The sequence below is a fragment of the Varanus komodoensis genome, unplaced genomic scaffold, assembly GCF_004798865.1.
Source record: "Varanus komodoensis strain SLA01 unplaced genomic scaffold, ASM479886v1 scaffold29_1, whole genome shotgun sequence".
NCBI classification, from domain to species: domain Eukaryota; kingdom Metazoa; phylum Chordata; class Lepidosauria; order Squamata; family Varanidae; genus Varanus; species Varanus komodoensis.
In genome coordinates this window covers 5,049,736-5,120,616 of record NW_025335759.1, presented here as the reverse complement: position 1 = coordinate 5,120,616, position 70,881 = coordinate 5,049,736, and the positions used below count along the sequence as shown (strand labels likewise).

Genomic DNA, 70,881 nt, shown 5'->3' with positions numbered 1-70,881 from the left:
TTGTCAAGTATGTAAGATGACCCCCAACTTTAGCTTCATTATTTTCAGTTTCAAGGGGCTCTTACATGCTGGTATATACAGGTATTGGTCAGCCGGAAGCTTCTAGACTCTTGTGACATCATATTACTGTATTCTAGCAAATAGTCACATTCCCTCTCTGATTTGGAGGCTGGTGGTGGCCCAAAAGGGGCTGGTTGGCTGGGATTGGTTGTGGGGGGGGGGGCGATTGCTGGTGCTAGCACTGTAGATGGGCATGGGGGGGCGCAGGCAGGAGAGAGGAGGCAGCCACATGGGGAACACTCCCCTTTCCAGCTACCACCACTGTAGCCAACCTGGAAGAGTGTGCCATCGCTCCCAGCAATTGGGGGAGGGAGGTGCCAGACTCAGAACTAGGCCTGCAGCCACCTCCAAACCTTGGAACACAACGTGATGCAGGATGAGCTCCCCCAGTACCAGTTAGAAGTTTTTTTGTGATTATTAATTAAAATGAGCTTGTAAATGCAATTATCTTTATTATCTATCCTTCTTAAAAAAAGAAATATAATATGATTTTTCCCCTGGTGTATAAGATGACCCACTGATTTTTGCCTTGCTATTTCCATTTTCAAGGGTTGTCTTATATGCTGGTATACATGGCACTTTAATTAGGCCAACCAAAATAGCACAAGAAGACTTTCCTCCAGGCTTTCTTGATCTCCCAAGCTCTTTACCAGGCAGTGTATTACAAAAAGTTGGTTTGATCAGGGTGAGGTTGGAGAGAGAAAGCACGAGAAAAAAAAAGCTGGCGCCTTCCTTGAATGTTGGCAGACCCTTTCTCATCCTCCTCCATTCAAGATTGTAGTCCTACAACATCATGGCCTCACCAAGGTCAGCTTCCCCCTTTTCCCATGTCCACCCCTGTGCTCCACTCTCTGTAACATCTTCCTCGATGAAGTGGTCTCACAAGCTTGTCTATCTCTCTATTCACTGGCATAATGAAGGCACCGTGCTATTTATCTTAGAACTGGCATGGTTACCTTTTCTTTTCCTATTTACCAACCCTCTGCTCTCCCCTGTGTCCGAGTCGAGATCCTGGGGGAGCACTCGTGTCCTCTCATACCTTGCCGAGTGCTGTGCTCCTTGATAGTGCAATAATAAGAGCAGCTTTTCTGCTTCCTCCCGTCTGCGTGTCTGCCAGGCTACAGCAAGGCTGTGCTGCCTTCCTGGGAGTGTGGGACAAGGGCTAGGACTTCCAGTCAGGGAAAGGCATGGCCGGGCACTTGCCAAGGGCTCCCACCCCAGTGGGACCCCACAGGGAAGCCCACGTGCTGCTGCTCTTGTTCCCCTGTGACCCGGGGGAAACCGTGGTGCAGGGGTAGGAGGGACTACGGCTGACATCCTTTCCGGCCCTGGGCTCACCAGCGCGCCAGGGGGAGAGGGAGCCAGAGCAGTGGTGTCCATGGGTGTGAAGGTCCATTTGCTGAGGGAGGGGGCTCTGGAGGGTGTCTCAGAGGGCCTTCCAAAAGCTGGATCCATCTCCTGATGGACCACCATGGCTCACATCACACTGGAGCCAGGAACAAGAGGTATTCCCAGCCGGCTGCTTTTGGTTGTTTGGAGGCACAGTTCCCCACCAAGAATTCACTGCATGGTTCTTCCTGGTGCAACTCGTGGCACGGAAGAGCTGGCAGCATGGAAGGGAGGGAGGCCCACAGGGCCTGTGGGTGTATGTGGAGCCCTGCACGGGCCATGGGCGGCCCTTTCTGGCTTGCATTCCCTCTTTGCCCAACCCAGGGCCCAGGTGTAGAGCTGGGAGTGGCTGCCTGCAGCTCACAAAGGCCACTGTGCAAGTCCAGATGAAGCCGGCTGAAGGCCAGTGGCCCATGATCAGGTGCATTTGGGGTGAGGACGCCACCGGCTCTGCATGCATGCATGCATGCATGCGCCAAGACAAATCCAGGAGAGGGAATACAATGCTAAAGCACACTTGGCTTATGATAGAAGGGCTGATGTGAACGTTATGAATCAATGTGTGTGGGACGAGGGGGACTGGTGACTCAGCACGCTGCTACAGTCGATTCTCTTTCTCTCTCCCACCCCCTGCAAGCCCCGTGTTCTTACAAGCATAACGGCTTTTACACGCCATCGGTTCCTGGTGCAGTACCTGCCTTGACCCTCCCCAGAAACAGTCAAGATACTTTACTCCCTCAGAGGAGGGCGAAACAGAAAGCAGAGGAGGTGTGGCAAAGGAAGTCGTATTTCCTCCTCTCAAGAAGAATTTCTCTTCTCCTCTAAAACCTGTAATATATTTTTGAAATACTAGGTAAGAGATTCAGTTTCTACCAGAGGATGGTAGAGAGAGGATTTGCATTCTGTGCAGTGTAGTATAGTGGTTAAAGCATTGAACTGGAACAGAGGAGACCCAAGGTCTAGTCCCCTGGTGACTCCCTCTCAACCTAGTCTACCTCACAGGGCTGTGGTGAGGATCAAATTGAAAGGAGGAAAAGCTGCCTTGGTCTCCATGCAGGAGGAAAAGCTGCAGCTTTGGAAATAATTTTTCAAATTGGAATTCAGGGAAATCCCCACTGTTATCTCCAGAGAGGGGCAAAAAATGAGGGCAGTCCACTATTTTAGGATTGTCAGCCACTCTTAATACTCTGAGGCTTGTTGCAAAGGACGGCATAGAAATGTTTTAATTAAATTAAAAATTAATACACTGTGTGCCGTGCCCTGTATTGATGCTCTCTGAGCGCCTCTGTGCACACCATCATGTCTAGGCTCTCCTTGCAGATAACACCTCTGCGTTTGGGTGGCCTCCCCTCGGAACAGAACAGCACAGCGGGAGTTTGGGGTCTCAGCCACCCAGAAAACAACCCTGTGGTAGAGACTGCTGGGAGGGATGGAATGATTGGCCCTACAGTCTTCATTGTGGCTCTGCTAGACTGTTTTGATCGGCACACCTTTCCTTGTGGCTCGTTTCAGCGTTGTTCTGGTCTGAGTTGACCTTGGCGATTGTGAGCCAAGCTGCCAGCTTTCGTAGACCCTTGAGATGCAGAGGGACATGTGTGCTTTATTGAAAGCAGACTTTACCAGGGTCTGACCAGACTGTGCCATCCCAAAGCAACAGGGAGAAATCACTGTGATGAGACAATTGTGTGGGCAAGGCTGCCTTGTCAGTTCCATGTTTGACTGAGTTTAGTCTGTTGGCAATGCTAGAGCCCTGTGATAGGGGCTGCTAAGAAGCCAGCTTTTGATTGGTGCAGAGGATGATCCGGGTTGGAAGGGCAAGAAGCTGGGAATGCCGCTGTTCCAACATCCCGTTTCCCTTCCCTGGTTTTCGATTGCCCATCCTACCAGTCAGCATTTCAAGCCCTCCTAGGGACACTGGTGGAGGCTCCCCCTTCTCTCAAGATTTGTGCTTCCCTTGAAAGATTTTTGCTACTGTTGCTGCCCTTGGCTTGCTCCCCACAGCCTGGTGAAACCCCCGTTTGGCCTCAGATGGCGGCGTTTTTGCTATACAGGAAATGGAGAAAAGATTGTTCTGATCTCTCCAATATATTGCAGTCGCCTGTTAATAGATCCGTCTGTGCAGATACTCCAACCATCGCTTGATTTTTAACCAACCACAGGTGTTTCAGTTATGCACAGCTCTTCCCAACAGACTAGAGGATCAAGGCATGCCCCCCCGTTTCTCTGGGCAGTGAGAGCAGCTGGGGCAGCGCTGCTTCTACTAGCTTCCTTTTCGGGAGAGAACACCGGGAGACTCGTGGGATTTTCGTAGAAATTTACTTGATTTACAAATATTGCAGTAGAGTATAAGAAGACAACAGCAGCACACAGGGCTGGCGGGAAGGCTGGCATGGCTGGGCATGGGCCCAGGGCCCATCCTGCAGCAGACGCTGACTGACAACCCCCCGCCCCCGGACTTTCTCCTCCTCCTCGCCATAGCAACCTGGCCCAGATGATGGCGATGGTGATGGAGAGGAGCAGGAAGTGCTGGCAGGCTTGGCCTGTCAAGCAAGCCATTGGGAACGATATTGAGAAAGAGGCTGAGGTGGCAGTGATGGTGAGACGGTGACTCACTATGGGAATGGGACCCCTTGATGGTTCCTGGCCCAAGGGCTCTTGGAACATCAGAGACAGCACTGTGCAAGGCTGCAGCCGCCGCAGCCTGAAGTGTAGCAGCCTCCGTGGTTTGATGTTCTGGACCAGGCCGCTGGTTGAGGCCTCTTGCCGGCCAGGTGCTGCATTAGCATCATTGTCCTTCTCTTCCTCTCATCCCTGGTCCTCCTTGTTATCCGGACGGAGTGGGAGCTGGTTGTGGATGGAGACTATCTTCTTTGGTCACCAAGCAGCTGCGTCTTTCTCCCTTCCTGCCTCCTTAAAGCCCTCTAAAGCTGTGTGTTGAGGGTTGAAGGAACAAACCAAAGAGCAGTGAAGCAAAAGACAGGGTGCCACTGGTGGGCTTCTTTATTTATTTAAGGAATGGCCATGCCACTTCGCTTTTTAAAAATCCCAAAGTGGTTTACAACAAATTGTAAACATGTTTGAAAAACAGACAAGTTTTAATAATCCTCAGATTCACAGGGGTGCAGCTGCCGGGTATATCAGAGAGGCAAAGTTACGACAGAGGGAGGGTGCACCAGAGAGACGTTCCCATGTTGGTTCTCAAAGGGGTGCTACAGGCCTTCCCAGTCCAGAAGGCCTCCCCTGAGATCGGAAGACCCGAACAGTGCAATACAGGTGGAGATCCTTTTAAGGTAACTCAGTCCCAAGTTGTTTAAAAGCTGGTTTGGGAACAGAGAGTAGCACACGTGGGGGAAGCTGGCCATGCATCTCGCAATAGCACTCCATCCCGCTTGCAGGCAGCCTAGATCTGGGGGAACTCCACCTGCGGGCATCAGAACTGAACGTGCTAATTCCTTCCAGCAGGGCAAAAATGGACAAGCGGCTAATTGGAAATCTCCTTCTCCAAAGCAAGGACAAACGGGTGCCGGCAGCAGCTCTTCCCGGAATCCAAAGGGGTGTCCATGGCTCCCCGCCCCCTGCAACACACTTAGTCTCACTTGCATGGCAGCTTTGCGGATCCCGCATCAGCTGTTGCAAACTCATAGTCCAATGCCAATCTTACATGGTCAGAAGGACGCCAGCAGCACACAAGGAGAAGGCCCTGACAGGCTGAGCAGGGTGGGACCCCAAGGCAGGCATGAGTGCAAACACTCTTCGAGAGGAGAAAGAACTAAAAGCAAAACCCCATCCTGGGAACTCCCCCTCAACCCCCCCCAAAAATGGGCCAATGAAGTGACCAGAACCTGTTCCATCACCCCACTATGCTGCCTGGCTATTGGCGCTCTCTCTCTCTCTCTCTCATTCTCTCTCTCTCTCTCTCCCCCCCCCCCCCCCCCCCCCCCCCCCCCCCCCCTCACCCCCCCCCCCCGTGTGTGCGCGTGTTTGTGTGTGCACACGCTGAGAGGGCAAGACTGGCTGGCTGGTTGCATACAGATCTCTCCATACCATCTTTGCGTACCAGATCCCACTCGTTCTTGCTAGCTTCCTGGGAAGGAGCTGTTTTCCGGATCTCGGCAGACCCGGAGGGGTTGCCCTTCTCCTCCCCACCCTGCTCCCCTACGTTGCTGCGGTGCATCCCCAGATTCGGCAGCTGCTGGTGCGTGCGCATCGATGCATACGCGCACAAATGTGTGCCCAGGCAAAGACGGGCTCTCGCCTTCGCAGGGGACGCATTTGCAGCAGCCTCGCTGCTGGCCTCCTCGAGGAAGTGATTGTGATGGTGTTAATTTCCAGAGCTCATAAATAAACCCATTAAAGCAGTTATTAATATTCCAGGCAGCGATGCAGAGAAGCCGCAAAGTGCTCACGCAGAGAACCCTGCACCCAGGACGAGGATTAGCCAGATGCGGTGATGTGGACTCCGGCAGTTCTGTGATGCCAGGCTAGGCTTGCAGTTCACCCCACGGACCGCTTCCACACGCAGAACTGTAGCAAAAGCGATTGACCCTTCGATCTGGGGTGGGGGGCACAGTCTGTCAACTTCTGGTAATCCAGGAGAGCTTCACGTGTGGGCACCAACATGCAATGCATAGTACTCCATCACCAGACCATGTTGGAAGCAGTTTTGGGGGATTAAAATATTGGGCATCCCTGAGAGTGCATCTCCCTGAGATCTCCTCTTTTCTCTTGCCATCTTCCTTCAGCTGAGGGTCTCCTCTGCCATTACTCAGCCATAGGACAGGCAGAAATTCAGCAGAAAATGGTCTTCCATTGCTACATTTTCAAAGCCGCATCACCTGACATTCCGCCTGCCTGCCTGTTCATTTTTAATTTTCTTTTATAAAGTACAGCATGGTTAAGCCACAGTTGCACTGCCCTGGAAGAACAGTCCCCTTGGGGGGGGAATAGAGGCTGTATGATACCCTAAACTGCAAAGATGTGGAATGTGCGGGCTCAGGAACACTCCTCCCTCCGTAGCTGAGTGGAACCAGGACCTGGAACAAACGAGGAAGTGACTGTGCAGGGGGTGAGACTGCTGTCCGTCTTGTGCACTGTCGCCTATCACACCCTTCCCCGGTTGGATGTCCCTCCGGATGCTCTGGACTGTGATTCCTGCCAGGGTGGCCGTGTGGGCTGGAAGTGACAGGTGATGTAATGCGTGCCATCCCACCAAACTGGGGAAGACACACAGCAGGGGAGGGCGATGTGCCGACTGGGGGCCACATGCTCACCACCCCCCTTCCCTGCTGCCGCCGCCCCCAGCGCTCCATGCCACACCTCCAATACCTGCAAGGATAGCGAAGCCAACATTACAAAATGGGAAAGTCGCCTCCAAAAAGTAGGGATGAGCCACTTCAGGATGCTAGAATGGTCCAAAGCAGCTTGTTGTTTTCACGCCATATTTGACCCCTGTAGGATTCTGTCGCTCTTTGGCATTGAAATTATGTGGCGGACCCTTAAGATTTGTGGTGCCGGCACCAGATTCTGGGGTAGAGGCCCAGCGGTAGGAGCGTGGCCTATGGGAGGAGGGCAGGAAAGGCCCGCCAATTTTCCAAAGCATGGTAAAGATCATCTGGTTCCCAAAAAGCATGCAAATGGCAAAAGAGAGGCCCGCTCAGGCTTCGTTCATGAATTGTACGTGCTGGGACACATGGCGTTCTCCCACTCACAGACAGACGTCTCTTCCTGTAAAGGGAAAATGTCACATCTGAGAGAGTTCCTTTTCCGTAAAAAAGGCCTTGTGAGAAAGGAAGGTTCTAATGTGGCCACGCTCCTGCAACCTCCGGCCACTCTTCCTTCACTCCATGCAGTGCCCCCTGCTGGCCAAAGCGAGGACCACGCAACAGTATCGCTTTGACGATGTGCTGCTTCTCCATCCATGGAGTAGGCACCCACCGCAGAGTTGGCGACATGGGGCTGTGGGTTTGGCTGCTGCTGTTTTAATATAAAACACGAGACCCTTACGGAAGAAGCCCACAAAGAGGGGATGTCAGACCCTCTCACCTGGCTCTTTTCTTCTCACCTCAAATGGGGTGCAGGCTGTAGTGAGGGGACACATTCGCTAAGATATAGTTTTTCTTTGCTACTGCAGGCATTTCTGGAGCTGATCCCTAGCCATGAAACAGAGCAACTACAGAGTTGAATCTGCAGGAATTTAGTTCAGACAGAAATCCCATCAGGTCATTTTCAGCCTCGGTCCACCACTCTCTCCCTCTTCCCCAACACACCCCTCCTTGAATTGGACCACGAAGCAAACGGGAGACAGCTCATCCTCCAGGGCCCGTCTGCTGCCTTTCATGATGATCCTTCACATCGCTGCTCCCCCCACCCCAGCAATGAGCTGTCACACGCGAACTGGCAGCCAGGGAAACATCATGTGCCGCGCCGTTGCAGAGGCTTTATCCCTTCCCAGGGATTAACGTCACCAGGCAAGGGCGCAAGGACCCCGTCACAGCCTCACTCCTTGGCTCACACAGCCAGCAATAAAAGTCTCTTGTGGAGGTGGACCAGCTGCAGCGCTGCTGCATCACTGGGAGCAGGATATTTCCACCAATTGAATTCTGAAGCCTCATCCTTCTTGGCCAATGGCCAGAGGGGCATCGCCTCAGCTGAAGAATTTGTTAGGGATAAAATAGGGTGGGAAGAGGCTGGCAGCTCCTCCCCAGCTTCATCTCTTGTTAATGTGGCTCTGCAGGGCTAAGCTTAGCTTGCTTGATAAAAACTCCACATCATCTTCTTGGTCTCCCCCCACACCGCTGCCGAATGTGGCCACACAGCGGGGCAGAGGGTTAGGGCATCGGACCGAAGGTTAGCCTAGTCCAGAGTCATGTTCCTCACCATGGCCAACTGACTACCTCCAGGAAGCCCACAAGCAGCCCATGGGAACAGCAGTTTTCTCTTGGTGCTCCCCAAGTAGGAAAGGGAGACCGTTCCTCACCATCTCCCAAAGGCAAGTCCCAGACCTTCTGTAGGGCCAGCTGGATGCCAGCTGGTTCCTTGCATCACCAGGTCTGGCTGGTGCAAAGATTCACATGTGGTGCAGCAGTGCAGAAGATGCCAGTTCATGGACCCTCTTAGCTTGAGAGCTCCTGCAGTTGAAAGGGGTCCTCTTAGGGTCCCAGTGGCCCGGTCCCCTTCCCCTGACCATCAGTCATTTTGCCGTTTCCTGACTTTGTGCCATTTCCCCCCATTCTAAAAGGTTAGAATTCTTCAGTTCACACATCACAGTGGCTATTTCTGGGTTGTTTCACCCAGGAATTTTAGGGATGTGTGCAGCACATGGACTTCATGCTTGTGGTTACCCCTTTTAATCAAGCACCCAGGAATGCTCCATTCTTGGATTGTTTCATGGTGCAGAAACTCAGAAACTGGATTATTTATGAGTTATCCCAACAACAAAACATGGGTAATACTTGGATTAACTCTGGGTTCAGTTCAGAATTTTCAGAGTCACACATTATGAAGCAATCATAAAAGCAAAACTAACACGTGCAGAGTGCGTACAAACTGGGTCACTGGTTCGCTGGAATGGAGAAGCTGCCTGCCTCATATTTATGATATTCCATCAACTTTCCTGGTCACATGACTAGTTATGGTCAGGTCAATGTGCCACACACGGTCCCGTTCTTGTTTTCCTCCCCTGCTTAGCTAATAAGGTAGGTTTACCAACTAACATTGCTCTGGAGATAAGGGACAAACAATGCGCTTGTTAGCTATATGGTTATTCAGTCGAATAATATTTTAGAAGGCTTGCTGAAGTTCAGCTAGAGAAATCTTTATCCTGCCTCAGAGAGAGGAAGAACACGTGCCTCTCTCGAGCATCATTTTGGATTTTCAAAAGTGTGCTCCCAAAGTCCTGTTGCTATGGTAACAGTCACCGAGTGAGTTATTGCTCCCATGTGGAGATTTAGGCTACAGCTGGGCAACTAAAAGCAGGCCTGAGCTGATAGGTTGTGCTCCTCTCTCTATTTTCCTGAGTCTCTAGCCTCATTTCTGTCTCAGAATCTGAGGAACTTGGAGACCAGATCGTCAAATTTGCTCGTGTCATCATAGCACTGGCTGTGAGATCTGGCTGCCCTGAAGACTGAGAGATGCCTAAAACACATTTTTTAATTTCTTTATTTAGGCATTTCTATACCATTCGATTAGCACAATGCTCTCAGAGCAGTGTATAGAATCCTTTTCAAAACAACACACAACACAGCACTCAGTTTAAAAACATTTAAAACAAACAATCAACAATTAGCAGGACAATACATAATAATAATTAACAATCGATTAAACAACTATTCCACTGTACCAATAACCGTCTTGAAAGACAGTATAACCAAATGATATAATCAACAGTTAAAATGGCATGAAAATTAAAAGACTTTAACCTGGAGCAGAAAGATATATAACATGGGTGCCAGGCATATCTCCCTGGGAAACTGATTCCATAAACAGGGTGCCACAACCCAGAAGGCCTTTCCCCTCACAGTCGCCCTCTTTATTGCCTTTAAAGGTGGCTCACAGAGAAGATCCTCTGTAGATGATCTAAGAGGAGATGTATACTGGAGGAGATGCTCTTTTAGATACCCAGGCCCTGAGTCATTTAGGGCTTTATATGTTAGCCTAAGCACCTTAAAGCGTGCCCAGACCTCAGATGGTACCCAGTGACGATGACACAGCAATGGGCATTAGTTAACAAGCATCAGTTAACAAGTCTGCACTGTACAAGTTGTAAGCATAAAGGTTTCACTGCCCTGTAGCTCCGCTTGCCTTATTTACCCCGCCCTCACACCCTTGAGCCTAGACGTATCGGCCAGCCAAGGATCTCTCTGAAGAGGTCTAGTCTGCAGAAGCTGATGCTGCTCTGCAATTGCATGCAGAGCAATCCTGCCATTTTTAGCAAAGGGAAATCCTATTGAATTCAATGGCACTTCCCCCTAGGAAGCATGTTTCAGACACTGGATTGTCAAGGTACAATCATGTGCAATTTTAATCAGAAAAAAGCGGGGTATGCTGTGAGCTGTAGGCCTTTTTTTCTTCTAAACTCACATCAGAGGTACCCTAAGGTGGAACAAGGCTCTGGGTTGTTTTTATAGTCTTTAGGTTGTGCTGCTATTTTGTGTTTGAATATCCCATTTGACTTCTCATTGCGATTTTTCAAGATGCAGTTGTTTCAAGATAGGGTGTTCAGATTTTTCTACCTGCCTTAGGTATGATTTCATAATATAATTTTATATAGAAAGGTGGGATAAAAATACTTTACGCCAAAGGTGTTGTATACATTGTGTATGGGGTGCAGTGGGAGGTGCTGTGTGTTGACATCAGTCAATAATTCCCCCCCCCCACACACACACACACAAATCACCCTGTGAAATGGGAGGGCACATTCCCTTACAAAAAAAGCTCTTCCCATGAACCAAAGGGTTGCTCACCCACAAACAACTGATCAGTGCAAGGCACAAGCTGGGTTTTTTTTTTTTTTTTTTTTTTGTCTTATGGGCTAAAGGTGTGGCTCTGATCGCTGCTAGCCACTTCTCCTTCAGTAGCCAAAAGAGCATCAGTTGGCTTAGGGGAATGTCAGGTTTGAAAAGCAGCAAAAACAGTCCTATGAAAATTGTGTATGTGTTGGGGAGGAATGCTTGGAATCCTGAACAGCAAAATATTGCAACATTCTGCTGCAGGTTGGCACCCTTGTGCAAAGCGCTAGTCTAGTGCAGGGCATCTTAGTCACCTTCTCTCAGCCCAGCCTACCTCACAGGGCTGTTGTTGTGGGATAAGATCGAGAGCAGCAGGAGGAGATTGGTGTACGTTGCCTTGAGTTCTTTAAAAAAGAATATAGGTGGGATATAAATCTCATAAATGAATACAATTTAATGGAGATCTGGAGATAAATGTGTAAGCTGGCCTTTTGTTCCTAGGACAAAGGGTAGGGTAAACATGTTCGTTCTCGTCTAGTGTTACTTACCTTGTTGCGATTGGAGCAACTTTTCAACCATTCCTTCTGGCTGGCCTTGATGTGAAAAGAGACGGCTGGAAAGCCAAACCACCTAGCTTGGCACATCCTGGCTTTATTTTGCCGGTGGCTTTTGATGGCCGGCAAGTATCTGAACGGCTGCTTCTTTCCACTCATTGCCATTGCAACTCCCCTCTAACAAATGCACTAAGAGAAGCGTAGGAAGCAGTCATATGCCAAGTCACATGGCTGGGTCCATCCAGTGTTGTCAGCACCGCCTGGCAGCAGCTCAAGCAAGACTTTCCCTGGATTATATAGAACTCTGGGGGCTGCTTCTGCGAGTTCAGAGATCAGCTGATCCTCTCAAAGCCATGGACCTCCGTCGGATATCCCAGCTGTAGGCACAGAATGCATGTGTGTGTAAGCAAACCATATTTCTGTTCTGTTTAGTCGCAAAGTCGTGTCTGACCCATCACAGAAGGGCAGGCAGCTTGTGGAACTCCCAACATTTTGGCCTCCCATCCCATCCTGCTTCACCATTGGCTACACTGCCTAAGGGCGATGGGAGCTGTAGGCCAAAACATGTAGACTGCAAGATGCACACAACTAGCTTAGACACTTGGAATACTGATCCGGTGGGGCAGTCTAAATTCACATGGAGAGGACAATCTTGGGTTTGCTGTAATTTGCCAGTATCCCACTAGGGGGTGATTTTTGCTAATGTTATTCTCCGCTTCACATCATGCCAGGCTTCTGATTTTTCCATACAGAACTTTGGCTAGGTGAATTTCACACATTAGTTTAACTGGCACAAGCATTAAAGCCACTGTGAACAGCAGACAGGCAGTGCTGTGTGAAGAGGTGAGGGAGAATTTACTTTTCTGAAGATAAGGACATGTAAACTGTGAGGTACATTAGAGCACCGAAGGATCTAGCAAACAAAAACATGTTGCTCTCATGAGCAATTTTGGTTTGCGCTTAAACTCTATGGGGTGAGAGATGTACATGGAGCTGGGCCAGGACACTGCTTCTTGCCGCTTCTGCTTTGCACCCTTTTTCATAACAATGGAGAAGCTGTTCTGAAACCATGGACTGATGCTGGGTTAAAACGCCGGGTTGTTTGTAGGGATCTATGGAGCTTGTTAAATCTGTTCTGTCTGCATTTTATAGATTGTTGGTTACCTTTCACTACATCACTGACAAAATCAGATTTTAATTCATTTCATTAGGGAGGTAAGAGAATTTTGGTGTATTTGTGCAAGAGCACATTGGCAATCATGAGTTGTTATGCCAGATAATCTTGGGGAGCAGTACCCCTCAAAAGGAGGGGCTTGCTCTCCAGATTGCCTCAAAAGTTTTGGGGTCTTTTGCTGGGGTTTACCGCAAGCAGCCACAGCAAACAAGCTTTGGCTTGCGTTGACACAAACAAAACACTTAGAAAGGAAACAAAAGTTTATTCACCAGGAAGTACAGAGCACGCACTGCAAATAATCTGTTTGCATCTCAGTTGTACTTTATATTTCTAAAGATATAGAACCGCCTGCCTAATAGAGAGAAAGAAGCTAAGGTGTGTGTCGGGGGTGTCCATTACCTGTCCCGCAGGGTAGTTTCTCAACAACAGTCTTGTGTGTGAGCAGGAGGAGTCCAAAGCATTGACAGGCTCTGTTCAGAGCTTGCTTCCCTCTTCCTGCTATGTTCCGAGCACGTCTTCTGTGTGTGTCTCTTCATCTGAGTCTCTAATCCTCATGCTATTTCTCTCTGCACATGTGTCTGTGGAAAAGATGAGTTTCCCAGGCTTCTGCTAATGGACGGAAATGTACTTGATGGCTTATTGATGGCCTGTTTCTCTGGGCAAGAGGCGAGTTCTTTGTGTTTGCTGGGTGCTTTGGATGAGGTCGTTCCGAGGTGTCCCAGGATACCGGATCACACCCCTTGCAGGGCCGTTTTGCCTAATCTCTTTCGGGGGAAACGCCTGGCCTTTTCTGCACAACAGTTCCGGCACTCCTCCTCTCACACTGGCTAGTCCGCGATCCTGGACTCAAGCCTACTCAACATGGCCCATGGCCTAGAAGCTCGTTCTCCCTGGGAGCTTATTGTTATGGCACTGATACTGATGTAGCCAGGTGTTACAGCATATTTGTTCACCTGTGCATTAGTGCAAGGGTGCACTTGCACCCCTCAAAGCAAAAAAACTAAAACTAAAAAGATGTGTAAGTGAATGGAATCCACACAACTTGGAAAAAGATGGTGCTGAAGAGTCTACAGGTCAGATTCAGCGCAATCCATTATAGATTTCTCACTTTGCCAGGTGTTTGTCCCCAAACATTCCAGAGTTCTGGCTTGGATCTTACAGCTTTCTGGGTTGCTTAAAAGGAGATATAGAGCAGAGGTGGAGAGCAGACTGGAGGCCATGTGCTCGCTTGCTCTGTCACAGACCCACCAGTTCATGGGCTAACGCTCTTACTTTAGCTTGCCTGGGCTTTTTGTGGCCTGTGCATTGACTATGACCAAGAGGTGGCCAGTTGTTCTAAAAGCATCACTGGACCGTATCTCAGTTTATAGTTGCTTGGCACGGTTGGAAACCATATCATGCTTCATGTTTAAAAGGACTATGTATTGCTGCAGCCACCAACTGAGCTCATGGGTGGGACCGCAGTGGGAACGAGTTCCCAGCAGGTGCCCAGTGCTGGTGTTCAGCCTGGTGATCAATGCATAGCATTCCCAGATGTGGCTTTCTTAATGTATGCTGAGAAGGCCTTTCGATTCTGAGTTTTACAGTGGAAAGTTACACTCATCTATATTTACCTAGGAGCAAGGATGTACCATTTGATCCAGTTTGTGGACTGGAGGGGTCTTTTATTCCATCATCTGCTCATTGACCAAAGTGGACTATATAAGCAAGAATTTTCCTCCTGTTTGTGCTTTTGCCCCCCCCCTTCCTCCTCCTCCTCCTCCTCCTCCAAGATTTTTTCCAATGGTCCATGAGTCTGTGAAATCCCTGCAACTCTGAAAAAGCCAGTCCTCTGAAGGTTGTATTTTTAGAAACCTGAACTCATGGGGATCCGTTGCAGATTTCTTCATCATCCCTACCTGGGAGCCCCCCTTCTGAACACCATGCGACGACTTGAGTCAACATGCATAAGCTGGCAATGTAAATAATTCGACAGCTGCTGCTGCTGTTTTTATTTCCCCTTGCATTTTAAATAGCTATTATTAGTATTATTTTTAAATGGATGACTGTGAACTGCCTCAAACTTGTGGAGAGATAATAGAGCTAAAAAGAGAGCATCTTAAAGAAAGGAGCAGCAGCATAAGCTTCACCTGCTTCTCGGCTCCCCCCACCCGCACCTGCTGCCAATTCACGCGTGACTCGTGGCGTGCCCACAGCCTCTCCCTTGCGCTCCCATTAGAATTCCGTGCCCCGGGGCGGGAGGGGGAAAAACTCTGCACGTGCTCGGGGCGCGTCTCCTCCTGCTCTCCTCTGCCCGCTGTGCCACGGTGTCCGCAGACGCCTCGCACAGGGCAGGCGATCGAAACGCAGCTCAGGTTCCAGCCCAGGGGATTCTTCGGCTCGGGTTCCTCGAGAAACAAAAGCCCGGCGCCGGAGCCCGGCGAGGACACGCCCCCTGGAGGGGGCGGTGCTGCTCCGCCCGCCCGCCCCCGCCGGCGCACCTGCCGGGCCCACCCCCAGGAGCCCTCCCCGTCGCCCGCCCGCCCGCGCGCGCATGTGCCCGCCACCTGCTGTCGCTGCCTTCCCGGGAGTCGCGCTCACTTTCCAGGCGACCGCCGCGACCCAAGTGGAAAACAGGCACCGGGCTGGGCGCTGGCAGCCGCCGCCGCGCTGCTCGCCCCGAGGAGGACGCACAGCCATGCCTGCGGCCCGCGCCTGGCCGCTCCGGGCGGCGCTCCTCTGCGCCCTGCTCTGCGCGCACGGCGGGCTCCCGAGCCAGGCAGGTGGGTGAGAGCGCCGCGGGTCCCCCTTCCCGGTCCTGTCCTCTCGCCTCTCCCGCTGCTGCGAGCCCTGCCTGTCCCCCCCGCCCCGCGCCCCGCCCCGCGTGGGGCTCAGAGCCGGGCTCCCCCCGCCCGCCCGCCCAGGAAGGGGCGCCGAGTCTCTCCCTCGGGGGCGTGCGGGGCGCGGCTGCGCGGGCGAGCGAAGGGGAAGTTGGGGCGATCTCTCCGCCCCCGCTTCCCCGCAGGTGGGCTCGGTCGCGCGTCCCCGGCCGGGCTTGGTAACCGCACGGCCTCGGCGTGTGGGGTGGGGGGGCTGGCCGCCCCGGGCAGCGCGGAGTTGCTCAAACTCGTCCCCACCCCGCCCTCAGCGCCGCTCAACCCTCTCTGGACCTCTTGCCCAACTTGGTGTCAGCCAGGTATTTTTATTTTGGTTCTAGTTCCCAGAATGCTTGACCTTTGGCCCTGTTGGCTGGGGCTGCTGGGAGCAGAAGACCCAAACCCCTGGAGGGCACCTGCTTGATGATTTGCCGCCTCGGCAGGGTGGGTGGCTCGGTTAAGTGCGTGCTTCAAATCCCTTTCCGGCTTCTCTTGCCAGGAACAGCCCTGCTGGTCCTTTTGCGCCGGCCCCGTGTGCTCCAGCAGAAAGTCGCCTTGGGATTAACGTGTGTTCTGTGTGCGTCGCTCAGGTTCCCTCGACCTGGGGCCTCTGTGTGTTTGGGACTTCAGTTACCATCAGCCCCAGCCACCTGGGGCAAAGGCCAGGGATGCAGGTAGTTCTTGTCCAAAGCACCCAGAGGGCACCCGCTTCAAAAAGTCTGGTGTGTAGCAATAATTTGCATACCTTATCAGTAGTAATCATGGTGGGAATTAGTGGTATTTTCAGTCAAGCTCTCCTCCAAGATGTTGCTCTACAGATGGTCCCAAATGAGGTGGGCAGATGCATGAAGCCCACTTTCCACTTCTGCCTGTCCTTCCCCCATCTAATCCTCAGAACAACCCTGTGAGGTAGGTTAGAGTAGGACCATTTGGCAGAGTGAGGCTGCAGATGCTGGGCGGCTAGGAAACGTGTGTGTTAAATAGGTTAGGGTCAGGAGTACATTAACTGTGAGCCCCCTAAGCTGGCCTTCTGCTCTCTGGGGCCATGAGAAATGCTGACCCACCTCTCATGCCCTTCTCTTAAGGCAGCACAATGTCTTGGATCAGCTTTCACGGGGGACGAATGAGAGAAAGCAGCTCCCCTTACATTTCATGAGCTGCTCCAAATTTGATTGTACGATTCTCCACTCAAAGTTTCAAGTGTGATCCACTAGTCTGCATTGTATGGCTAGTTTGTGGATGCGCATTCATTACTCAGTAAGCACAACATGACATGGCATGTGTGAATCGAGCAACATGGATTTGACTGTGTTCATATAACACCCTTTTATATCACCATGGAATGATGGAGGGCTTTTAGGAGAGCACATTTGGCTGCAGGTCACCAAGAGCTGGTTCTGACATTTGATTCAGTATTATGGCATTACCTGTGATAGCAAGTATGCCCAAGCCTTGTGCGTCTCCCATCCCGCAGGTGACCATGGATGAAGCCAGCCTTCATAGATATGTGCAGTGATTTGGCCAAGATACCTGTGATTCCAGGTATACCCCTATTTGAAGGAGAAAATGTTATGAATGACCTGCGTGTGTACATGCACAGGTCAGAGTTGCATGCCAGGCACTTTCTCTTTCCCACATTAGTGAACCTGCCCCAAATGTAACGCTCTCACACAAGTAGCAAAACTCAAGAGAACTCACATAGCAAAAACGCATGTGCGAATTAGCCCTGGAGTTATGGCTGGCTGTGTGCATATGGATCAGTTTGCATGTGTGTAAGATGGTCACGTGGTAGCATGTTAATTCTTTGCACAAGGGAATTAGGACACTGATGACACAAGTTCTCCTTTTTACTCCTTGTTAGCTCAGTTTAGCTCCAATCTCTTTCAGGGCTTGATTTGAGGTACTCAGAGTGGGCAAAGCCATGCAGTTGCTGTTTCTCTCTTCTGGGCTGGTTTTCAGCCTCTTGCCAAAATATCCGCTTGTTCATTTGAATGGTCTGACGTGTTGGTCTCACTGGTCAATGTGTGTTTGCAAACCTATTATTTAATATTTCCCAAATACGTACAAGTAGGCTGGGAAGATGAATAGACTAGCCTTCTCCACTCCATCATCTTCTAGATCGATTGGAATATAGTCCCCATCTGTCTGGACATGATGGGAATTGCATTGACAGGGAACCAGCTTGGAGAAGTCTGGAGTACACTCTCCACTGTGTGCATCCTCTCTCCTGAGCATCTGTGTTATCGGTGTGGTGCGCAGCAGAAACCAGAGGCTGGTCTGTGCAAGCTCTTGAGCTTGGCCACAGCACTCTGCTTTTGCCAAGAACCTGTCTCTGCCTAATTTATGCGATAGAGTTGTTTGAGGATACCCACGTGGCATGGATGAGCTGTAACCTGAAGCCTTGGACAGAACTCTCGAAGCAGTTGAACATGTTTTCAAGTAAGGGATGGGAAGTGTTGTGTGAACTCTCAAAACTCTTTAAGTGACTGGTCTCCAGAGACCAGCTCTCCCTCTGTGCCTTCAGGGCACGGTTGGGCAAGCTTCAGGGTTCTGGGATCTGGTTCATTTTTGTTTTATAAGAGCACTGAGATCTTCCAGCCAGCACCAGCCACCAAATGGCGGCTTAGGGATGCTGTCAGTTATGGCCTTTACTCCCTGAACCCCATGCACTGAGACATATACGCCCTCATGTGAGAGTTACCTGTGCTTATGGATTTGAATGCTGTGCTCTACAGCCAGTCAGCAGAGCTAAATAGAGTACCTGGTCCAAAGCGAGGAACACTCAGGCTGAGAAATAAGCAAGTGGTACCCCAAGGAAAAAAGTGAGCTATGGTTGTAATAAATACATATCTCCCTTGACTTGACAGTATAAATGCTTCCTTATAAAACTAATAAAGCGGAAGTTCTTTCTAAGCTACCGAAATCTGAGCAATCCTCCTCCAACTCCAGCATGGATGTGTTGGGATACACATGGTGGCAGCGGCTGTGCACCCTTCGTGTCCCCCCCCCCCAGCGTTTCTGCCCTGGGCCAACTCCCACCCACAATGTAGAAGGTTTGAACTGAAGCCCACCATCCTGCCTCTGCTTACTCTGAATTAAGCCCCGCTAAGTCCAGTCAGGTTCCCTTCTGGGTAAATCTGCACAGTTCAGGATGCCTCCTTCTGGGTTCCACTCCTCTTTGTGTTGGGCTGAGCTGAACGTTTGGCTGTGACGTGTCAGCTGAGCAGTCTGGCAAGAGTAACTAATTCCACCTAAAGTGAGCAGATGCTTTAGGGGAATGCGGCTCTGGCAGTTTTTTAACATGGCTGAAGAAGGGCGATTACTTGTTTATACAATGGCTTTGAAACAGTTACGAAGTGGGGACAATGTTGCCCCTCTGCTTGAATGGGTCAAAATCAGTCAGATTGGGATTGATTTCAGGAAGGCAGCCTGAAGAAGAAGAGGATGCTAGAGAAAAAGGGATTGTGATGAGTGGAGCTTGTTACAACCCTGTTGCTGCTTGGGTGAACCATGGCGATCTCTGAGGTTGCCCTTCCCCCAATTACACAGGTGTTAAAAATGGCATACCTGCCTCCTTCATGCATCTGGTCAACTTAGGTAAAGCCACTTGCTCCTTTGCAGCAGCTAAGGTGACGTACAAGACAGCAGAGTGTCCATGCAAAAGCCTGCAGAGAGACCCAGGTTTGGCCCTGGCATCTCTAGGTAGGGCTGGAAGAGCTGCCTGAAACCACAGAGAGACCCTGCCAGTCCATGTTGCCTGTGCTGGATGGAATGAACCAAGCTGGACTCAGCTTAAGGCAGCTTCCTCTGTTCCAAGACTCGGCTGCAAGCTTACATTTTAATTCAGCAGAGATCCATAACATCACTGAGCCATCACCATGCTGTGGATTTGCAAGGACCCACCTCTCCTCCTTGGTTTTCCGAATAACTGTAGAGACAAGGCTGAGTGGTTTTCACTTTCAGCTGCTAACACACATAGAGTTTGTCCCGTCTCATGACCAGCCTTTGATGGCTGTCATCACCCAAGTACAATGGCTGTTTGCCCAGCATCCCAAAAGAAAGGACACTGTTTTTCATAAAAGGTAGAGGCTAAGATCCTCAACCTTTTAGGGTTGCCTGTGGGCACATCTGGGATTTTGGGAACCCATTTTCTCGAGCTGGCTGCATGGTGGGTGCAGCCAGTCACCAAACACCCATTTCAAAGAAGACAAAATTCACCCAGCATTTTAATGGTTGAATGGATTTGTGTAGGTGTGGGTGTGTGTATGATTATGTTATGTACAGGTGTGGTTTTTGTCTTTTGTAAGTTGTCTAGAGACCTGTCTCAGGTACTAGAAGGGATAAAAATGTTTTAAATGAATAAATAAAACAGTGGGAAGAAAACCAACACACCCCAGAAGCTCTGCATAGGGCAGGGTAGGGTTCTCAGTTCCAAAGCACCGATCCATTCTTTGCAATGCGTGCTTTTGCTGCAGCGCCTCTTCTGTGGAAGGCAGACTTCAGAGGAAAGCACTGGGCTGCAGCCACCCATCATTTTTATTTTCCAAAATGCCTCCAGGGCAGGATACAGCAAGATGAAAATAATACCAGGAGCGTTCTTCCGTTGGCAGCGTGATGCAAATGAAGCAGTCAGTGGCACTGATGTGGTCCCATTTCCTGATGATCAGGAAGAAGGATGACCAGGGGCCGAGGTTTCGCCCAGTGGTGCAGTGGAGGCAGGGTTCCCTGCGACACAGGCCTCCCCTTCTTTTATTGGCAGGGACCCGGGTACCTTCGGCCGTCCCGTTTTTCCCCTCAGGCTTCCCTGTTCCCTCTGAGCTTAGCAGCAATCCTGACATAGCTGGGGGTGGGGAGAGGAAATCATACCTTGTTGTTGCTTTAACTGTTTTGTGCCATGGAAGGTGCTGGCTCCAGTTCCACCGGGGCGATGTAGCCACTGCCGTTCTCAATCTGATGGTTGAAGGTATTATCCATGGTGCTGAGCCCTGCCCCCATAGAGGCTCCGCACATCTGGATAATACCTTTAAAATTCAGGCTGAAACCCCTTGCTGGAACCTGTCAGCTGATCTGGGGTGGGGTGGCCTTCAGCAGACAGTTAGGGATCATTGATTTCCTGCGAGCCCTGCTCCTGGAAGGTGAGGACTGCTGCAAATGGATCTGTGCAGCTCCTGAAATGTTGGGACGCCCCTTGGGGTTACAGCCAGGGCTCTGCACGGACACAGGGTAGCATCCATCCATTTGAGGTTGCTCTGGCCAGCCTGGAGTGAGATGGCTGCCCCAGAGCACATGATGCCCATGCTGCAAAAGGGCTGCAGATGGACAATAGCTGATTGTCGTTCTGTTTTTCCCACCAAGGAGGGGAAGAGGTGTGTGTGTGTGGCAGGGAGGTGGTGGTTCTGCCTCAGGTGCGAAAATAACCCAGCTGCTTTTGAGTACCGAGTGGGCATGGGATGAAGAGGCGCTAGAATCTAACTGTGCCTCTTTGGATGGAATAGTTTTGCACCATGTAACCCTGCCTACCTCCGGGGATTCGTTTTTTGTGGGGGTTACTGTTAGTTCTGAAAACAGGGCCCCCGTCTGTGGGGCAGCTGAAACAGATTGGGAACGCTTTTGTAACACTCGCGCGTTGCTCCTCGCCCCCCCCCCAGGCTTCTTGTCTGTCCCACTGTCCAATGTGGCCTGCCAGCATTAGGAGGCGTTGAGGAAAGCGATTTCTGAGCGTCTGTGCGGTGTTAAAAATAACTCCGCTCATTAAAAAAAAACTGTCAGAAATCTGGAGAATGAAGCCCTACTTTCCTATTGGTTACGCCACCGGTCCCTCACTGCTGGGTTTTCTAAAAAAGCTGGGAAGCCAGAGCACTGTATCCATGGCAATGGGGCCTATTAGCTTTTCAACTTACCTGAAAGAAAGGGAATTGGTTAACTCTCTTCAGATTAAAAGAAATGACTCCCCTGCTTCCTCGGATGCCTTCTCTTGCGTGTTGACACACTAGATCCTGGGGAGTGGGCCTCCCCCGCTGCGGTCGCCTCCCACTCCCAAACTCCTCCCGGGACTGCAATCCTATGCATGCGTACTTGGAAGTAAGCCACCTTGGCCTCTGTGGGACTCGCTTCTTGGGTACCTAAGGAGAGAGAATGTGTAGGAGCTGGGCTGCATGGCAGATACCTCCCAGTCTCTTGCAACATATAAAGCCTTTATATCTCCTTATGCAATTCATTAAAATATCCAGAGGATAGTGGGGGAATGTCTTCACGTCGAGCTGCTGCTTGTGCAGAGGTGTTTGCAGTGGAAGATTGCTGTGCTCTTAGCACACTGCAAAAGCTCATCTGCTTTTTAAAAAATGCTCAGATTTGAAGATCAGACAGTAGTAACACTTGGGAACTTTAATGAAGCCCTATGGAAGAATATCAAAGCTAGGAATTGTTGTTCTGTTGATCTGCAAGTTTCTAGATCTCATTAAGTTCTTCATCATCAAGGCAGTAGGATCATAGAATCATAGATTAGTAGAGTCAGAAGGGGCCAAGAAGGTCATTCGGTCCAACCCCCTGCTAGTGCAGGACTCAGGTTAAACCACCCCTCTCGGATCACTGTCCAGTTGCATCCTGAATGCCTGGAGTGTGGGAAAGCCCACAGCCTCCTGAGGACATTGGTTCCACTCTCGTGCTGTTCTAACAGTCAGGAAAATTTTCCTGATATCTAGCTGAAATCTGGTTTCCTGTAATTTGAGTCCATTATTCTTTGTACTGCAGAATCCATGGATGATTGGGACAGCCTTTCAAGTATTTGTAGAGTGCTGTTGTATCTCCCCTCACTCTTCTCTTCTCGAGGCTCTTCAGATCATCTCTTAACTTACAAAGCCACATGGGCTTCTTTTGTTGTCTTCTCCACTTGTTCCTTGTTGGAATTGTTTGTAGTTGTGCCTTTAGAATTTCCTTATTGTAAGATTTCCCACCCTTCTTGGAGTCCTTTTCTCCTTAGAGTTACTTGCTATGGGACTTTGCTTATCATTATTATGAGTTTGTTAAAATTGGCTTTCTTGAAATCCAGGGTATATGTTTGGTTACATTTGGATTTTGCTTTCTTTATAATTAAGAGTTCAAGTATGGTATGGTCACTTTCCTCTAGAGTTTCTGTAGCTGCCACTCTCTCCACTGGGACTTCCCTGTTGGTTAGTATCCAGTCAAGGATAGCTGTTCCTCTAGTTCCTTCCTCCACTTTCTGTTGGAGGAAGTTATCAACAACACATCTTAGGAATCTCTCGGAGGGGCCGTGTTTGGCAGAATTTGCCTCACAACAGATATTAGGGAAATTGAAATCCCCCATAACAACAACAGCACGGCTCCGTGAAACACTGACCTTTGCTTCTCAGAAGTTTCATCCTTGTCTTCTCCTTGACTTGCACGGTTGGTAATAGATTCCAACCCCTGCCTTCCTTTTATTCCTTGCTCCATTTATATTAAGCCAAATGTTCTTGATGTGAGTACTAAGTTCATCCTCCCATATTTCTGTGCAGAGATATGTATCTTAACATCTATACCTCCCTTTCTCTTCTTTCGATTCTTCTTGAGCAGGTTTTATCCTTCAGTTGTTTAATTTCAGTCATGGGCATCATCCCACCAAGTTTCATTTATATTCATCAGGCCATATTCCCCTCCTGTGTTAAGATTTGAAGCTCATGCTGGTTGTTTTCCATACTCTGGGCATTATTAGAAAATACCATGAGCTTTTTACTTTATCTTTCACCCTACATTTTTTGGAAGACCATTTTTGGCCACTGTTTAAGCTGCTCCCTCTGTTGTGGCACATGAGCCTTTGTCTGCTGTTACAGGTGAACTTCCCTCTCACCTGTAGGAATCGGTTTAAAGTCCTAGCCAGCTAATTCCCAGGCACTGATGCTGCACACCTCAGGCCACTCTCCTTGTGGGCATTAAGTAAGAATATTAGAAAGAGCCTAATATCTCGAGGAAGAATATGAGGAAGATCCTTGAAGGATTAGACTCAAGGCCTTCAGCAATCTTGTTCTTGCAGGTTTCTCTGGGAAGCCCATGAGCTGGACATGAGGGTAGGAGCACCTTCCTGCTGTTGATACTCAGGCTTGGAGCTTCTGATCCTGGAGGCACATCCAGCCATCCCAACATACAACTGTTGTTATTAATCTTGCATGTTGTTGCCCAATCCCCTTGTAAGGCTGTCCCGAATTAATAGTCATCATCACCATATCTTTGGGTCGCTAATGCTGCATTAATGATGTGTGGTGTGAAGAACTTCTGGTCTGTCCTGAGTGTCCCACTGTTCAACTTCAGTGCGCAGTCCTGTGTTATTAGACCAGAGGAAAACCTCTCGCTCTTTCCTCTCCACCAGAATGCACAGGCTGTGAGGGCTGCATGAAGTGCCGGCAGAAGGGGTGGTACATGCATGTGTGTGCACACCCCCCATATATGCGCAGTCTGTGGTGGCACAATGGAGCCAGGGATCATGGGGTCGCCACACCAGCATTTGTCTCTTAGCAGACAGGCTGGTTTCACTTGCCGTGACCCCACCTCTCCAGACCCTAGACTTCCCCGTTTTCTCTGGGCTTTGCTGCAGACCTCACCGCAGCCGGGCGGGAATGGGATTTCCCAAGCAATGTTCGGCTCATTGCTGTAATACCAAGCGTTTTGCAGTGGTTTGGTCTTGAACAGGCGGTTGAGAATCATTTGCTTTGCAGAAGGCCTCTTGGTTCAGTCAAAGACTGCTGGCAGCAGCGTTGGTGATAAGGGGGTGCTGCTTCTCATGGGGTACTGTCTGGCTGTGGGGTGGCTTGGGGGATGGTGATCATGAGGTTGCCCCTCAATATATACTCCATTGGAGATCCAGCCACCGGAGATTCTCCCATGCCTAATCTGTACAACGGATAGATGTAGCGTGTGATTTAAATGCTCAAAGTAAAGCAATTTCTAAGCAATGACAGCTATTGATAGAATGACTTATATAAACCAGCCTACGTTTCACTACATAAATATATTGTTTTACTTTCTAATTTTGTATTTTCTAGCTTTGGTTATTTTTAACTGCAAGTTGTGGGCCGCTGCAAGGAGTTTGGCTGTTGGAGGAGAAGCAACAATTCCTTTCTCCCACCAGCTTCCTGGCACCTGCCGTCACAGTCCCACCACAGGTGGTGGTAGGAGGCACTGACCCCGCAGAAGTGGCAGATGAGCTGAGCAACGCCACCCAACAGATCCATCTTTCAGGCTTCCCCAAATGCAAGAATAGGAGAAGAGCTGTGCTGGGTTAGGCAAAGGCCTCCTTTAGCATGTGAGGCTTTCAGTGCATGGCAAGCAAGATGCTCCAGTGCAAAGTCTGCAGACAGAACTTCTGCTCATGTTCCCAGCCATTGGAACTTGGAGGAAAACTGCCCTGAAATGGAAGCAAATCTGTAGCTCGCCTCACTTGCAGCTTTTAGCAGCCTTCTCCTCATCCATGAAAGTGTCTGTTTCCCTTTAGAGCTGTCTGAGTTGGCAGCCATTGCCACAAACTGGGGGAGTCAATTAAAGAGTTTGCTTCACTGTTTTATCTATGTCCTACATGTCTGTACCACCTAATTGCCAGATCTCTCTGTGCAGTTCACAGCGATTAAAACCACAACATGCTGCTGCTATTACAGGACGCCCAGTCATCTCATTTCAGCTCTTGGGAGCAAAGCAGAACATGTAACAGCATTGAACATCCTATGAAAGTTTCAGAGTATCATATAAAATAAAAGTTAAAAAGCAAAGAAAACCTAGCAGCAGTGCAAAGCTATAAAACACAGTTGCAAAGTTAAAAGAACAGAAACAAAGAGTAAAGTGACTAGAAAAAAGAGCTGAAAAGACTACAGTGTAGCTGCCACCACAAAGAAGGCCCTCTTCTCAGTCAACCTTGCTTCATCTGGTGGGGTCTCTTGAAGAATTGCTCTGCACTGTATAAAGCATACTTCCTCTTGTTGGTCTTGGAGCAATTATTATTCAGCTCCTTTTCCACCCTTCTCCCCAGGGATGATTCATTCCAAAACAGATGCTTCTGGTGCCTGTTAACTCTTCCCTAATGAGTCCATTAAATAGCTGCTTTCTCACCTTTCTGAGAAGTGCCAAAGCCTGCAGTCTGAGTTGGCTGAACCCTGTTGCTTTTGTACAAGCCCCAAGCCTTCTCAGGCCCTTAAATCTAAACCCCTCCTCTCTATGCTGCCACCTCCTACACGCACTGAGACGCGCACACATGCGTTGCGAGTCGAGCTGGAGGAGCAGGTGACATTTTGCAAAAAGATTCCTTGTCTGCTTCACATGCAAGCAGGTTGCAAGTTGAAGCCCAGGCATCTCCAGGCTATGCCAGACCAAAACTTGCCTGTGCCCCTGAAGACTCACTGCCAGTCAACAAAGCAGAAAACGTTGGATCAGATGATCTGATGGCTTGGCTTGCTTGCTTTGAGGCAGCTGCTTGTTCAGCTCTCGTGTCTCTGCTGTATAGCGAGCAAACCCACTTGTTCTCTGTGCTGCCCAGTTCTATTGTTTTCTCTTTCCACGTAGTCTCTTGGGCTGCTTTCCCAAGGCCATACCATTTGTGTTCTAGTGCTACCTCCCCTTCGTTCCCTATTCACCATTCAGGATGAAAATACCTGTTTCATTGTGTGGGTGTTTGTATCCGTGTTCAAGAGTCTAGGCACCGGAGCTGAGGGAGTCCTCTCTTGTGTGTTCCTCTTGTGTGTGCGTGCGCATGTGGACCGCAGACAGTGGGACTGCATGGACATTTTGTACTGAGTTGTGTTCCCACTAAATGTGCCTCAGCCCCGCATGCTCCCGAATGCTTTTGTCTGGCAACTGCACCCAAAACTGCACCTCTTTTTTTCATTTATTTCTTTATAGGATCAGCATGCTGCCTCTTTTGCTGCTGTTGTTCCTGCATCTGCAAGGGCTAATGATAACTAATGTTACGATATACCACCTCTTCAAACCCTCCAAGGGACTGCAATTAAAATGAAATCAATTGCTATAAACCCAGCAATAACGATATAAAAAATAGCAGCAAAAAAATGGGATGTGCCAATGCTGGGAAATGCGGCTCATCTGAGTTTGTCTGATTTCCTGTTCACCTCTGATGCAATGAGCAGAAGCCAGCCAAGTTCTGGTTGGTTTGGTTTGGTTTGGTTTGGTTTGGTTTGGTTTGGTTTGGTTTTGCGGACGTCTGCCTCTAAGACAAGCCATGATTTTTGCATTTCTTTAAAAATGTTAAGGAAATTTGTGCAAATTGTGGAATTTGCATGGGTGTATCACATGATTTGTGCAAATATGAAGCTGGCAATGATGTCATCCGCATAATTTGTGCAAATTGTGTTAGGAAGACATGGCTTTCATCTTCCCATTTGTGCAAATCACATAAGTCCAATGTGTGCAAATATCCTTGGTGCTTTAAAGAAATCTGTCTTTTTTAACTTTCAGAGATATTTGTGCAACTTTAACTAAAAAAAAAAAAAACTTCTCAGGGAAATTTGAGAAATTCACAGTAGCTGCTATGCTTTCTTGTTTAAAGAAGCATGATAATTACTGTGTTTGGCAAATTTCCACATACAGTGGTACCTTGGCTCATGAACTTAATCCATTTCGGGACTCTGGTCGTGACCCAAATTGGCTGTGACCCAAATCAAATTTCCCCATAAGGGTCAATGTAAATAAGGTTAATCCATTCTGCAACTATTTTTAAATACAAAATTTGAAGCAAAGTGACAACAACAAAGATCATGGCCATCTCTCCCCCCCCCCCCCCGCTATTTTGTTGTGTGAAAGTTCATGGGATACTTGCCCAGGTACTTGCAAGAGGCCTAACAAGAAAACAAGCCAAAGCAAGGAAGCCATGTTGCAGGTAATCCTCTGTTAGGAAGAATGTGGGTTGGCCAGCAAACAAGCAACCTACTGTGGGTTATTTCAGGGTGGCTTATCGTGGTGTGTGAACCAGCTCACTGGCTTTCCTCTAGATCACTTCTGGCCACATTTGGAATATTGCAACTTGTTCTATGCAGGGCTGCCTTTGAATGATGCTCAGAAGTCCTGTGGTCCAGGATGCTGCAGTCGGATAACTGAATAGGACCAGTTGGAGGAGGTTTCCATTATGACAACTGCATCCCTGGCTATGGGTCCACCTCTGGGACAATACCAAGTGCTGATTCCGATCTATGAAGCCTGCATGAGCTCAGACCAGGCTATCTGAAAGATCAGATTCTCCTTGATGAGCTTTCCTGTGTGCTAAAGTCCTTATCAGGTGACATGCTGCAGACAAAGCGACCTGAATCATGGATAGAACCAGGGGCTCTCATCACCCCTGCGCTTGACTCTGCCCTGGCATCATGGCAGTAGAAACAGAGAGAGGGCTTCTCGGGTCCCTTGCTGACTAGCTCCGTTTATCCCACTCTTCCACCAAAAGGTGCAGAAGCTTTTTCCTCATGCAGGCACGTGGCATTGGGCAGAGTGAACCTGTGGCCCCTGGAGGGCGTCTGAACACATCCGGAGGCCTCAGAGTCCCAGGTCCAAGGCTGGGGAAAAGCTGGGGATCTGTGCTCAGATCACCTTCCTCCCTTGCACACCACCATCTTGGAGAGAACTGGGCCAGCTGTTTCTCCAAGGTTGTAAGACTGACCTCGGAGAGAAGGTAAAGAGGGTATTTTGAAGGGGTGAAGGGGAGACTGAGTCCATCAGGGTATCTGTAATGAATCCTGGAAGGGCTTCTGTTTCCTTCCTTCCCTACCCGGAGCACTGTAGTTAAGTGGCTGACATAAAATATCCTTGGCAGTTTGGAGTTTGGGCAATCCCCACTGGGTTGCCCTTCAAACTCACTTCTTGCTGGCGTAACTTTTAATCCTGTGGGTGGGTTATAATCTGTTTATTTCTTTCTCCTTAACGCATCCATGTGTGTTGGGTTGACAAGTGTTTTAATTATAACTTCCTCATGTTACCTGTATGTTAGCCACCCTGGGCACTATTTTTAGTGGAAATGTAGGCTATGAATTTAATAAATGAATAAAAGACTTGCCTTAGAGACAGGAAAAGAGGTGGCACAAAGTTTCTCATGGAGGGAATTCCCCAGGCAGGCATCACAAACAAGCCGTGCTCTAGGTAACCACCTGTCTGGTTTAGAAGGCAGAGTCACTGTGGTGCCTCTCCTCTGGGTATAGGCATCAGGCAGATTCGTATGGGGAACCATTGGTCCGATTGTATTATAGATAGTGTTAGAATGCGTTGTCCAACATGCTATATAGCATTATGAGGGGTACCTCACTGCTTGTTGTGGCACTCAAGTTGTGGAATTCCCTTGCCACAGGGACTCACCCTCACCCAGGTATCCACAGTATTGTCTTGTAGGTGTTCGGCTTTTTAGGATTTCCATTTTTTCAGGGGCTTTAAGGCTCTCTTTTTACATTTTGCTCTTGTGGGTTTGTGCTAAACTTAGCTGTTTTGCTGCAACTTTCTTTCTGTGACTGATCAGCTGTTCTCTTTGATGTCTGGGACTTCACTTGATTTGTTTTTCTGCTTTTTAGCTTTTATTGAGAACGGCCCAAGGGACATGGTTAATTAACCATGGTTAATGCATATGCATTACCAATAAATAATCAAACACTAGTATAATCTTTGCTCTTCTTCCCAGGCTGGCTTTGGGCTGTATGGTTATTGGCCTGCAGTTCCCAGGACCCCTCGCTCCTATTCATTGCAAATTCTTCTCCACTTAGCTTTGTTGGAGTGACCCTGGGTTCTAATATGATAAGAGAGAATGCTTTCTTCACACCACATAACATTTTGTGCATGTTATTATGTCCTCCCTGTTTTAATGGCCCTTTCTAAGCTGAAGAGCTGCAGACAGCATAACCTCTCTTCCAAGGCACCACTTCAGCCACTTTGACCGTCCAGTGATCTTCACAAGCCTCTTTGATCCACTTCCCCGAACTAGTTCAAAAATTTTCCTCCTCTTTTCTTTGCCTGTTTGTATGTACAATTAGAGCAATGTATTTTACCCGGAGAACAAGGGGCCTAGGTGGAAGGGACGTGAGCCAATAAGGCATCCTTTAAATCCCTTTTGATTGGCATGCTGAGTTCTGTGCGGAAGCATAATCTCTGATGGGGGAGTGAAAGAATTCTCCGGGGAGCTTTGATAAAACAAAGGATTTGCTATTAATAAGCTATGACATGTGGTTTTTGGTTTTGGATTTTTAGAAAGTAGACCTGTTAAGTAGACCTGCCTGGATAAGAGGAGTGCAGAGGGAGCTGCGATGCACAAGTGGCATTCATTAGAAATAAAATTTAAGACTAATGTATCTGCCGATGGAGGGAGAGAATGTGGAGGGGGCTTCATGTGCTGGTGGGCAGGCATCAGGTGTGTGGGATCAGCCTTGGTGTTTGTTAGAACCCTGAGATCCAACATCCAGAGCCTAGTCAGAAAGATTGACACGCAGAATTGAAGAATCCTGAACCCAGGAATGTATTAGTATCAGCACCAAAGAGAGCTTATAACGGTCCTTCCATGCAAAAATCCACTTGAGAAGTACCCCAAACTTCTGGCATTTCAGCTCTGTAAATTAGGGTGAGAGTCAGGAGTCAAATATCCTTACCAGTCTCATGGAAATCACTGAGAGATTTGCAGGTAAATTCAAACCGACGTTCTCCCCACTCCTGGGTTAAACCATTCCATCTCCCTTCTTCTCCAATATGCAACTGGAATAAATATTTTAAAACCCAAGGCGGTGATGCAGCCAGGTCTTATTGGGGTGGGGTGGAGGGTTAGAAGGTCACGTGTATTATTTCAGTTGTGAAACACAGGGCACAATTCGCTGCTCTGCTGCTCCCACTTTAATGTTCCCTGCATGACAATTGTTTCTACATTCCTGATTTTTTGTAGCAACAAAACAAACACTAACCCTGTTTGCTAACCCTGATCAAAAGAAGTACCCTTCTGAATCATTGAAATCAGAACACCATCATGGCTCCAAGAATAGAATGAAGTTTGCTTCTTTTGTTCTGATGCAAAACATGTTTGCTTGGGAATGACCACAATGTAGAAAAAGATGCGTACAGTATTAAAATGAGCGCCTGCAACCAGGTATGCACCTGTAGATAGAGATATATTAGATGTCCATGCCAGTCCAGGAGCTGACACTGGGCCTGCTTGCCTCTGCCGGAAACATCCGGCATGCTCCAAATGGTTATCGGGCAGCCCTGGACTGTGGGCCCTGTACTTTTACCCCCAAATTCCTGCTGCACCACCGGCAAAAGCAAGACTGGGCCAGGGACTGAATGCTAAGCACGGGAAAGAAGTGTGTTGTCTGTATTGACAAAATGAAGTTTGGGGAAAGAAATGCAAAGCCTTCCTCTGCAGACTGTGATCATTCGAAATGGAAACGAGGAGGTGTTGTGCAGGTTTTAATCAGGTCCGGCCAGATCCAGCTCAGGGCAAAGAGGCTGGGGTTGCACCAAAGGCTACAGAATTTTGGGGGGACACAGAAGGAAATTTACACTGGTGTAAACTGGGTCATGGCTCTTCTCCCTAAGCTGCATGAGAGGCAGGTGCTGGGCAGGAGTTGTTTGGCTGCCAACTGTTTCTGAAGCTGTTTTTCAGTTGCTTTGCCGGTGACAACTGAGCTGTCTTTGAAGGGGGGGCGGCAGGGATGCTTGCCCCCACTCCGCAGTTGGCCCGGGTGAGTGCAAATGTTCAGGGTGCTGGGAGTGCATTGCAGCAGCGGGTGGGCCCAAAGGTAACTAGGCAACATTTTCAAAACCCCAGGATAGTCGAGCTTACATCTCTGCCTCCTTGTAACTCCACCTTGGTAGAGGTATTTCTTCCTTTTAGAATGGAGGAAGGATGCGTGCAAAAGACACTTGGGCTCGGGAAAGGGACCAGTGAGCCGGAAAAGAGAAGCGGCCTTCACTGGTGCCCCAGGGGCTAAACTGAGACCCAGGCAGGCTGGATCTACACCCCTTGGTTAGAGTGTTTGACCTGAACTTGTGTCCGTTTCCCAGCTCAGGAAGTCGTTGCGTTGGAGCTTGGGGTACCAAGGGAGATGTTGCTTCAGCAGTGATGCCGTTCAGAGAGAGGGCTTTTAGAGCAGCTGAAAACGCTACCCCTTCCTTTCCTTTAGTCAAGCCCAGACCTGGGCAAGTCCTTGCTTGTATTTCCTTTCCTCCTAAGTAGAACGACACGCGGCTGGTGGCCCTGGAGTTCCTGAGTAGTGGGTGGCCCCCTCTGTTTTAGTGGTTCTAATGGTGTAGGAGAAGCGGTGGCACAGAGAGCCAGCCGGGACTCCAGGGACTGGAGGGAGTCCCTCTGGTCCTTTGCTTGCCAGGTTGGGACCTGGAGGTTCCTTGGAGTTCCTTGTAAAGGTGAAGGCAGGGGCTTGCTCCCTTTGCTTATTCCTGGAAGAGGCTCCAATGCCAGTCAGGGCTGGACTCCAGTAATTTGGCAAACCAAGGTTCAAACCCCCACTGGGCTACAGAGCTTTGGCCCGGGGCCAGTTTCCCTCACGCAGCCCATCTGGAGGGCATAGACAGTTTTCATTCTGCCGGTGTCCAGCCACAGATCTTGAACCCAAAGCCAAAGCACAAGCTCTTTACAGGCAAATGTCACCTACCAGCTATAGGCTGTTGTCTATATCATTTTTACTGTTTATATCAGATTTATTGCTATTTTAGTGCAGGTACTTATATCATTTTAATACTCCAGCTGATTTAACCATACTTTTTACCACAAGTATATTTCTATGAATGTTTTAGTTCTGTAAGTTTTTAATGCTGTAAGCTGCCTTGAGGCCTAGCACTGGAAATAGGTGGGCCATGATAATACTGGTAAAAGAATAAGCTTCCAAATGCTGCGGCAAACCGGGATTTGTGTCAGCGATGCTGCTAAGAGGTCAATGCAATGCATAAACCGGCAAGTCGGACATGAGCTTCCCCTGCATGCATCAGACCCTCCAGGAAGTTGTCCTTCTAGTCACACAACATCTGGCTCAGTCTCTCTGATCAACTTCCTGCCATTCCAACGTGTTGCCAATATTGTGATTGGCAGCCGCCTTTGTAAATGCATGTGTCGCATGATAGAGTCCCCAGATTGTCAAGCGTTCTTGTTGCTGTTAGTAGCAGCTGCAAAAATACTATTTTTATAAAGCACCTTTTTTAATATGCCATTAAGCAGAGAAGGGCAGATGGTAGATCAGGGCTGACTGGTAGGTCTCACAATAATTTTATGAACAGTAGTCAAGGTTTTCGAATCTTCGTTATTTAATAATAACCAAGCAACTCCCCCCTGCCCCAAATTATACTGCTGAAATTAAAGCTTGTGGTAACCAGGAGTGGGTTTTCGTGAGAAAGGACCATGAGTTCCGCTGAGTTCCAGAGCTCAGAACAATGTCCGTGGTTCAGAATTGTTTGAATTACAGATATATGTTGTTTGCATCAGCCTCTGTTTGGAGGATCTTGGGGAAAAACATAAAGTAGATCTCGCAAGGCTGCTATCTGCTCAGCCGTGCTGGACAGATACATGTTTTAATCAATTCAGTCCTTGCCTGCAGGCTCGCAGTTCAATATCGCTTACCTGGGCGTGCTAGGAGTTGTAGTCAAGCACATCCGGAGGGCCCCTGCTGGAGGAAGGCGAATCTGATAGACACAGTGCAGAAGCACAAGGATGTGGAGAGGGGAGGGGACAGCAAGCACATCCAGGAACCAGTCCTTACATAAGTTGCAAAGATGCCATTGTTTCTCTTGAGAGCAGCTAGAATGGCTGTTCAGAGAAAGGAGGATCCAAAGGGAAGCTGCTCCCACAAGGCCAGTGGTGTGGATCTTGGTGACCAAATCCCAAGATAATAGATCGAGGAAAAGTGGGGGTGAAACCTTAGCTGAGCTGGGGGGCCAGCCAAAACTGTTCTCCCTGTGACTCTGTCTGCCCCCCTCCAGGCAGAGGTGAGAGGATCTTTTGACATTAAGCTAGACTTGCAATAAGTGCAATGGGGGCAGCCGCCACAGCGGATGAGAGAGATGGGAGCGCAGCCCCACCGCACTGAGCATCAGATGCAGGAAAGTCAGCAGCCGTCTCTGGCTCTGCAGCCTTCTCTGAATTTCAGGCCAGCTCTCCTCCTCCTCCACCGCCTGGCATCACCACCAGTTTTTCCTGCAGAGGTAGGGGAGAAGGGAGGCAGGGTTGTCGCACCAGCCCTGCTCCGAATGGCATGGTTCTCCCCTTCCCTCCCTTTTCCTTGTTGTTTAGATTGCAGGCTTGCAAACAGGAACTGTTTTGCTGTACTGATTGTATCTAGGGCACTCCTGGAGACTATTCAGCTGAGAAGTGGAAGACAAATACTGTTAACCAATAATAAATGTAGCGACAGGGAACGCTCTCTAAGGTGCTTCTGAAGTCAAGGAGTGTTTGTTCCCTTCTCCAGGCGTGCAAGACAGGTAGGGACTCCCCCCCCCCCCCCCCCCCGCTCCGAATCCATGCTCTCTTCAGGGCAAAGACAGTGCTCAGCAAGCAGTGGGCTGGCAAATGAGTTTGTAGGTCTTTCATCCCAAGTTTGAAGATCTTTCATCCAAACCATGGTATCTAAGTGGAAAATCTCATTTATTTATGCTATTATATTTATGTCCCACCTCTTTTCCTGGAAGGAACCTAAGACAGCTTACATTATCCTCTTCTTCATTTATCCTCACAACAACCCTATGAGGTAGGTTGGGGGAGAGACAGTGACTAGCTCAAATTCACCCAGTGCACAACTCTGAGTTTTCTTCCGCAACCTCTTTCAGTGCGTCAGGGTTGAGTTTCACACTCATTGCATGGAAATCCACCTCCATCTCTGTGTCTGTGTTTTCCCCCCCTTTTGGTCTTGCAGGAGAGTGCAAAGAGCTGGAGCAGTGTGACAAGTGCATTGAAGGCGAGGCTTCCCGCAACATCACAGACTGTGTGTGGATGCGCTGTCAGGAGTCCCCGGAGAAGCCAGGTGAGTAGGAAAGAAGAAATGGGATCGCTCACCTTGCAAAGCCTGATGCACCTTTGTGGGATCTATCCAAAGTGAACTCATTGGCCCAAACCTACGTCTTTTCCCCTGTGTGATCACAACATGAGTGTTTACTGTGTATTATTGTTTTGTTCCAATCTGGTATATAGGAAACACCAGAGTAAATCAGACCCTCTGTATGTTCTAACTGGACACAAGTCACCAGGCCTCTGTCCCATCACTGACTTTTTTCTCCTTTTAATTGAAGATGCCAAAGATTGAACCCAGGACCATCTGCAGGCAGGGCAGTGCTCTCCCGTTGAGCCATGACCACTTCTCCGCAGAGGACGCTCGCGGGTAGAAGCAAGCAGCAGCTGGAGCATATGGGAGGATGGAGAGAGGCCTTGAGGGAGGGACAGCTGGCCATGCAAATTCTCTGTCAGCATTCGAGTTTCTCGCTTTGTAGAGGGATTGCAAGCCGCAAGCTGCAGGTGCTTTCTGCAGCTGTGAAAAGTTCCATGACAGCTGGAAAGCAAGTGTTGGTTTGATACATGAATAACGTGTCTGCCCATTTTAAAAAGTACCAAAAATGATGTATAGTGTAAACATTCATCTGTAGAGCACTGGGGTTCGAAATCAGTGCTGATGGTAGGCAAACTTATGGAGGCAAATACTAGAGTTAGATTTCAAAGGTCCAGCCCTGCAAACCTGGTTAATATTTTGCTTCATTCTTCCTCAGAGGTGTTCTCGCTCTGCTTAAAGACCTGGATAGAACATGGTTGGCTTATTCTCTTTCCGGTTCTGTGCATGTCATTTTGTTCCTCTGGACATTGCTTTTGCTTACCAAAATATTGCTGCATGCTTTCCATGCAAATGTTGGCAATATGGAGATAATGCCCATCATGCTATGAGGCAATGGAAGGAATCTGGGGGAAGGAGGAGGCAGCTAAGAAGAGGGAAGGCAAGTTGGAGAAGGGCTGGCTGAAAGAGGTGGGTCGAGGCAGGTTCATCACCCAAAGGTCAGAGGGCAATCCGGTGTTCTGCAGATGTTTTGGACTCTGATGCCTGTCAGCCCCAGCTGGTGTGGCTACTGGTGGAAGATGATGGGAGCTGTACTTCCAAACAGCTGGTGAGCAGCAAGTAGGGGAAGCCTAGGCTAAGAAGATGGCCAAATTGGGATGTGAAGCCAACGAGGAGAAAGATTTGGAGGCGAGGATGGGGCCTGGCCATGATTTCGGCTAAGCAGCCCAATTTGTGGCCACTGGTGCACCGTGGTGCAGCTGAGCCTTCGGTCCCAGTCCTGTGGCTGCTGCTTTTCCTCCATCCAGAAATTGGATAACTCCCCAAGACACCTTCATGGCGTCTTTCAGTGCGGAAAGAAGTGTCGGTAGTTGAGGAAGGGGAAGACTCTTGAAAGCAGGCTGTACGGTCCTCCTGTGGAAGCCTTGTTCTTAGCGCATCCCAGGAAGTAGTGTTTGAAGGTTAAGCCTGCTCCTTAGGATGCTCTAGGAATGAGGTTTCTATGGCAAGAGCTACAGAGCATGTCCTGAAAGCTGGTTTTCTTCTTTACGATTGGGCAGGGGTGGCCAAGGTGGAGCTGGGCTTCAGTGCCTTCGTGGTATAACTTGCCGCAGCAACTGGCTGTAGCTGCAAGATCAAAGCCGGTACGAGTGGTCGGGGCGCAATGGGTGTGCATAGGATGCCGTTTTGTCTTCCTTAGGGTATGTGCCCAAACCTCTTTATGATCCCTCTGCTGGCCATCTGTTGGAAGAGGGAGAGGTGACCGGGGGAAGTGGAATGGAGCCTGATCATGCTGGGAGCTTTTTGACAAATGCAGGCATTCCTTTTCAGACTTTCTTCCAGGATGGGGGGTGGGGAGGGCAGATCCAGTGACCTGCAGCCACATCTTCTTTCTCCATGAGACCTTAACCATACTATAATTGAAAGAGGGTTTGCCTTTGGCCACTCCACAGTGCGAACTAAAAAGGACTGAAGGAAGCCTGTTTGGGTTTTCATCGGGCTTTTATTGCTCTCTTTTACATGTTTTTTTTCTTCATTTTTAGGCACTGGGAGCTGTGTGAGAAAGGGAGAACCAGCCAAGGAAAAGTGTTTATTTTTCAATGTCACCAAAATGTGTGAAGGTAATCTTTTCTGCTGCTAAAAAGTGTTTGTGGGGGCTTGCAAAGGCTACTGCCTATACTGCAGCTCAGCTACTTTGCAGGTAGTAGTCAGGGCCTTCTTAGGGGTGGTCCCTGCACTGCTGGAATCACTGGGATGCCCAGGCCTCTTATTTGCAGTTCTTCAAGTAAGCTCCAAAGACTCACCTGCTTTCTCTGGTTTTCCTGCAAAGTCTTGGGCTGCTGGGTTTTATGGATTGTATTTGTTTTTATCAATATTTTAAAACAATGATAACTGTTTTAAAGGAACTTTTAATGAATATATATTTCTTCAATGTTTATTGATTCTGTTCTGCATGGCTTTTATCTTGATTGCCACCTTGAAAGGCTTCCACCCTTTCAAGTAGCCTAGAACTGATTGAAAATGAAATAAAGACCCAGGCACTGCAAGGCAGTGACCTGCAGCTGCCTTCCCCCATCTGCTTTCACCCAGATGTGTTGGCCTCAGTAGCTGCAAATATCAGATATCCAACACATCTGGAAGGCACCAGGTTAGGAAACGCTAAACTTAGAACAGAGGTGGGCAACTTGTGGCCCTCCAGGTGGTTTGGACTACAGTTCCCATCAGACCTAGCCCGCATAATCAATGACAAAGGAAACTGGCAGTTAAGGACAGGATGTTTTGGGGGACAGCCCTCCATCGGGTTGCCACAAGTCAGAGAGGACTTGATGGTACATAACAGCGACGAATGAGAGTTCTGTAGCAATCCATGTGGAGTGCCGAAGTTGCCCAGGCTGGCATAGAACAGGTAGTGCGTACGAGGTTCTGCCAGCAGAAGGTGCTGCGGATGGACAGCTAGCAGTCTCGGAGAGAGAGCCCTGCTGCCTGCTAATGGAAGAGCACAGCAGAGGAGCCGCGGGGTCCAGTGTTCAGTGCAGGACTGAGAAGCAAAAGAAAGCCAGCTTGGATTACTCAGAATGGCCTGGGGTTTGCCGCCAAGAGTTGCCTCGTGCAGTGCTCCCGGGAAAGTCTCAGACAGGTGTGTGGGCTCGATTCTCAGCACAACCCTGAGGTTACTTCCTCAATATGGCACTTCTTGATTGACCGTCTTAATATATCTGAAGCAGCTCACTTAGGGTGCAGATAAGAAATATGAGTTGACTTTCTTTCTCTGGATGATCTTTCTTCCAGCACCACAAACACCCACACCCACCACGGAGCATTCACCTACAACCACTAAAGCGCCTCCAAAGCCACAGACTAAGGAGCCGGAGATCCACACACCAGGTAAGTGTGCCTGCCTTGGAGAAGTCCTGGAACGTGGAGGGTGCTGTCTTTGGAGCCACGTGGGCAGCTTCTGCAGACCGTGGGTGCATCACGAGGTGAATGCAGAGTAGCTTTTTAAAGGTGCTTCCTATGCCCCGGGCAACCTTCTCTTTATTAAGCCCTTCCACTGTGTGCATCACACACTCCCAGAAGCGGATTGCTGCCCTTTCGTAAAATAATCCTCAGCGCCTCACTTTCCCCTCCCTTAAAATAGCGATGGCTTCATTGCCCCTCACTTAAAAATAGTTCGAGCGAGAGATGGCAGTCCTGCTTTAGCGGCCTTCCTCCTGAAGGAAGGGGGAGTCATCGATCTCACCCTGGGATGGGATCCTTCTTGAGCCCCTGAGAAAGGGATAGGATCCGGCACTTGTCGCTCCTTTGAGCTAATGGCGACGTGGCAGCGGGGACCCATTGCCGGCACAATGGAAATGCGGGCTGCTGCCTCACTCGTCTCTGCGACTGCAAGGGAGGATCGCACAGGTGGCCTCTGCTCTGCACTGGCCGTTTTTTCTGCACTGGCTGCAAGGATGCCCACACTTTCCAGCTGGAGTCTTCCCCAGCCTCGCCTGCTGGTGAAGCTTGGTCTCCTGCATGCATCGAACTGTGTGGGCCACATGGAAGGCACCCGCTTGAGCATCCCTGCAAAGCACACACCTAGCAATTAAAGTACTGACTCTATGGATACCTGTTGGACTCCTGTGAGGTGTGAGAGCTGGTATGGAGCTGTGGCTAGTCTGTCCGATTGGGACTGAGAGACCAGATTCTATTCCCCTCTCAGGCACGAAACGCACTGAGTGACTTTGGGCCAGGCACTGACTCTCAGCCTGACCTACCTCAAAGGGTTGTTGTGAGGATAAAATGAGATGTGGGGGATTATGTAAGCTGCCTCAGGTTCCTTGCAAGAGGGAAAATGATAGAATAGAAATATAATAATAAATACATAAATTGGCATCCCACAAAAGCAGGGCTTTCCATGCATACCCAGCCCATGCATTGAGGTCATCAGGAGAAAGCCCTGTGATGAGGTGGGGTTGTCCTCATTTGAACTTGGCTCTGTGGCTGTGAGGGTCAGGAACTACCCATGCTGCAGTTCTCTGTGGAACGGTCTTCCTAGGAAGCAATGGCCGGCAGGCCCACTTGCAGCTCTCAGAAGGGGGAGCCAAAGCACTCCCTGCTGGAGCTGTCCGGTAGGTCTGACAATGTTTTTTCCTTCCTTCTATATTTTCTGCCTTGCTGCTGTTCTGTGGTCTTACTATTTGGCTTGATTGCTTTGTTGGGTTTTCAATTTTTAAGTAGGCTTTTAACTTTTTAATTTAAATGTTTAAAAGATTCTGCACCAGACAATTCTAAGCGCTGCAGCTGCAGAGGGCCAGTTGACTCTCTGATGCTCTGATCTGAACTGAATATCTGACACATGATATTCTAAGCCTGAAGGACAGAAGTGTCAGCTTAGCCTTGTTTTGGAACTTGTCCGGCTCTGTGGCCAGATGCGTTCTGCGGCAGATTTACCCCTACCTCTCCATCATATTCAGTGGTGGCTGCGCCTTTGTTACTTGGTGGCTAGGGATTTTTTATTTATTTTATTTATTAATTAAAACATTTCTATGCCGCCCCATTCGCCGAAGCCTCGGGGCGGCTCACAACATAAAATTAAAATACTAGAAATAACAATATAAAATAAGTCGCCTTCAGGAATCCCATGAAAATTATCTGAACATGCAGTGGGCTTCATGCTCTCATATACCTTTCTTCGTCCTTTCTCATATTTCAGTTCCATTTCTGGATTGCACAAACTGCAGCTATTTGTGACATCTGAATAAGCTACCCTTCTCTCACTGGGTGCCCTCCAGCTGTGTTGGACTACAGCTCCTATCTTCCCCGACTAGCATGGTCAATGGCTGTGGCTCACTGCAGTTCAATGCAACCAGTGGGCACCCAAGTTAGGGCATGTCTAAACCATGGCTTGCAAAGTGACTGCTAATAATCCCTCCAGATGTTTTGGACTACAGCATCCATTTGCCCCAGTTAGGTATGATGGAAGTGTAGTCCAAAAGATCTAGAGCATTCCCAGTTGCCAACCTCTGCCTTAGAAGTTAATGTTAACTAGGAAAGCTTGAGGAGTTTGCTGTCCATAAGTTCCAGTACAAACTGACCTGACCTTGGGGCTGTCAGATTTGCATGTCTGATGCTGAGACATTGTTTATTTTTTATTTTTTTATTTTTATTTATTTATTAAAACATTTTAAATAAATGTTTAGAGTCCCAGATTATGAATGCGCATTTAAAAATGCATACTTTGAAAGAAGACCGCTCCAAAACGCATACTTAAATGCACATCTTTGTGCAGAGTTACTTTTTTAATCCTCACAGTTTAACACAGAAGCAGGACAGAATAGATGTGTAAGCAAATAGGCGTGAAAGCAAGCTGGACCGAAATAGACAGATTCCTCCAGGCCAGAGTTTGGCATCCCGGTGGGGACCACTCAGCTGCTACTTTAGAGCATCTAATGACTGAGAATCCACCACCTTCCCACCCACTGTCAATTTGTCAACAAGTTCTTAAGCTTGAGCTGAAATCCCCATTTCAGATGCGAGAGGAAGGGGAGAGAGCAACCAGCTGTGGCGTGTGGCCCACCTGCCACTCCTTTGCAAAGATTTCAGCTGTAGCAGCAGCTGAGAAGACCGGATGCTTCCACTCTCCCTCCTCCGACCCCCAGTTCCTAGTAAGACTGCAGATGGACATCGAGGGAGTTAATTTTTAAAGATCATGTTGCTACTGCAGAGAGAAGCTTTTTCCACACCTCTGCTGCCTGGATGGGAAAGCTTAAAAAGGTAGGCCAGAGGAACGGTGTGGAAAAGGCTGGCTCCTTCAGCAGCGCAAGGGAGATGGATTGCGTGCGCATCCGTGCTCAGGGAGCGTGAATCTTCCTGCGGAAACGAAAGCAGGAATGGAAGAGCTTAGGGCTAATTAAAGCGAGTAACTCTATCCCAAAGCCTTGTGAATTATTGATCCAGTGCAGGCTCCCAGTGGGCAGTTGTGCACTCATTTATCTCTGCGTGAGATTTCTGCTTGGCATCCACCGCGGCCTCTCTGTTGCATCGCTTCGGCTCATCCTCTGTTTCTCCTAGCACGAGCCCTCCTCCTTCCTGTTCCGTTCATTCACAAGTCTTTCACCGCAACAGCCTAGGGAAGGCTGGTCTGCTGGGAGGCTGGCCAGGGAGGGGGGACCGGTGGGCCGGTGGCCCCGCACACGGGCTGTTGAGAAAGGTGGGCTGCTTCTCACTTTTTGCATTTTGTGAAGGGTGCCGTTTGTTTGGCTAGGAGGTCCAGGCATCAAGCCCCTTTTGCACCTCCCCTCCACGTCTTGCCCCTTGCTGTCCCCCTGCAGTGAGCTGGAGGAATTCTTTGAGATGATGTGCAAGATTCAGGTGTACTTGCAAGAAGGAAGGCTCTTTATTTTGCATAAAATAGATGTCTGCTAGCTTTCAAAAGCATTTAGCAGCAGGTTACTTACAGCACACAGCATGAACTGGACTGCAAGGTGAGCTTCAGTCAGCTGGAACAGACAGTCAGCAAAGCTGCCTGGGAGATGACAGTGTCTAACAAAGGGAGGCCGGGCCAAGCGCCCAGCTATGCGCTTCTTGCTGCTGATGCCATGACGCCCTGCGCACTAAACAACCTGAAAGTTTCCTGCTGCAGCAAGTCCAGCTGTAGCTAAGCAACTTACTGATAAGCAGGGACGCAGGGAGGGCTGGCAGATTCTCACAGGAACATAAGCTAGTGAGGTCTTGGAATGTGGTGTTGGCCTTGTCATGCTCTTTGATAGCAAACAGCTGCTCATTAATTGGTGTCGATATTCTGAGGTGTCCCTGGTTCATCTTCTCTGCTGAGTCAGGCTTTTCATCTGAGCCAGACAAGATGGAGGCTTGGCTCACAAGATGGAGAACATCCGCAGCAGCACCCTATAATCTGTTCCACCATCAGCAAAGCTCCCAGTCTTCCTTAAAGGGCTCTTTGGCTTGTTATCGCAGCTCACAAGGGATCCTTCACCCAAGGCAGGGGACAGAGCCTGCACGAAGGTGTCCTGGGGATTCAGCTTGCCGGGGAAGAGCTGTTATTTGTCCAGCACCATCCGTGCATGGGACACGTCAGGAAGCTGAATAAGAAAGGAGGAAACAATGACAAGCAAATCCAGATCCTGCCCACACTGTGCTTCTAAATGGTCAGCAGGGGCCTCGTGCGATAGGGAATCAACTATTTGAGATGGGCGATCATCCTTGGGGAAAGGAACTTCACTTCTGAGAAGACAAGAACTGATGCTGTGAAATAAATTTCATGGCCCACAAGGGATCAAACATGGATGTAGCGTGGATAGATCAGAAAAAAATCACATGTGCCAGTGTAGGTGGATTGTAGAATCAGATGCCCTGAAAGAGCACCTCTAATTTATTTAGACTTTAATTTATTTTGCAGTAAATTAAAACTACAAACTTCCATAATCACAACAACAAAACCTTACATATAAGCCAAACAGAACAATTACAGTAGAACCTCGGCAATATAACCCATCAGAACCCCCATGCATAATCCATAACAAGGATCCACTACGAATCAAACCAAATATACCTTTGTGTGTCTTGTGCAAGGGTGGAAAGCCTCTTTCAGCTGAATTCGCTTTTGGAGACGTTCTTGGGGGACTGCATTCCTGGGGTGACTGGGACTGAGGGGGAAAGGGAACAAAAATAAACAGAAACGCAGCTTATTTTGGATCGAAGTGCTTACTGGGCCTGAGTTCCATGCTCCTGGTTTGCTGCACTGCATGGCTCTCCATCTTGGTCGGTGGAGCAGCTCCATCATCTCTGCTCCTGCATCCGGACAGGGTGGAGTTCTTGAGGTATGAGCGCATTTTTGGCCGATCATTTATTCAGGGTGAAGAATGTATTTGCTGTTTGTTGCCAGGGTTTTGTTTGTCCTGGTGTGAAATGCAGATGTAGAATTAAACAAGGAGACCAGGGTGGAGGGAGTGGATAGGTAAACGGGAGGCAGGTGCATGCAAGACCCCTGTGGCCAAGCCTTTGGCCTCACAGGCCTCTCACTTGGTTTTCCCTCAGGTTCGACAGCTACCCCCCCGCTAACCGGCACCCCCGAGTACCGCCCCCCGGGCTTCGACTCTGCCAGCTTCATCGGAGGGATTGTCCTGGTGCTCAGCCTCCAAGCGGTCATATTTTTTGTGGTGAAGTTCCTCCGATCAAAGGACAACACCTATCAGACGCTGTAAGTGCCCTGCAGGCATCTGAGAGCAGTGGTTGGCGTGGGGGGCGGGGCTTCGGGACAGGACTTGGGGGCCAGGGCCAAGGGCCCCACTCAGCAAAGTGAATAGAAGGACCCCTTAATTACAACAGGGCAAGGATAGCAAAGTCTGGAGTGAATGTAGTGATTCACCTTTAGATTTATCATCTAATGAGAGCAGATCCATAAGAACCTGACCCAGATCTTAAATGACTTAATGACATCCCAGTTGGGAGACAGGATCCGACCTCTGAGAAATGCAGGGAGATGCTCCGTCTAGAAGAACATCTGGTCTTCATTTTGATACTTGATTGAACAATCTGGAATACAACAGTTAAAAAAATAACTACACAGAGTAGATGGGTGGGCAGAGAAGAGAGTCTTCCTCCACCCTTCTGTGGGCTGTGAAATTTCCCTTCATGACCTGCAGCCATCTTACATCATGCCATAACTTCAAATGTATCATCAAAACGGCCATTAAGGCAATTAACACAACAGCTGTCTTTTCTCTCTCTCTCTCTCTCCTTCATTTAATGTGACCAGGATAAAGTGAGGGAAGCTGGCCCTCTCTTCCTTGGCAACCTCCCACCCTGTTCTGTTCACTTCCTTCATGTCACGCTTTTCTCTCCGCACATCGCATCTCCCCGCCTTTGCCGCCCCGGGCAGCTTTTCCCTTGCACACATCTGCACTCCCAGCTGCACCAGGACTAGCAGTTCCCCTTTCCACTGAGCGCCACAAAACTCTGAAGTGTTTGTGCCAACCAGCAAGTGTGTCTGCCGGTGCACACGTAACCATTCGCCTCCTTTTGAAGACTTGTCTACTCTGAGCAGATGCACACACGCTCCCTCCTCAGGTGCCATTTCCTTCCGTCTGTCCCTCCGTCCTTCCCTCCATTCTTCATTCCATCCTCTCTCCTTCCCCCTTGGTGCCACTCAGAGTTTCTCTTGTGTTCTTCCTGTGCTTCTGTCCTTCCTGCTTGCAAGATTAGGATTTGCTTTAGATGTGGGCCCTGGGACTCTAAAAAGTAGCAAAGCTTTGATACATGGGGGTTTTTCCATGGAGAAAGAAACTTTACATTGCCTCCCACTGAGGTCAAGCTGTTGTTTCAGGTGCCTCGTTCATGCTGTGTTGGGAGTACATACCTGCCACTAATCTGTCACATCTTTCTCTCTCACAGCTGAAACACACCCTGCATTGTCCAGGCTTCTTTAATTTAACAGCCATGCTGTTCCCCTTTATATATAAATCAACCCCCGCAGAGGAAAACTGAAGCCTTCTGGGGGCATGGGATTCCCCATGAAGTGGCTGGCACAGTGGCCCCACCCAGATCAGAAACCCATCCCCACATGGGTTGCTTTTCTTTCAAAATAACATGTTATTTTTTCCTTTAAAATAATTTTAAAAACTATTTCAATTACCCCAAAATAATAATTTCACTTCTAAATAATAACATACAGATGCAATCCTAAACAGATTTAGATAGAAAAGGTTTGTGCTTGCTGTGGGATGATGGGAATTGTAAGACTTTTTTCCCCCTCTAAACCTGCATAGGATTGTACCTTTAGGTGCACTTTTTTAAAAGCATAGACAATGTACTTTTATTTTGCTTGCCAGTGACACGCTCTCTCTCCAACCCACCAAAAAATTCTGTATTCCTGCTACTTGTAGGCTTCTGTTGATGTGGAAGGAATGTCCAATGTTCCACATGGTCCTGTCCTCCTCTCTCACACACATCAAGTTTCTCATCTGTATCTTTTCTGCTACCTCCTCTGTCTGTCTTCGCAGATGTGCTTCAGGAATCACCAGATAGTGGTCAGTTCTCTCTGTCTTTTCCAGTCTTTCCCCCTGGCTCCAACTCACCCTCTTTTTGAACAAATTCAAAATCTGTGAGGACGTCACACAATTCCTGTCTCGTGCACATAGCACCTTTCTCATTAGAGACCCCGGAGACCAAGGGTAGGAGTGCAACACTGCTTGCTTTTTGCTTCAGCAACATAAAAACGATTTGAGTCTACGTACAAAAAACTACCTTTGCGTAGGAAAGCCATTGCCTATCAGCCTCCCTCAGTAAACTCGGCCATGCTTTCGCTGCATCGTTTTCGTCTCAATTGCCATCAAGATGTTGTTGTGGCCAACCAGGAATGGATTATCCCCTGTCACCAGGGGGAAGGAATCTGAGACAAAACAACATGTCACCCTGAGTTTTCTGTCATCCTTCCTTCCTTCCTTCCTTTTTTGTTTTTGTCTGATACATGAAACATGAGAACTGCAACGTCCTGGCCCTGCCTTTCCAGTCTTAAAACCTCCTGAAGCAAATGTGCGTTCTCCAAGGGAATTCTTGCAAAAAGATTGCTTGAGGTCTGTCAGGTCCAGGGTAGGGCTATGCAGATATGGGGACATCTGTGCACATCACTCAGTGTGTATAACTGGTGGTCTTTGGCACAGACTGGTTGATTTTGCGCAGATTTCATCGGCAGACTTTCATAATGCAGTCAGGCAGAAGTCTGCAAAATAGCTGAATTTATACCATGGTACGTCAGCAGCAGCACAGAGCTGGGGAACTAGAATCTGGCAGACCACATTGTGAAATGCTGTTTGATTTTCATGCCCCGCATCAGATTCCACACATATCCCTTGTCCAGGTTTAACTGGCCTGATTACACCTATGTGCAAATCTTGATTTATTGCCGAATTGTGACTGTGCACACAATTGGTCATCTGTGCCCCAGCCTGCAATCACACGGGCCTTGAAAGTTCAGTTAACAATGGTGACCGCTGATTTCTGCTGGATGCCTTCCAGTCAGGGCCACTGCCCTCTCTTCTTGCAGTGGATAACCTGGGCCACTGGATGGGGATGCCTGGGCACCCCAGACTTCCTTGGATTCCAAGTTCCTGCAGCTCCAACCAGCACAGCCAACAGTCAGAAGTGATGGGAAGTGAAATCTGACCACATCTGAGGACTCCACTTGACCCCACATCTGGTTTAATGCTTGATCAATCACATTGCAAAAAGAACGGTAGTTCTGCTTTTTCAGAACTGTGTAGGAGGCTGGTATTCTACAGGTGCAGCTTCCTCCATTGGTGTTGCAGCAGTGGGGAGAACTGGCTTTGCCTCCGAGTTCTTGATACGGCAGGGCTGCCACTTGTTTGGATTGCCCCGTCTCATCCCACTCCCTGCCTAATCCCCATATCTCTAATTTGATCCATTATTCTCCTGCCTGGTCACAGCTCAGTGCAGTGCAGTGCAGTAGTTAGAGCAGGCCTTTCCATTCCTCTCCTGCCCTCTGTAGTCTTAGCCACAGTGGTTAAGCGTGGAGGGTCCCCCTATATTTCCCCTGCAAAGAGAGAGAGAGGCGAACTTCTGGGGTGCGTTTATAGGGGCGCTGTGGCATGGCTACTTTGTTCTCTAACATCGATTCCCATCTCCCCCATTTTTGTGTTTTTATCTCCCCTGCATGCTGCCTGTCACCAGAGAGGACAACCCGCAATAGGTGTATTTGTGTGTGATAAGCGTCGAGAAATAATGCGCTTCCTCTGACATATGGAAAAAACCTATAACCTTTTCTGCCACTCTGCTCCCTAGTGGTGTTTCTTTGGCACTTTTTTATACATTCAGCAAGATCCAAGTCCTCATGTTATTTGATACTTTCCCCTGCATATAGAACAATGGCTTTTCTTGAAAGAAGGCTAACTTGACCTCTCTGACATGCCAGCCTTCCATCTACGGGAGCATGTGGCTGGATATTTATTTCCATTTTAGCTGTTTACTCCAGGAAAAATGTTACCCCTTCCTTCTGCTGAATGCATAAACTGGCCCTAGCATGGTGATGCCTTCTTTTTTCCTCTGCTGTTTTATTCCAAGGGGAGAGGTAGAGGGAGGGGGAGACTGCTTTGAACCAAAAGCGGTGAACTTTTTGAATGGGTGTGTGGGTGTGCATGCCCATGGAACGAGGATGTGCAAGGTAGCCGGATGTTTCTGCCTTTGAAAGGAAGAGTTTTCCCCAAGGCAAGGCGGAGGGATGGAGCTGAGCCATTCAGACCTGACCTGGGCCAGTCTCAGTTCTCTTGGCTACATGTCAGGTTCCTCATGTAAAGGCAGCTCAGCCCTGTGAGAATTCTGAAGGCATTTGCCCCCCAAAGGTCCAGAAAAGCTGGGGAGGCTGCACACCCGGTAGAGAAGCAGCCATGGCTGCCGTTTGGCCTACCTGTCCATGTGTGCAGATGGTGTGGCTGTGGTGAGAGCGTTGGACTGGGACTTGGGAAGACTGGGTCTACTCCCCAGTTGGCCGAGAAGCTCCTTGTGTAGCTTTGGACCATTTACTGACTCACCCCAGCCTATCTCACAGGGTTGCTGTGAAGACAAAATGGAAGTCCTCAAGCCCTGTTGGGTTCCTTGTTGGGATATAAGGAGAAAGGGAGAAGCAAGGGTATGAAGAGGGCTAAGCAGCAGGTGAAAAAAGGGAAGCCGCTCCTGCTGCTTTCCAGCTTTCTCTGTCTCAAGAGCCCTGGTGAGTGTAATATGTAGCCTGGCCTGAAGCCATGAGAATGCTGTGGTGCCCTTGCTCCTAGTCAAGGTGCACTCCACTCTTGAGTGCTTGGTCTACGCAGCTTTGCTGTGGCGTGAGTGAGTCAGTGCTCAAAGCAAGTCATCAGGACGACCCCTGAATTCTGCTCCTGGCTGGCTTTGGTGGTCCTTCACATGAGGATGCATCTGTTCGTCCTTCTTGCTTGCCCTGGAGGCTTAATTGAGGAACAGCTGCTGTTGGAGAAAAGCAGCAGGTGAGACCTGATGTCCTCAGGTTAAACTCCCATTAGACCCAGCGAGGAGTCTGGGCAAGAAGCAATGAGAGGAGCTGGAAATCAAGCACAGGTTTCCCACCCCTGTCCTGTCATCCGCACCATGCGTGCACACACACACCTTTTTGCATAGATGGGAGCTTAACTGTGTACCATCTACCGAGCTTCTTTCCCCATGCACACTAGGAGGTGCCCCCTCACGTCAAATTCTGATCCATGAAGAAATCTTCAAATATTACTATTTGTGCTGCTCGATAGTCACTTCTGCTGCAGAATATCCAAGCTGCAGCACAATCAAACCATCACCAATTTAATCATAACTTTGTGCAGGCTTTCATCATAAGCCTGTGCACAGGCCAGGAGGTAGACCAGGCTAAGCTAAAACTGCCTGACTAGCCAGAGTTGCCCAGTGAGCCTCAAAGCCAAGTGGATGTAGAATCCGGATCCCCACGGTCCCAGTCCAGTGCCTTAACCACCATGCCCCTGTGGCTCCCAGCACCGACTACCAGGAAGGGAAGAGAAATAAGACTGGTGCGGTAAATTAGGCTTAAAAACCCTTTAGCAGAGAAAAGTTGCAACCCCCTGTTTGCACAGGCAAAGTCCCTGCTTCTCTTCAGCCCTCCAGCCATGGCCAGGAAGGCAGCAGCGAGGGCTGGTGGGAACTGAGAACGGCTGACTAGCTCCTCTGGCGAGCGGAAGCTGCCTAGGGCCTTTTCAGTAGGAGATACAAAAGTGAGTGGAAGGAGATGCGAAGTAGGAGCCTTACCCAAGGCAGGGTCCTTCCCCATGGACCCTTGAATGGACTCCTCAAGAGCCTGGGAAAACAGGAAAGACCCTGCCAGCCCAATGGCAACTGCATTGTTCATTTTAGTGAGCCGCTGTCTACCCACAAATGCCAAGTCCCTGTGTTACCTTCCAAAAGTTGAGTCAATTCAGTCCCAGGGTCGAGGCTGTACGGTTCCTGCATCCAGAGTTTAAGTCAGGCAGGGGTGGCCAAGAGAATGTCCAGGAAGCCAGCCAAAAGTCTAGGAATCCGATTGGTCTTCAACAAAGCCAAACAAGCCGGTAACCATTTCTGTTGTTTGCCACGACAAGCAGGCTCCGGCAGATCTAATTTATAGCCAGCCATAAATCAGTGCAGCCGGCTAATTAGGTCGGCGTGTTGTTTTACGGGAGGCTCCAAGCTCAGCCTGCTGTTTGAACTTCTGCTGGATCCACAAACTCCTCCTCCTTTCTGTGGGGTGAGCTCCCTCGGACTCCAGCTGCTGCCCTTGAGGAATTCCAGGGACTCCCCAAGAGGGCCCTGGCCGCTCCTCTTCTGGAAGGCGGTTGTCTGTAGCTGTGACTGCAGCCGGTTCCCACTGTGCTGGCTCTCTCCATCTGAAGCATCCTTCTCCAGGGAGGAGATGACGACCTGTCTGTACAGGGACTGAGGGGGCGGTCAGCTTTCAACTCCAAGAGGAGACCCAGGGTCCATTTAAGCCGGTCACTCACAGCAACCTCTCAAGTTTTATTAATTAGAAGTCAGTTAGCGGCACATCAGTTTCGGAAGAACTGGTGGTCTGAAGCCTTGATAGCAGAAACAGGGGGCCCACTATGGACCCTTTGCATTTATTTTCAATGGCGAAACTAGCGCTCTCAGGTCAAAGGGCAGGGACTTCCTTGTTCCCTCTGATCTCAGATGCAGATATTTGCAGGGTGAAGAGTGGATTTCCCCAGCAATAAAATAATGTTTTGAGATGAGCCATTCCATGTAAACACATTCAATACACGTGCATGCACAGAGATGGGGGTCAAGGCAGTGACCTGAATTTCTGGACTCTCCTTGGGAAGGAGGGAACATCTCCGCATCAGAATTTACCATGACACCACTGTCTGTCAATGCGAAACAGCCAGTTGCTTGTTCTCCACCCGGCAGAAGTGCCAACAATAGAAACTGGTCCTTGGAAAATGTAGGGAAGTTATATTTATACCCCCACCATCCTCCTCCTCTTGTGAGCCCAGAAGCTCACACATGCTGGGCCGGGTGAATGCAGGTATATTCTCTAGTTAGCTGCCTTTTCCTTCTACCCCTTGAGGAATGAATTCTGTGTGTTTCTTGCTGTGCCTTTTTTGTGTTGCCGTGTGATTTTTGCGTGCTGATTTTTGCTGGGACCTCCTTCTGTGGGAGGGAAAGCAGGAGGGAGACTAGCTGAATTACTGTAACAACTTCTGAGATGAAGGCTTGTGATCCTGAGTTCCTGATTAAAGCTTGTGGGAGCCTGATTCTCTCCAGGGTCCGTGGTGCTGTTGGGCATCTTCCATCTGCAGCGTTGCTTGGGTTGGGAGTGCATCAGCTGGAGGCAGGGGACCCAAAGGAGCAGTGTACGGAAGGAACCTCAGGCCTGCCCGACTCTCTCATGGTGATGGTGGTGGGCTGGAAGCCACGTTGGAGGGGGTGGATGGAGACTGTTGGAAGCCACCCAGTAGCTGCTGAAGAAATGCTTTGCAGGCCCTCCATCCTATATCGGCCTCTGCGCCTTCCGTTATTGCTCATTCTGGTAGCCGAACTGTTATGGGCACCAAAGCCGTTGCTTGGACCCACTGCATTCACTCCAGTCCTGTAGAAGCAAGTGAAGGCCACCAAATCTGGTGACCAAATAGTTTCAACTTCTTTTTAAGTGATGGGAGGGGAGCAGAAAATAAGCCTATAAGTTTCTGGTCCTCATGATAGTGACTGTATACCTGAAAGCAGGTGGACACGGCATGATGAGATTGCAGAAGCATGATATGGTTTGGGGTCAAGGGGTGTGTGAGTGTAGTACCCAGGGAAGCAAAACACAAATTCTGTAGGCTGTATTGTATAAAATTACTAAAATCAGGCCCGCTTGCTTCACCCAGCAGAAATTGCTGTGGTGGAATTTCAGTTCTGCTTTTGGCTCTGTGATGCTCTTAGTGCCTTCAGCACACCTCTGGATTAAAAGCAGAAGGGTCATGGGGAATTGTCCCTGTCACAGCCTTCTGTCATCTGGCAGCATACAGATGCATTGGGTCATGACTCCCATCAAAGGCCATGCTGACTGAGGATGATAGGAGATGTAGTCCACATCTAGCATGTACTGGGGGAGAAAGGCTGATTTATGGGAATGTCCCAAAAGCATTTCTGTCCACCCAGAGAACGCCCCTGTTCCCTGCAGGGAAAAGGAACCCAGAAGAACAGTGGCTATTTGCAGAAAAGTTGCTTTGGGAGGACGGAGCAGGGTCTGTTTTGCAACAGGGGTGTTGTTTTTTTATGGCTGAAGAAGGGGCAAAGGGCAGTGACCTGCCCTTGAACAAGCTCTCACTGCTGCAAGAAAGGGGGATGGGAGGGCGAACAAGTGACTTTTGTGCAAGTGACTTTTTCCATACCAGAAGTTAGCAAGAGATTCAGGCTGCACCTTTCCTCTCCTCTCTAGCACAGCAGTAACTTTGCTTTTCCTAACTGGTGCCTGATCCCATAAAGGGTCCAAACTCTTGGAACAGAAATAGCCAGTGCTGTTTACCCATGTGCAATTGATTTATTTTGTGGTTATTTGTATGTCTCATTATCCAGCCACGATTGGCTTCCACAGCAGCCTGGAATCACATGCCGTTGGAAGTTGCAGCCATGATGGGCTCACCTCTGACCAGGGAACCTCAGTAAACTATGTTTTCCTGGTGTTAACTTTCCTTGTGCCTTGGCTGGTGGTCCCAGCCAGAGCAAATTACCATTAGGGCCGTCCTTAAGCTTTGACAGAGCCATCCTGGGAAGAAAATTCCTGGTACTCCAGTTGGACTCACCGCCAGTTAAGCAAGTATAAGATTCCAAACTGAGCGCATTCTCTGCTCCTGTCTACTCAGAAGTAACTCAGTTGCACTCCTAGGGGCTCGTGCATTGAGCACCATGTAGAATGAAAGTGGCATGACCAGCTTAGCATTCAGACGGTCTTTCTCCCAACAGATTTTTCTCTTCCTGACTGATTCCTGATGTGAAATATTCCCCAGCTAATTCTCTGGAGATCTGCGTTCGTAGTCTTTGACAATGTATATTTTACCAACACTTGAGAGTTAGCATGTATTACCATCTAACAGCTCCCAGTGTTTGAAGGCTAACATGCAACGGAGCTTGCACCAGAGATAGTATTTGACGGGATGCGACGGTGCATGGCATCTAGCGTTTGAAGGCTTATCTTTTGCTGCCCTGCCCACCAAGCTCAAAGCCAGCAGGGTGCCAAGCAGCCTAATCTCCGCAGATGTTGCTGCGATAACCTCACAGCTGAATTTCACATCTTACCGTTTTGCACATAAAGATTTGAATGGCAGAACAGAATCTTTTACACACCTTGGTGCCCGACTACGTAAGCTGCACCTTTTGCATTTCCCAGATGTTTTTCATTCCAGGAGTGGAGAAAGCAGCAGTGAAGCTCTCCTGGTAAAGGTAGACTAGCTGGCATTTGGCCTGAGCAAGGGAGCTCCCAGCTGTCTGTGCTCCTGACTGGGGAGGTTCTTCCCCCTCTCCCTGCCTCTTCTTTGTTCCTTCACACTAGGATCTGATGGCTGATCTCCAGGGCGCTGTCTTGACATGTTTCTCTTGCGGAAGGAGAACCTGGTGGAGAGACGGCCAGTCTGGCCACATTCAGAAGGCAGGACAACTCTCTCTTTCCTTCAGACCGAGTTGCTGAAGCAGCAGACCTGCTCCAGATCAAAGAAACCAGCTGCTTCAGTGGGTGCTGCTTGGCTCAGATGCCTGGACCCTTTTAAACTTGCTGCAGAAATGGTATAAAATATGTACAAGACCTTTGACTAGCAACCACAAACTCTAGGGGGACTTTTCTCTGCTTCGTATTAAGAACCTCCTCAACCAAGTTGAGTTATGTTTTTTCCCCATGTAAAACTTGTTCTAGGTTGTTTTTGGTTCTCAGCCCACAGGAAATGATTTCTTCATTTCTCCACACCTAGTGGTTCTGCTCCTGCATCCTTGAGGCCCTGCTGCACATACTAGTTTGATTTAAAAAGGGCCTTCCCACTAGCACCACAGGTATTGTACGAAATACTAAATTAATCCATTGGCAGGGGAGTGCTGCTAGTCCTCATTACCTCCTGGATTTTTTCCTGAAATATTTTGCTTGCATTCCAGCATGCATTCCTAATATAATGATCCCCTTCCCCAGTCTCACTTCCTTACAAATTTATTCGTTCTTGCAGCCTGAACCAAACCTGGACTATCCAGTGCACCTGGAGGTGCTTTGCTTTATATGCCTTCCTTTCTCCCACAAAATGTGTAGCCAGGTCACTTTAAAATGTTGTTATCTTATGCAGTTGTCAAGACTCTTATGTCCTATGACTCTTATGTCGAATCTCTTGCACGAGAGGTCTGGTGGTCTCATTCATGCAATTCTTGGCAGAGAAATCTTCAGTCTGCCTTCTGGTACAGGCGTTGCGGTGGGGGGAGAGGGGGCACGACGGCAGGTTATGCTAAGCATAACTGATACAGGACCTCTTCAGGAACGGATCCTCAAAGACTCCCGTTTGGAGCTGCCTGCTCCACAGAGAAGCAGACCCCCTCCTATGGAACGGCGGTGAATGCAGGAAAAACAGAGACCTCTCAAATAAAATGGAATATTTGTGGAGCATTCTAGTGTTTTGTGCTTTGTGCATGTGAGCGGCGTGATGGCCAGATCTGTTGATGGCACAGTGTTATCCGGAGTGGCTTAGGGAGAAGAAGAAAAATTGTGAAGAATTCCAAAAGGACCACTGTGATCTGGGGAGGAAGATGACAATTGTGGTTTGGCGTAAGTCAATGTCAAGCGATGCACACTGAGACCCAATACATGCATCCTTTGTCATATACGCCAATGGGATTGCCTAACAGGTACTTCAAGAGGCAGCATTCCTTGCATTACCAGTTAGAAGCACAGCTCTTTCCACTGGATGATCCGTGCAACTTATGCAGCCAAACTGCGGGGATGGCACTGTGGCGTGGCCTTCAGAAGAAAGCCCGAAATGTCTTGCTGGAGTATCCTCATACAGTCAAACAGTGCAGCTCCTTTTACTTTCTTGGAGTAACTTTCATGGAGACTCTGAATGGAAAACAAACCTTGCAATGCTTAAATCCGCAGCATTAAGGATGGTAGGGTCAGCTTTACACTTTTCCTATACAAAGGGTGGATGCTTGATTGACCCGGCACTAAAATTATTCATAAGCAAGGTTGTCCCTCATCTCCTGGGTGTTCAAGGATAGGCTGGGTATGTACATGGTAGGCATGTCATGAGTGGAGCTGGCTGGAGACGGGGGTCAGACTAGATGGCCTGGGAGGCCCCTTCTGACTCACTCTGTTTCTATGTTTCCTATATGGAGCTGAAGAATGGGGTTGGAAGGAGGATATTCTGGCCAATCTGGAGGTAATCTAAAACCAGTTTTTAAGGTGAATGCTATCCCTTCCCAGGGGAGGTTCTGCTTCTCTGATGAAAGTTGGACTCCCCTCTCTTAGGGCTCGGGTACACCTCATAGTCATAAAATATTGGAAAAAGAATACATTTTCAAGTTCTATTTGTACAAGTTACCCAAGTAGACAATTTTCCATTCTTTAAAGATTTTGGGTGACTAGCTGATATCCCCAACAATAAGCTGAGAGGGTCTTTCACTGCTTTGTGTTTTCAGTCCATGCAAACATCTCTTTTTATGAGTTGTTGTTCTCACACTCCAGCAGAACACTGGGTATGTATTTGTGATTCTCCTGCAAGAGAGAATCTTCCCCATTGCCTGATATGGCCTCTCCCCCTGCTTCCTGGGAACAGACGGGGGAGGGTCTCCCACCCAAAATGAATGCTTAGCTGTAGGAGCTTCCCGACAAGAGGTGGTACATAGGCACGAAGCTTGTGCGTGTGAATGCTCAGAGAACCACTCGAAGAACAACAGGTACAGGTAAGCGACCTGCCTTTCTTTTTTCTTCTCAAAACTGGGTACTGCTGTTCTCACACAAGGATGTACTGCATGGAATGCATGTCAGCTCTGAAGCTCGTACCCCTTCTAAGAATTATGATGTCGTTCTGAGTGAATTCCTGAGTCGAGGAGTTAAAACCTAGCTGCAGGGCTGCCTAAGGCATGGGATTAGAGGTCTTTCAGTGTGCCTTGGCTGGGCAGCCACAGTTGTAAGCCACAGCGGGAACCTGTGAACTGTTATTTAATTTTCTACAATGCCATATGTAGGGCATTGTGGGAAATCAAAATGGCAGCTTCTGATGGCAGCCACCAGGTGCATTTTTAAAGATGATTTTAAAAAATGCTTTTAAGGCAATTTACTCAGCTGCATTTCTATAGCACTCCTTTAGCCAAACGTCTCTGGCTGATTCACTAGAGGAAGGTTAAAAGTATAAAATTTGCAAATGCAGTAAAACATCCACTGAAAAAAACCAAGGTAAAACCAGCAGCAGTGTGTGAATCTTAATACAGAAGGACTTAAAAGCCTGGGAGAATGAAAAAGTGTCCACCCGATGTTGAAAAAACTGCTGTGGGGGTGCCAAACAAGCCTCTCTGGGGACACCAGGGTGCCATAACCCACCTGGCTTCCTTCAGCAGATCTCAGAAGGGGCCTTGGGAGATGGGTAGGTATGCAAGGGAGGAGAGGTTTTGTCAGGTAAACTGTTCCGAGCTTTCAAGGTCAATACCTTTGGAAAGGAGATCCAGAAAGCAGTGATGGGGCTGGCAGAGTGCTGTGTGCAAATGCCAGGGCTTGGCAAAGCCAGCAGACAGCAGATGATGGGTAGGAGAGATGCAGTCTGACACAATCGCAGGGCACCAGACTGAGATGTAGGCCTCCTCCTCCAACCTGGTACCCTCCAGATATTTTTGGCTACACCTCCCAGCACCTCCAACCATTGGCTTTGCTAGTGAGCACTGGGCTGGAGAAGCCTGCGATCGTGGGAACTTGTCTAGAAAACATTCCGTATGTCTTCAGTTCCCTATTTTGCATAGCTGGAAGGGCTGCAACTGCCTTCATTGCCATCTTGTGAGTATGCCAATCCCAAAGAACTGGCTCTTGATTGGACTCCAGACCATCTAAAATAGTGGCTGTGAGCACATTTTAACATGCATTTGAAGGCTGGGAAAGTAAACCGATACAAGGACATGCTGAGAGTGTTCTTTCCTTCAAAGGGCGTGGTGTTTCCTCCATGGTGTTTTAGGAAAGCGTGCCTTATGATAAGCATTGTCCTTTGTTCCAAGTCTCCCTCCAACACAATTGGCCCATTCACCATCCACAGGGCACTTAAGCTGTGGCAGAAAGTCATTTTTAACCTTCCTCTTCAACGGAACCTAAACACTGGGGAAGTTGTCTTCGGTGCCTGCCATCTATACTGATGGTGAGCTCAGCTTGCCAGTCCTGATGTATCTGAAGTGGCATCGTCCATGCATGGGGATCCATCAAGGCTTTGGGTGAAAGGGAACTCCAGAGGGAACCCCAAAGAGCTCTGTGAGATCATCCTATGGTCAGTGGTCCCAGAATGCTGGGCGTCTGTGCAGGGCAAGAATGGAAATTCTGGTTTTGGGGCAAGAGGCATGAAATGAAGTGCCCTCAGAAATGGCACGGGCAGCTGAATTGCTGGACCAGGATGGATCTACACCACAACATTTAGTTGCAGGTCTCCTTCGTATTATGCTTATGGTTATAAGCAGCCCTGGTTTCAGGCTCAAGAAATGGTAAGAAAGGGGGTACAGAAGGGATGAGAGGTGTCGGGAGGGTTTCAAATGGAAGACTGGAATGCCTGTGGACTTCTTGTAAAATACCATGTTCGGGGCAGGGCAGTTACAGTTCAAACCGTCTCTGGAAGCACCCAAAGAGAGAGGAGCTGCCAGGAACTGCATGCAAACGGCACCCCTTTGCGATTCCAGTCTTGTGCATCCTGCAGCAAATAGAAAGATGAGTTCTCAGCACACAGTTGTGCAAGATGTGTAGAAGCGTTGTTGATCTGAATTGCTGTACATTTCGTACTGAAAATGGTTGTCCTCCTCAGAAGATCTCCAGGAAATGGGACAGTAATATCTTTGAAGACAGATTTGGGACAATGGTGGGAAATCTGTTTACTTGCCAAGATAAGCCTCTTGTAATGTCATTGTTCTCAGCAAGTATATAGTCAGCAGAAAAAGGACGAGAAGCAATAGAAAGAAGGTGAATTGCAAAGAAGAGATGGATCTGCACATACTTCCAAGGCTATTTGTGGTCTGGCTCTGGTTTTTCACCTGGGTAGAGGCGACTGATGATCCCAACGTATGTCCAGGTAGGAGATGATTCATTTTGTGATGGCAGTTGAAGAGGGGAATTCGTTCCCTTAGGTCAGGTCAGACCAAATTCACCATTGCCTACAACAGAGGAATGGAAAAGCAAGACTGGGGACTGCTGGCAGATGGCTGGGCACTTGGCCGCCAAGCTGCAGCAGGAAGAGCAACTCAGCTGTGTTCAGTTTCTAGCTTCTTCCATGGCTGGCATTCTGCCATTGCTCATCTCGTTCCCCAAGTTCTCCCTCACCTGCAAAATGGGAATATTCATGGGTTGTCCTTGGCTAGAGCCTTCTGCAACTCTACTGGCCGCCTTGAACACTGATGCCCAAAGCCCCGTTCAGTCGTAATGCAAATGGAGATTTCTATTGGCATTCACAAGATATGCCTGTATAATTGACTCCCTCTGCTGTCTCTAATTAGTGGATCTCCAGGATCCCACAGGAAAAAAAAATAAACCCCACAAGCAGGAGGTCCACCCAGCCACATCCATGGAACTGACCAGCAGCAAATCTCTGGGGTTTCAGACAAAATATTTTCCTAACCCCAGCCCGAGCTGCTGGGTGTTGAACGAGGGCCTTCTACACTCCCACATGGCCTCTCCCATAAGTGGGAACCCCACAGCATCACCCAGGACTACGGTAGGGGAGATCCCTTTTGCAGAGAATCCTACCATTTCCCACTGTGTGGGGAAATGTTGCATTTTCCCACACAGTGGAAGAAGGCAGAGGAAGTCCTGCTTCCGTGAGACAGAGCTTTTTTTAATGCCAGTGGTGGGTGATCTGCATGCAGCTGGTGGAACAGCTGAGGTGCCACATTATTTTGGGCTCTTCCGCAAAGCGCAGGGATGGGGAGAAGGGAATGGTGGTACTGCCGCCGGGGTGTCACAGGCCAAAGGTGCTGGAGATGCTAGATCCAAGATGGGGGACTGACTCAGCCTAATTTTAAATGGCTTCTTCCATTCGAGGGATGAGACCAGAGCTTTGTTAAGAGGTTTGTTGGGGAAGGAGGAATAATGGCAGATGGATGGAGGGATGGACAGAGGGATGAATAAGGAGAAGGAGAAAGAAGGGAGCGGCGGCAACAGAGAGAAAAGCAGTGGCAGAGAGAGGAGAGGGGAAGAAAGGATGGCAGGAAAGAGAGAATAGCAGGATAGCAGAAAGAAAAAATTCAGGTGCATTTTTGGCTCTGGTTCCATTTCCAACTTTCCACCCTAACCATCACCAGCATATAGCCCCTCCTCTCTACCTGGATTACTTCCAAGAGGAAGCAGTCCTTGACAGAAAGGGCTCCTCCCCCCCGCCCCCCGCCCCCGCCAGCAGCAGTGCAGCAATAACCCACACAAGGTTCTTCATTACTGCCGGAGTCTCCGCCAGAAAGCGTGGGGGACAGTTTCATTTCCCAGCAGCTCCGCAGTGTGATTTGAGCCAGGGGAGCCACAATTTGTCAGAAACAGTTGTGGCGGCTGGGAAGACATTGTCTGGAGCAACACAATCAATAATGGCACACAACTGTCTCCCCCCTGCCCCCCCCCCCGCCACAAAAGCCACTTTAGAGGCTCTTGATGCTGTGCACTGACACTCTTCTGAAAGCTGTGGGAAGAAAGAAGGGTGGAAAGGCAGGAAAGGTGCTGCTGTTTGGTAAGGTGTGGAGGCGCCTGGGGGAAGAGCAAACTCTGGGAAGACAAGATGGGGGGGGTGCAGGGAGAGGGGGGAGAGGGAGAGATCCAGGGGAGAAAGTAAAGGAAACGGGACACCCGAAGAGCGCGGGGGAGCACAGGGGTTGACTGGTCCAAAGTCCTTCACTCCTGGCCTCAGTCCAGAGTGCACAGTGCTACACAACACTGTGTGGGCCTTCCTGTGTGTAAAAGAAAAAGCGTGTCCTTTATCCGTTCTCCTCTCCTGAAATTCCACCCCCCATCAGCGGTGATGGCGCTGCAAGGATGTTTGGAGATGTGATCAGGAGCATTTCTCTGAGTGGCTGGAGACACAGTGCAGCGTTTGTCAAGGGTTACGCTCAGGATTGCTAGATCGATTCCACCTGGTGCCCTCCAGATGTTCTGGCCTGCGACCCATGATGCAGCTCGGCCCTTTTAGACCCTGGACTTAATGGTCTTACAAGGATCACTTTTAGAGGGACATGTGTACAAATTCAGTTGTGACGTGTAACTAACATTTTTCTTCATCCTGCAACCGGCATTCTTTACCAGCCTTCCCCACCTTGTGTCTTCCAGACACATTTGGACTGCAACACCCAGTATTCCCACTCGATTATCCTGCTGGATGGGAATTCTGGGAGCTGTGGTCCAAATGCCTCTGCAGGCCACCAGGGTGGGGAAGGCTGTCCTTTGCTTTTACATACTTGGTATATTAGAACAATTAAAACAACAAAACTGTTTGGCCATTTTGGTTGGGTTTTTTAAGCACAATTTCTGAGCCTGCTTGTCCAGTTTCGCATTTAAGCCCACTTAAAGCATAAGCATTGTGACTTCGGGTGCAAAGCAGATTTTGGCATTGCCACCCTGAAGCTCCCCACTCTTGGCGGTCACAGGAGGGCATCCTTAGCCGCAGGGCCCCAGACTCCAGCTGCAAGGTCCAGCCTTAGCTTGTACCACCAACTCCGGGTGTCAGCAATGCCAAACAGCATGGCTGAAGGTCAAGAATCCTGCAAACGACACACAATTTGGTTTGCATCTGCAAAGGACACACCATTTTCCTCCATCATGTTGTCTTTCCACAGAGGTGAAGATCGTAGGTCTTTCTGGCAATGAAAGGCCTGCCATTTTGCAAGGGTGCCCTGGTATCCCTGGAGCAGCAGGAAGCCATGGAGAAAAGGGGGAACCTGAACCACCTGGCCTAAAAGGTATTAAAGAAGTGGGAGTGATGTCATACTGAGAGGCCCACCTAAGCTGCTGTTCTCTACTTACAGGCATTCTGTTTGAAAGTCTGAATTCAACTGAAGGATAAAGAACCCCAGGAAGGGATAGTGAAGGCCTTGAAATCAACCATCAGTTAGTACATGATCAACAGGTTCACCTGGTCACCGTAATTTCCCCACTCACTATGTGAAATGTATATTAAATTATAGTCCCTGGGCAGAACCTCATGAGACCTCTGTTGAGTCCCGTCCACCCTGCCACTTCCCACCTTCAAGCAGGGCTCACAGATCTTGTGGAACCAAGATTTGGTATGCCTGAATCAACTGCAGACAAGCAAAAGTCACTTCTGGCATGGGAGGAGTCCCCACACGAATCATGAAGCAAAACTTTCAACTCATTTCAAGGCTTCCTCTGGGACATCCGATATCTGTGCTGTCCAGGCAGTAGACAACTTTCCTTAGTTTCTGCAAAATGTTTCTCATTTTAAAGTAAAACTAACTTTTCCACAGCTGTCGTTTCATCTCAGACCTTTCACGGTGCCCCTCACACCCTTTTGCCTCTCTTTCAGGTGACATGGGAGCACCTGGGAAGCAAGGACCAAAAGGTAACCTGCCAGAGATTTGGACTCATTCGATCCAGTTAGGAGATCCTTGGCCATTTGCTGTCAGTTTTGAGCTGCCATCCTGCTCCTTCAGCTTGCCCCCCCCCCCCCCACACACACACACTTCATTGGGAAGTTCATCTTCTTTCAAAAGAAGAGCACACTGCCTTTTCTCTGCCATGTGTTATCATTTTGCCATCCACACCGAGTAGCTGAACCCCCATTTCTTTCCTGTGTCTTTTACTTTGGACATATCTGAAGACTTTTGTGTTGCTTTCGGCATCCCTCACTAGCCTCAGTTCATTCTAGCATTAGCCTTCCTGATGCTCTCCTGCAATTCTGTGCTACCTGTCTGTATTCTTCCTTTGGGTCTGGCCTTCTTCCACTTCCTAGACATGTCCTTTTTATTTTCAGATCATCTCTAAGCTTTGTGTGAAGCCACGTGGGCTTTTGCTGTTGTCTTCTACCCCTTTTCCTTGTTGAAACTGTTTATAATTGTACCTTTAGAATTTTCTTTTTTAAAAATTCCCACCCATCTTGGACTCCTTTTCTCATTAGAGTTGCTAGCCATCAGTTACTTGCCAATGAGTTACTTATCATTGTTCTGAGTTTATTAATATGAGCTTTTTTGAATCTGGGGTAAATGTTTGGCTACATTTGGCTTTTGCTTCCTTTGGAATCAAGAATTCAAGTCTTGCATGGTCAGTTTCCCCCACAGTTCCCATAGCTGCCCCCTTGTCTGCTAGCTCTTCCTTGTTGGTTAGTACCCAGTCAAGAATAGTGGTCCAACTCTCTGTTCAAGAGCAATTGAACAGCAATGCATGTTAGGAATTCCCTGGACGGGCCATGTTTGGCAGAATTTGTCTTTCAACAGATATTAGGGGAATTAATAGTGGCTTACATACCATAAAACATGAAACCATGGGTTTGCCTGAGCACTGAACAGGGATCTCATTCAAAATGTTTTCCCAAATGAGAATGGGAGAAACCTGCCATGACAGGTAAACTGGCACCATAATTAACTGTGGTTGCTTTTATGAACATGGCCAAGCCCATTATTTCTTGCATATGCACTGACAGCATGTGAGGATGATGGGAGATGAAGACTAACCATAACTGAAGTCTGAAGGTTGGGAAATACATGAATAGCCTGTTCTGTTGCAGCATGAGGCTCCTAGTGTCAAGTCAAGGCAGGTCTTTCAGAGCAGAAAGCAGAACCTTGGACAGTCCCCAGTGGGCCCTGCTGACTGAGCTACAGAAAGCTGTTGCTTCAGCAGTGAGTCAAAGCCACCAGAGGCCTTATTGGGCCTGCATGAGACTCTGCCCCCTTGAAGGAACCAGCTGTGTTCCTTAAAGGACCTGATTCTGGATCTTTTGACTCCTGCAAGGTCTAAGAAAGGCAGAGACTGCTTGGGAGACCTGTCTTCTGATTCAGAGGTGGGGGTTGGGCCATGTTGGGTGGATGGGAAAGCCTAGGGAATGGAAATTGAGGTTCTGGTGAGGGAAGGAGGCCTCAGCCTCATCCTAATCTGAGTCTCCCTGTGGGACCCCAAGGCCAGAGCCAGGTCAGTGTGTCTCAGCTTGTGCTTATTTGCTCCGTAATGTGTTTGGTTTCTTTAAATACCAGGCAAACCCCCGGATCTTTTGTCCCTGTGTGAGAATGGTAAGCTTTTTTATTGCCTCTTCAAGGAAATGCCCCCAAATGCCTGCACTTCCTCCAGTTCCTCCTGTTGATGGCAGCACCACAGGACCTACTGCAGTAAGAAAATGAATCAGTCTGGAGTTTTTCAAAGCCGGAAATTGTCTCTGCTTTAAAGCGATGCTCAGACTTTGAAATTCCACGGTTTTTCTTTCATTCATTATAATTGATTTAACATCCCCTTTTCATGGAAAGAAGCTCAGCTGAGCTACTGATAAAATTCCAGGCATCACTACCCATGGCTGAAGCTGCATCTAAAATGCTTCAAAAGCGCCGATGAATAAAGCTTTACATGTCTTATAAATGTAGTCTGATCGAGACTAAGGGGCAGCTCCCTCACCCAGAACCAGTTAGAAACATGGAATAGCAATCATTATCCATGTAATTTTAATCCAGTGATTGTCAGAACATTTCTAGATTAAAACATGCGGATTTATTGAGGACACACAAATTACAAAATGGAAAAAACCCCCATCCTTTCAATTATATCTACCTTGTCATAGATATGTTAGATGTTTAACACAAACAAAGTGGGTTTTAAACTGTGTTAACAATAATAGGATTTATTACTATATTTTTATCCCACCTTCTTTCCTGTAAGGAATCCAGGGCAGTTTACATAGTCTTCCTCTTCTCCCTTTTATCTTCACAACAGCATTGTAAGGTAGGTTAGGCTGAGAGTCCGTGACCGCATGCCCTGAAATGTGGGCTGGTCTTAATCCACTGTAGGCAAAGGATCAGTAGCTAAGTAAAGCCTAAGCAGTGCCCAAGATCCCGGGGCCCTGGCCTTGGACTCGTGCCTGCCATAGAGAACAGTCATTCTGGGTGACTGAACCAACAGCCACCCGCCATTTTGAATTCCCACACTGTCTCTGTTTTGCAGCTTTCTGGGGCACTTCAGCAAATTCACCTGGGACTCATCAGTTTCATGGCCTGGTCCACTGCCAGGTAAGCCCACTAGATCTCACCAACACAGGAAGGTCCTCCTCAAATTTGAGCCCTGCTACAAGCAGAACTATGTGGATTCTCAAATGGGAACTTGCTAAATGCTGCCCCTGAGAATGGCCACTGTCCAGCTACCTCCCTCCTCTCACTCTGAACAGTTGGATAATTTTCCCCCGAGCTCCGACATCACAGCACCCTGCATTTCCTAACCTTCCAGTTGCCAGAGTCCCAGTGCTTTGACTCTCCAGTCAGCACAGATGGCTGGGTCCAGCCGCCACTTAAATTTCCCACCATATCCCAAGGCAACGCTACATCAGAAGCATCTGCCGCAGGGTGCTTTAGTCCAAAGCGCCCTCAAGCAAACCTTGAGTTGGGTCCTGTTGCTCTGCATGCATGTGCACACATGTGTACACACACACACACACACACACACACACACACACACAGAGAGAGAGAGAGAGAGAGAGAGAGAGAGAGAGAGAGAGAGAGAGAGATTGTCAAGACCATGAGATTTATATAGATTCAAGTTCCAAGATTCCTGAAACTTGGAACTAAGGGGACTCTACAGATGTGCACATCAGGATTATTTTGTTTTTAAACCCCCTTAATTTTCATGTGTTCATGCGGTTGAAGCCTGCAATTGAATCTTCAGCCAGTCAAGAGAGACTTCCCTAACCAGTACATGCTTTGCAGTCCATAAAGCATGAAGCCAGGAGAAACTGGAAAACCAGGGATCATTGTGCACCTGCCCCCTTTCCCATGCTGTGGGGCAGCCTCCTCTCAAAGGAATGGAACAGGCAGACACTTGAGGAGCATAGGGGGTTATAGGGGTGCACCATGGTGCCCCCCCCCCCACACACACAGAAGAACATGGGAGGCTTCCTCATAGGAGATCCATGGTGGCCATGCTACCAAACAACTTTCAATGAATTCTGCCACTCTGTTGCATGTTGTCCTTTGGCACCTTTCCCCAGGTCCAGGGAACTGCAAGGAGCTCCAGAGCAAGGGGGAGCTCTTGAGTGGCTGGCACACCACCTGTCTGCAAGACTGCAGGTCGCTGAGGTCCTCTGTGACATGGGCACCAACGGAGGGGGCTGGCGAGTGAGTGGCTGTCCCTGCTGCAGGGTTGCTGGGCACTTCGTTGTCACAGCAAACTTTGCTTTTCCTGGTTTTGAGCATGGCTCATGACCATCTTGCAGGGATTCCCAATTCTGCCTGGTGATTCCCCACCCCATTTCATCTACGTCAAAAGGGCCGTTTATTCAAGTCAGCGGATAGTTTTTACTGCTGCCCTACAGAATGATACGTTGCTGTCATGCCACCATGTTTCCCCCCCCCCCCCAATGAAGGAATAACTTCCAGATGGAGCTCACCTCTCATTTGTGCTTTTCCTGCATTTCTTTCTCAGGTGTTTCAGAGGCGATGGGATGGCTAGGTTGATTTCTACTGCACCTGGAGTGCCTACAAGAAAGAATTTGGGAACCACTTGTCAGAATTCTGGCTGGGCAATGACAACATACTGTACATCTTCTCACACAGGAGGGTAACAGAACGGAGCCTTTTGACGTGGGGAATTGTTGCATGGAAGCTTGCGAGAGAGACCTGCTGTGCCCCTGCCAGCCTCTGGGAGGCAAGCGAGAGCTTTGTTGTCTCTCACAAGAAGAGAACCCTATTTACTGGCAGGGACCTGTCAGTACAAAATGTTAAAAACTGTGTTTAGGGCACTCTGTGAGGTTGTGTAACAGAGTGCAGAGCAAAGCAGGCAGGCCTCCCAGGGCAACTGCCAGGGACCTGGGAGGCCCCACCAGCAGTAACACCTGTTGAGATCCTCCATGTGGAACACCTGGATCCATGTGCCCCTATTTAAACTTCCCACCATCCCCTAGATTGGCACTACACGGAGTGCTCCATGGCATTGTGAGAAATTAAAATGGCTGTCCTGGAGTGAGGATAGCAGTGTCTTGGGGGGCAAATTGAGGCGAACCTACAAGAAGACCCACCAAAAGACACTTGATCTAGGCCCACTTTAGATCTGGGCCTAGCTCTGAAAATGATGCCACCTGGGTAAAACTAGAAGGATCGCTCAAATGATTCTTAGATAATGTCAGGGATCCCAAAGCTGACACTAGGAGCCTTCCAGTGTCTTAGGGCAGAAACTGAGCTTGGCAAGCTCCCATGAATGTGCTTATATTATGTTTTTATTTATTTTATGCAATATTTTGTAAGCCATTTTTAAGTTAATTTGATAACAAAGCAGAGTATAAATGTTTCAATGCAGAGTCAACATCCAGCAAGTTTTGGCAGCGACATCATGGCAGCCTGCTGTAGCAGAACGTTTTACAATGTATTGGTATATGTGTTTACTTAGAGTAAGCCAGAAGATACATAGTTCAGCCAGGCCCACTCTAGGGAAAGGATATCGTGCATAGGACTGCACAACACCAGCAAGAAGCAGAAATCAGGTTTCTTTAAGCATTTCTAGACAAAGCTCTTTAACTTCCACTTTGATTCCAGAATTAAGATCTGGATTCTGTGCAGTTTCTCCCACCTTTCCACACATGACCTCTACATAGTGCTGCAAATTAGTAGAATAGTGCAGCTACAGAAAGGAGAACCAGTGCTTTTGCAATTTCACAAAAGATACTGGATCTTCCCTCACTTAAAAAATAGCCCTGCAAAATTGCTTTTACAAACTGGAAGAGGAAAGCATTTGTAAGTATGCACGAATGAGAGATATCAAGCGCACAATCAGATTCTAGTTTAGAAAAGCTTTTTATTATTTGCTTCTTCCCATTTGCTTTGCAATGCTGGTTGAGAGATGTAAGAGATAAAAAAATATGCTGAACTGCTGCTCTCTTTTTCTCAGGAGTGCATGAGCTCCGGGTGGACCTGGTAGACTTTGACCACCAAAAAAGCTTTGCTTATTATCAGTCCTTCCGGCTCTGCTCCAGGGAGAAGAGGAGAACTACCGGCTTGCCCTGGGGGCATTTTTGAAGGCTCTGCAGGTGAGGAACTTCATTGCTGGGTTCACCTTAGATGTACTTGGGCATGTTGTTCTGTCTTCGTGTTACTTGCATGGAAATGGCACATTTATCATCTTGTATTTCAAGTTACAAAAACAAGGAAATTAAACATGAGAAAAAAGCACCTGACCAGTGGTGCAGTGTCATGTTTTGAAGTGCGGGCACTCAGCGTAAACATCTCCGTAGCCACACCCCAAAGAGACACCAAAAGAGCAGGTGGCGGAGTTGGCCCATTTTTTAAAAGTTAAAAGTTCTGCCACTTTTTATCTCCAGCAGGAACGGGTCTTTGGTCAAAGTGATGAGGTTTAATTGCACATTCAAGGGCAAATCTCTTCAAAATTCTTTGCATTACCACGGGGGCGGTGGGGGGGATATATTTTGCATGGAAAAATTAACTTCTCCCTATGTGGAGTAGGAATGAGACGAACCGTTTCAGAATCCGTCCCTCCAGCATCTGCAGATTTGCCCCTGTGCTTGGCCCAATCCTGCAGAGCAAGTCAAGCCAAGAGGAAGTCCATAAACACACAAGGACACCAGTTGCGCAACCTTCCCACCCACTGCTGCCGGAGGCGCCAACAGGGGGCTGTGCGTGGGTGCGCCAGGGTGCAGAAGACGGATGCCGCTTGTATAGTGCATGGGGTGCAATTCCTGCCAAGCACTCCACAAACGCTGGGAGCACTTGCTAGAAATTCAGACTCTGGGGTGCTGCCTCTCTGGCAGATTCCCCCCCCCCCCCCGCCCCAGACCGATTCCTGCTACATCTGGATTGTGGAGGCACTGTACTAACTGGGAGCAGGGAAATCCGGGGATGCTGGCTGACGCCATCAGCATCCCTGCCCGTGGCAAAGGGCTGGATCTACTACACGAGCCTTCCTCAACCTGGTGGCCTTCAGAGGCATTTGGGCTGCAACTCCCAGAATTCCCATGCAGCAGGGCCACTAACTGGGAATTCTGGGTGCTGCAGTCCAAACGTCTCTGGAGGGCACAAGGCTGGGGAAGGCTGAGCTACACCACTGGTCCAGGTCAGCTCTTGGTCTTGCAACATGCTGCAGTGCCGCTGCGATGGACATGATCCGGGGCTGGGAATCTTTGCTTGGTGCAGCAACCGCACAAGAAAGGGCTGCCAGGTGGTATTTGAACTGCTGCCACTCAAACCTGAACAGCGGCTACCCAGTTGGAGATCAGAAGGGCCGGCGGCATGGCATCGGCTGGGCCACAGGCGAGGGAGATGGCAAGTCCTGCACACACGCCGAGATAAAGATCCGTTGAGCAGGCCCCAAACGATGGCCTGCAGGTTAATAATAAATAAAGGAAGCAGAACCAAGAGTGCGAGTGCGCACACACACATGCGCGGTGTGTCCATTTTGCACATACTTCCAGGGTTGCGAAATTCTTTCTCATTTATTTATTCATAGCTTTAAATACTGTTCAGCTACTAGCGTTTCGGGATGGTCCTCCAGCAAGGACCTTTTTGCTGTACCTTTCTCTTTTTGAAAGGTATCAGAAAGAAGATTCATAAAGGCCAAGCTGTTTACATTGCCCACTTGGATCTCACCAGCAACTACAAGTTTTTAGAACATACACCGAGTATTTTATAGATTCTGAGCCACATGGGCCCAGCAGTTGGGCAGCTGATGACAAATAAGGTGAACACAGTCAGAAGAAGGTGAGAGGTCTGCAGAGAGGGCTCAATACAATGGCATTTGATTGCAGGATATTAACATAACCATCACAGGACTGTTGTGAGTCTTGGCATGCAAATGAGGCTGCTTGCAATGCTGTTAGCCTGGCATCCTGACCAGTTCTTACGGATCAGCAAAACTATAGCCCTGGCAGCTTCTTGGGGAAGCCATCAGGTCCCACTTGTTAAAGTAGCAGCAAATTCCTAACAGTAACCTGGCTTGGAATTTTTTTGGGTGCTTCCTGAGAAAGGCTGCAAGCATTTTATAACATAAAGACACATAAGCATCCCTTTTCTGCCAGGATTTATCTACATTTTCCCAGCAGTGCCTGGCCCAAAATCTCTCAGTGAGCTTCACAGCCAAACTCAGAGCTCCCAGGTGCCCAGTCTAACAGCCTCACCACCGTGCCACACTGGCTCGCTCTCCTCATCATCACCGCACCTAAAATATCTAGACTGAAGAAAGGGACAGAAATGTTTTGAACAGACGAACACTATAACCCATACACAAACAGAGTAAGGAGTTTCACAGCCACTGGAGGGACTTTTCTACTGGGAGTAAACATGCAAAGGACTGCACAGAGAGCACGGAAAAAACATTTCTCAACACACATTCACTGCATAACAAGACATCTGCTCGTAAAGCAGGGAAAGCATTTCAGAAATAAATCTACTGCACTTAAAATATTTCTTTGTCAACCCCCCCCCCGCCCAGTTTTAAAGCTTCATTCCCACGAAAAGAGAAAGAATGTGAAGAGTCTAAGTCATGTCACATGAACAGGGCAAACTTCCCCTCCCCCACCTCAGTTCATTTTCTGACTAAAAAGGAGACTGCAAGAACCAGTTCCTCCACAAATATGTAGCTAATCTGCTTCTCCTCTCTCAAAATCAGGCACAGATTCTCAAGTTGAAGTATGCGTTGGCTGGAAGGGTGTGGCGCTTTGCTATGGCAAGCAACTTTCCTCCCTGCAACATCTTTTCCCAGATGAGGCTTCCAAGAAATGACTAAGGAAGTTAATTTTTTTTCTAGGAAGGAAGAGATAATTGTCTACCTGGCAGGGAAGCCCGCCTCATCAGCTTCGTCCCTCCAACAACGTCACCTGGCAGGATCCATTCCATTAGGCTGATGTAAGAGAGAGAAGGCCACATCTTGGTTTGCTTCTCCCCTCTTCCCTCCTGATTGCCTTTCCTCTTGCATCATGTCATTATATTGTAGGCATCCAGGAAGGGACTTATTTCTAGTCTTTGTAAGTGGCACATGACAGATGGAGAGACAGCTCACAGAAACTTCTGGAATCCTGTCACTGCGTCCAATTATCTACATGGGTGTTTGATACTTTGTGAACTGTTAGCATCAAAAATATGCAAACTGAATAGGAACAGGGTTTTTTTTTGGGGGGGGGGGTTGGAAGCATTTATGTCCTTATCATGAGCCCCTTTCCTCAAAATAAAAAATAATGTTTCCTCAGCTTGGCCCTTACCCCTTTGGTCAAAGTCATAGAAGCTGTAGGGGATCTCTCTCTCTGTCTCTCATATCTCCATCCATCCATCCATCTCACACCAAAACTACCTGAGAAATTCTTGAAGAATTCTGCCCGATTTGCTGGAGGAAATCTTGAGTAAACAGAGCAAGCTGGGTGGAACATATCCCATATTTGGGGTGGTACTTTTTGAAAAGGAAATATTCTTCCTGTACTTTAAAAACTCTCATTTTTGAATAGAATTGTTTCCATACCTGGCTTATAGTCACTTCTTCAGGACTCCGCTTGTTTCTCCATCATCCCATTCCTTGCTATTCCCGGTGCCTCCCCTCTTTGTGCATCAGGTTTAAAATTGCAGAAAAGTTTGCCAGTGCCAAATCTGGTCCTTACTTTAGTCATGTCACAAAACGGGGGCCTCTTTTTTTCCATCTGATACCACTGACCCAACTATCATCACTTGGAAACTGTCCCTAGTGGGGGGTGTCTAATGAAAGCATTTAAAAAGTGGAATAGTGTAAGTCCATTATTATTTGATAGATCTTAATCTGACTTACTGAAGGAGCACTTCAACAAGAAATGTCATCGCAATTTAAATAATAACAACTGGAATGGAAAAGAACTAAAATGAAATGAGACAAGATGGAAGAAGCTGAAGAGAGTTGAGATGAGACAAAGCACAAGTGTTTTTGCTCTGCAAAAAATGTTAACGCAGCTCCTCATCTTTATATTTTTCACCAGCAGTCAAGATGTTAAAACAACTAGAAGTATTAATCGATCATAAGGACACAAGTCTCTACCGAAACGAGCATGTGGAAATGCACAGGATTTCTGCAGCCCTGTAGAAACACTGACCACAATTTCTGTTAAAGTATTTAGACACTAATATTGTCAAGTCTTTTTCAGCAGTGGATCTTTTAACATTAAGAGGGGTAGAAATTAATTATATTCTTCCATCCAAATTCAGTGGTATATGTTTGAGAGCTTGAGCCCAGACCATGGCATGGTAATTTGCTTTCTTCACAAGATACTCTCGTATTACTTATGGGGGCAGCTTTCCTTGCTGAAAGAGCGGCTTCCTTAGCTGGACAACACTTCTCAGCAACGCACAGTCAAGGCAAACAGCAGGTGAGAAACTGATGCCTTTCAAAAGCTCAGGCTGCCTTTCCTAAATTTTCCATGCTCTCTTTCCCCCAGTACCCAGAAAGTAACTAACAGAGTCACTTACTTGAAACTATGGAAACAAAGAAGACATTGCTTCACACTGTCTCCTATCTTCAAGTCAATGTCATGCATACAAATAGCCTGAAGTGCCTGATCCTGC

The 70,881-nt window shown here is 48.6% G+C and overlaps 2 protein-coding genes across 2 annotated transcripts; both read left to right on the top strand.

Moving 5' to 3' along the window:
• Positions 1-15,156: 15,156 nt before the first annotated feature.
• On the top strand, positions 15,157-43,172 carry CD164L2 (CD164 molecule like 2). The gene is made up of 7 exons (XM_044435276.1): positions 15,157-15,385; positions 16,069-16,152; positions 27,909-27,974; positions 34,345-34,452; positions 36,513-36,590; positions 37,759-37,866; positions 43,015-43,172. The coding sequence occupies exons 1-7, from the start codon at positions 15,157-15,159 to the stop codon at positions 43,170-43,172; spliced, it is 831 nt and encodes a 276-aa protein (XP_044291211.1).
• A 13,991-nt stretch (positions 43,173-57,163) lies between these two features.
• Positions 57,164-67,667, top strand: FCN3 (ficolin 3). The gene is given in 10 exon segments (XM_044435275.1): positions 57,164-57,254; positions 59,992-60,114; positions 60,699-60,734; positions 64,350-64,436; positions 64,439-64,476; positions 64,784-64,897; positions 64,900-64,918; positions 66,242-66,318; positions 66,321-66,421; positions 67,451-67,667. Coding segments are annotated over 10 exon segments (903 nt in total).
• Positions 67,668-70,881: the final 3,214 nt, after the last annotated feature.

What these genes read in the sequence shown, in the direction of transcription:
- CD164L2 (XM_044435276.1), top strand. Translation starts at nt 15,157, where the DNA reads ATGTGCCCGCCACCTGCTGTCGCTGCCTTCCCGGGAGTCGCGCTCACT. An exon ending in CGGGCTCCCGAGCCAGGCAG is followed by an intron (nt 15,386 to 16,068) that starts GTGGGTGAGAGC and finishes TGCGTCGCTCAG; the next exon opens with GTTCCCTCGACCTGGGGCCT. An exon ending in GGAGTCCCCGGAGAAGCCAG is followed by an intron (nt 34,453 to 36,512) that starts GTGAGTAGGAAA and finishes CTTCATTTTTAG; the next exon opens with GCACTGGGAGCTGTGTGAGA.